The sequence below is a fragment of the Podarcis vaucheri genome, assembly GCF_965113315.1.
Source record: "Podarcis vaucheri genome assembly, chromosome: 7".
NCBI classification, from domain to species: Eukaryota; Metazoa; Chordata; class Lepidosauria; order Squamata; family Lacertidae; genus Podarcis; species Podarcis vaucheri.
The window spans coordinates 58,864,462-58,936,133 of record NC_138765.1 but is presented as its reverse complement, the minus strand read 5'-3'; the positions used below and the strand labels follow the sequence as shown (position 1 = coordinate 58,936,133).

At 43.3% G+C, this 71,672-nt stretch overlaps 2 protein-coding genes and 1 long non-coding RNA gene across 7 annotated transcripts; 1 reads left to right on the top strand and 2 right to left on the bottom strand.

Moving 5' to 3' along the window:
- Positions 1-12,480: 12,480 nt before the first annotated feature.
- CYLD (CYLD lysine 63 deubiquitinase) lies at positions 12,481-42,565 on the bottom strand. 5 transcript variants are annotated; one of them, XM_082232892.1, is made up of 17 exons: positions 42,442-42,565; positions 36,246-36,926; positions 35,612-35,914; positions 34,286-34,391; positions 31,442-31,537; positions 29,560-29,676; positions 27,190-27,569; positions 24,832-24,997; positions 23,637-23,778; positions 21,933-22,055; positions 20,474-20,565; positions 18,879-18,945; positions 16,923-17,055; positions 16,721-16,829; positions 15,038-15,156; positions 14,641-14,857; positions 12,481-13,188 (listed from the first exon to the last, which is right to left on the bottom strand). In XM_082232892.1, the coding sequence occupies exons 2-17, from the start codon at positions 36,717-36,719 to the stop codon at positions 13,004-13,006; spliced, it is 2,829 nt and encodes a 942-aa protein (XP_082089018.1). In that variant the 5' UTR covers positions 36,720-36,926; positions 42,442-42,565; the 3' UTR covers positions 12,481-13,003. The 5 variants fall into 5 exon arrangements, with proteins under 5 accessions (XP_082089018.1, XP_082089017.1, XP_082089016.1 ...); XM_082232891.1 differs by having other exon boundaries at positions 42,354-42,484; XM_082232890.1 differs by lacking the exon at positions 42,442-42,565 and adding an exon at positions 42,263-42,349.
- Positions 42,566-44,677: 2,112 nt separating this feature from the next.
- LOC309537901 lies at positions 44,678-50,157 on the top strand. Its single transcript, XR_014222054.1, has 2 exons — positions 44,678-44,790; positions 46,361-50,157. It is a non-coding gene; the product is annotated as an uncharacterized lncRNA (long non-coding RNA).
- On the bottom strand, positions 49,448-66,651 carry WFDC1 (WAP four-disulfide core domain 1). Its single transcript, XM_082233026.1, has 6 exons — positions 66,111-66,651; positions 55,203-55,398; positions 54,113-54,196; positions 52,218-52,358; positions 51,488-51,529; positions 49,448-50,156 (listed from the first exon to the last, which is right to left on the bottom strand). The coding sequence occupies exons 1-6, from the start codon at positions 66,234-66,236 to the stop codon at positions 50,098-50,100; spliced, it is 648 nt and encodes a 215-aa protein (XP_082089152.1). The 5' UTR covers positions 66,237-66,651; the 3' UTR covers positions 49,448-50,097.
- Between the last annotated feature and the right edge of the window lie 5,021 nt (positions 66,652-71,672).

The following is a 71,672-nucleotide window of genomic DNA, read 5'->3' as shown; positions in this document are numbered from 1 at the left end:
AAAGGTTATACACCATAAACACAACATTTTCACACATTAAAAAAGGGGTTCTTTCAAACCTTGAGACCTCCTTCCTTCCCTCCATGGGTTCCAATTCTAAATTTTATGTTCCCGCTTTTCTATCGCAAGAGCACAGTGGCCATTTTGGTTGCCGTGATCTCATGCCATTTCGCAACACAGTGCCCCCCCCCCCCCAGTATTTTTTCATGCACAGCACCTGGGATTGAACCTGAGAGTTTATGCATGCAGAGCAGATGCTTTCCCCCAAAAGCAAGAGCAATATATAACAGCAGAAAATGGCGCAGAGCATCAACCCCAAGGTAGCTTTTTGCAATACATTTGGGTAAGTTAAGTCTCCCATCTGCCAGCTCATTTACAAGAAGACCTTGCACATGTAAATCTACGTTTATGTAGTTTCTGCCTTCTTAAATTTACTCACCTTTAATTTCCATACAGATGGAACTTTGGTCAAAAATTTATATAAGAAGTCATCATACACCAAGCCAAGCTGTTGGTCGATCTAGCAAGGTATGATCCACTCTGACTAACAGCAGTCTTGACATACCTGCTACATGAGAGACTGCCTCACCCTTTACACACCCAATGCATCCTGCTGGTGTCTGTCTCCTTGCAGTCCCGTAAATACCAGAAGGCCACTTCACAGCAACTCAGAGCAGAGCTTTCAGCGCACCTGCCTCAGCATCCCTGGTGAGCTAGGACTGGTACCCACTACTTCTGATTACAGCAAATAATTGGAAGACATTCTTGTTTTGACAAACTTTCTTGGCTCAATGATTTTTATTTTTTAAAAAGTATCTGGCCTGGGTGCTTATTTGTATTGTTTTCCAACCCACCTTTAGTTGTTTCTGCATTGCTTCTAAGCCATTTTTAAATGTTTTCATTGTATGACTGCAAATCCCTTTGAGCAATATGAAAAAGGTAATTCATAGATTCATAATAAGATAGAATAACAGAATGATCTTCCTTGATCCTTTTAAAAACTGGAGATGTCAGGGGCTGTACACTACCAAGGAGACCCAGTTCATTAAGCACAGTCTCTCTCCTGAGGTGCCGTGATCACCCAAGGTTCCAGTTTCAGCTCTGGACCACACTAGAGGAGGCTTGACTAGATGGGTGCTGGTCCTTCTGCTTAGAACAGGCATAGGCAAACTCCAGCCCTCCAGATGTTTGGGTCTACAATTCCTATCATCCCTAGGTAACAGGACCAGTGGTCAGGGATGATGGGAATTGTGGTCCCAAACAACTGGAGGGCCGGAGTTTGCCTATGCCTGACTCAGAAGGCATGTGCTCCACCTCTGAGTTTAGTTATTTATTATATAAAAACAATACAGCCAGGGGTCCATGTATTGCAAAAGCTGTGGCTACCCCATACAGCTGCTAGTCTACCTGATCTACCTGGCCTAGACCAAACCCTCCAGATGGCCCTATTTTCCAGGGATGCCTGTGATTTAGAGAAGCCGCCCTGGTTTCTGATTTGATCCTGGAATGGAGTTATCCGACCCCCGAGCTGTCTGAAGGCAATCCTGTATAGGGAAGTTTTTTATGTTTAATGTTTTATTATGTTTTTATATATGTTATATATGTTGGAAGCTGCCCAGAGTGGCTGAGGCAACCCAGTAAGATGTGTGGGGTATAAATAGTAAAATCATCATTATGGAATGGGACGTCCATTCATCGGAGAAATGTTGGAGGGTATGCTAGACACAACTGCAGTTAGTAAGTGTGTGCCCTGTTTTCTAGCAGAGGGCTGTCCCTGCTCCACCAGGGTATAAACCTAGGACTTTCTGCATGCAGCAAACTTGAGTGAGTTCCTTCCTCCTGCTTCCTAACAGATTAAATCAGGGATAGCCAATTAGGAACCCTCCAGATGTTGCTGGACTACAGCTCCCATGAGGCTATGACAGCACAGCCATTGATCAGGGATGGTGGGAGCTGTAGGCCTAGAAGATCTAGACAGCATCATCTTGGCTATCCCTGCATACAATCCTGATTACATCAGGCCACAAAAGAATGGAAAACCTAAGTTATACAAACCATGCAAAAATAGAAAACCTATTTTCCTGGCAGAGTACCCCTGCTTTTTAAAAGGTGCATCACAGACAGAAGTTCAACAGGCACCCCTCTCAGTAGGAACATGCAATAATGGAAGAGCTACACAAAAAAGGCATGACTGTCAAATAATTGCAGGAAAATCAATATTATCACAGCAGGTACAAATGAGGTTCGATGTGTGGCCATCGAGAGTCACCACTGCTGCAACTTCATTATAGGCCCGTCATTGTTTTCACGAGCAAGACCGCATATCTTCAGCCTTCTGTTTCAATAAAATGATTTCCCTTTCAATTTGGGCTAATACTCTTTCAGCTCTAGTGTAATTGGCTATGAATTGAACTGACACACGCTCTGTGCATTAATATACACTAGGTTTTAATTACTTCTATGCTCAGAGGTTCATAAATGATCATCTCATGCAACCCTCATAGCTTGCCTGACAGCAGGTGTGAGGAACCTTTAGCCCTCTAGACGTTACTGAACTACAACTCCCATCAACCCCAGCAAGGATGGCCAACTGCAACTTTTGGAACGTCAAAGGTTCCCCACACTTGCATTTACAGAGACTGTGTCTGAGGACCAATCCATGCACTGTAAGCTTCCAGTTTGCTTCACAGATGTGCAGCAGTCAACACAAAAGATAGGGCAGGCACGATTGTCATTAAAAAAGAAGGAAGGTGTCATCAAAAAAAAGACTGAGTGAACATAGGACATAGCCTTATTCAGAGTCAGACCACTGGTCCATCTAGCTCAGTATTGTCTACACTGACTGGCAGTAGCTCTCCAGGATTTCTGGCTGGGTTCTCTCCCAGCCCTATCTGGAGATGCCAGGAATTGAACCTGGGTCCTTCTGAGTGCAGAGCTGATGCTCTACTACTGAGCTATGGCTCTTCCCTGAGAGATGACCAAAACAGATCCAAGTTTGGAAAGAAAGCCGAAGGAAGAAGATGCAGCTGCAATTTGATACAGCTCTTCCTCTTCCTCTTGAAGAATGGGGTGGGCACAGCTCTTCACACAGCAAACGACTTGAGTCGCAGAACTAGGCAAGCAGTCAGGCACTCCTTTGAGTGGGCTGGGCCTGTGAAGTTTGTTGGTGTCCTCAGTACCAGTTCAGTATCTTACTCCCAGTCACCACCCCTAAAGGGGAAGGCTCCTCACAGATAGGAGCCAGCACTGTCTCTACTGTACGAGATGCCTGACCAGGGGCGGGGGTCCAATAACACAGGGGCAGAACACTTTGTGGTCCCTCCCCTTGATCACTGGTTTTCTCCTCCAGCTCTGACATTTCCTGAAACCCTGATTTCACCTCCCCAACCTTCTAGGACCTTCTCCATGTCTAGGTAAAGGTGAAGGGACCCCTGACCATTAGGTCCAGTAGTGACCAACTCTGGGGTTCTGGCGTTCATCTCACTTTATTGGCCGAGGGAGGCGGCATACAGCTTCCGGGTCACGTGGCCAGCATGACTAAGCCGCTTCTGGTGGCGCGTCCCTTTTCTCCATGTCTATCCAGTCCCAAATTCCACAATCTCCTCCCACGCCTCTTCAGGATCTGACCTTTCTTTCCAGGACATCTCTGCAGGACTCATGACAGCCTCTGCCTGGAGAGCAACCACAAACGAGAGCATCTGGTGCAGCAAATGTCCGATCTAGCATGAAGCGACTTCATGTCCTTACCCTCATCTTGAGCAAGCTCCCTCCCTCCCCTTTGCTACTTCTTCAAAGCCCTTCCTCTGGCTAATTAGCCAACTTTCTCAAGTCTTGAGGAGGAGAATCGCTTCCAGCTGGCTAGCATCCCAGTGCTCCTGTCTGCCAGACACTCGGAGAGCAAGCAAATGTTTCTGTCAATGTCCATTGAGCAGGGGACACAGAGCGCCCAGTGAGCCTGGGCCTGCCAATGACTGCAGAGCCTCAGAATGGTTCCATAACTGGGTCCGCAGAAACCAAAATGCTAAGCCGCAAGACGGGCTCAGTATTTTCTTTGCTGCCAAAGGCAGATTAAAATCCACCACAATGAAGAGAGAGGCTCAAATATATACAAACGGCTTCTGTATTACACTAAAGGCATAATCAGCTGCATGAACTTGAGACTCTTTGGATTATTGATAAACAGCCAGTTTCTGCATAGTCGGTGGTTCACAGCATTTGTTGTATTTGGGATTTTGTATTGGTTTGGGAGGAAATGCTGTTTATTTAAAGCAAACCTATACAGAATCCCAAGCGATGAATGCTACAAAGCACCAGCTACGGATCGCCGGTACAAGTCTGTTGCAGCAATGAGTCTTTTTCAAGTTCATGCAACTGATGGTTGGGTTCTGATTCCTTAGGGAAAGCTCTATCAGGTGCCAGCTTCCAAAAATAATTGTCTCTAGTCTGGCCAAGGGGGTTGTTTAAATGGTGCTGCCTGAAAAGTCAGTCATCACTCCACAAGACTCCCCTCCCCCCCAAAAAAATAAGCTTGTGGAGCAAAAACCAATTTTAAGGTAGGTTAGGTTGCATTTTATATAGAAACACAGCTGGTAACAATAAACCAGTTTTTCATAAAGGCAATGGCAGGTTTGAAGGCCATCCACACAGGATTTTTGCTTGTTGTTTGGAAGGTTTCTCCTGCCCCACAAATCAAAATTCCCTCTCTATTGCTGGGTGTGGGAAGTTGCACCAGTGGTCCTTCGCCCTGCTGCTCCTATGCTTGAACTTGGTGGTAAAATTTCACCCACTGCCGCACTAAGTCACCTCTAGCCTCCTCTTCCCCGCTCTCTGAGGGTCCCTGGCACACGGCAGAAGAGAATGGGTGAATGTACCTGTAAATCTACTCTCTTTAACATTTTGCTTTGTCGCTGCAGGTCTTGTTAAGGAAAAGCAGTGTCCCAATTCTCCTGTTTAAAGAATTGTTTGAAACCTGCAGCTGGCCTGAAGCCCAACTCTTCAATATAGCTCACATCAAAAGGATTCCCACCCCCACCCAAAATTGGCCTATTTTAAATAATCACAGAGTTCAAAAGCTAGCCGATGCTTTTCTAGGATCTCTTAGAAACAAAACAAAACAACCCAGGAAATTTCTGAAGTTCAGCCAAGTAATGGCATTTGTGGGGGGTAGGGGAGAGTTGTAAACAGCCAATATTTGGGACTCCCAGCCCTGTGTTTTGAAATAAAAAGAGATCCAGCGGGAATTATGGGGTGTTGGTGATCTTTGTTCAGCTGCTGTTGACCAAAATGCAGTAAGAGGCCCATGGAGTAGTGAAAAGAACATTAGGTCTGAATGAAGCCATTACAGGCTCAAACAAGGTCCTACAAAACTCATGGGATAGTTTTGCACAAGCCAGGAAGGAAAATGCCTTACCAAAAAAAATGCAATACCTCTTCAGTTCATCCCATTTTCACGACATTAAAAATCAGCATGAAAAATTCACACCCACTTTTGTGCACATCTCTCCTAATACTGTATGCTCATTTAAGCATTTGTGCACCTTTCTAGGGCATATTTATATATGTTATTCAGGGGGGAAATCCCCACATTTTTGCACACACTCCCCTCCCCTACTAAACATACATACCCCCCCCATTTTATGGTCTGAGAACTACCGTACATTTCAAAATCCAGAGGAGCTTAGGTAGTTTTCTCAGTTGTGCCAATTAATCTATCTGTTGGTGGGCAATAGACAAAATCCCTGGGTGGAGATGGAACCGTCAAGTTCAAAGGATGCCCCTCTGCAGATGCAAGCTTTGCTTCCCACAAGCTCCTGCACAAAACTGCAAAACTCTGCAATGCCCTGTAAACCACATTTAAGGTATAGGAAGCACCATGATCCAGATTAATCCCAAGTACATCCCGCCTCCCTTCATGCCCATATTAAATCATCCATGTGTCAACAAGAGGTGGGGAGTTGGATCCAGCTGACAGGCCAGATCCCCCGTTCTCTGACTCTTGGATTCAGCCACCTGTCAATCACCTGAGAGCATCAGAACGTCAGGTGAAGCATCCACTGGCCCGTGTGGCAACCTTTCCCTGCCAGACTCGCTGCAAGCATTGTTCAGCGCTTATAGCAAGTTTCATGCTTTAGGCAGGAACTGGGTTGTGCTATGGAGGTCCACTAGAGTTATGCATCCCATTATGCACTAGTTTATGCCCCTGAACCCTGGTTCAAGAAGTGGTCTGCACATGGATCTCCTTAAGGCCTGTGGTTTGATACAGTGGGACTCTACTTCTATCGCTCTGTCTCTCTGCACAACTGTTATGAAGATAATATGAGATAGCCCCCCCCCCCACTATACCACCCTATGCTCCCGGGTAGGAAAGCATAGGATTAAAATGTGATTAACTCATACACATTAAAACCTTATTTAAACATGCTTAAAATATATATAAGCAATTATAACTACTGTTCAGCTTGAGTATGTAAAATAACTGGGATAATGTGAACAAATTAATTGGCACTTAAGAAAAATTAATGCAAATTAGTTGCATTTCACGGAGCATCTCAGCAGAGAGGGGAAGCAGGCAGCAGTTGTGTCTTTTCGCCACAAGATGGCACCTGATGCATGTATTTCAGTCAGAAGCTGGCAAAATTGAAAAACAGAAGTTTTGACATTCCAAGTTCAAGATATATAATGAAACAATGGTTCCACAGCTAAACATATTTTGAATAAAATTACAAAATACTAGAGCCAAGGTGTGGGATGAGGGAAGGATTGGGCCGCCCCATTAGTGCAAGGTAGTCCTTGAACATGCTATACCCAATGCACAGAGGCTAGAGTACATTTCAAACATGGAAGGAAGAGTCACAGGAAGAGTCACATGTGCAAATTTTTGCGTCTCAAGAGTGATGAAGTTATGCACCAGACGGTGAACCTGTGGTCCTCCAGTATTACCAGATGCCAACTTCCAAAAGCCCAAATGAGCAATGCCAAAAGTCAAAGAAGAATGGGGAACTTCAGGAAGGCCCTAGGACTCCCCATCTGTGCTATACATTATCCTATTTTTCCCCCTTGCACCGGTCTGCCCCTCTGCTGTGTATAAACCACCCAATGAAGATCATGTAAACACCACAGAATAAATCCCTTTCAAGGATCAGGTGCCTTTCAAAGCTCCCCCAAGTAATTTAGACAGCCATAAAAATGATAAGTTTTAATAAATATTAATACAGAAATAGGATATGGTACAGTCTCTTCTCTGGGAAATTAAGGCTTAATTACAGCAACCCGATATAAAACACTTCTCTAAGCTCTTGGTGGAGACAATCTACCGAGGAGACGACTGCACTCGAGCACAGGATGTTTATTTAACAAAAACACCAGGAATTGTGCAGGCCAATGCAAAACACGCTTTGTTACAGTTGAGGAATAAATAAAACCCAAAACCTCAAGAGAGGCATTCTGAAGAAAAATAAAAAGTTCCACCTTCACGTTCACACAAACGCAGCTCTTCTGTAACCATCTCAGCCCTGGGAGCACGACACCAGGGTTTAGGTACCGTGCTAACGTTGCAACGTCTGCGGGGAAACCTGAAACACGACCTAGAAACAAAATGATTCCACATCCATAGACATTTCGTTCTGTATATGTGAGTGTTTAAATGTTCACCTTTGTACAGTTGACATGAGAGGATTGAAAGGACAGTTTCAGAATGCCAAAACTACAATCGCAATACAAAAGAGGAAGGAAACCAGGGTGCGTGTGAGGATTTTGTTTGGTTGTTTTTGGGGGATGAGATATGTAAAGATGACGCTAGATTATTTCTTCTTCTTCTTCTCTATTTCACATCACAGTCAGAAAGGAGAGTTCACAGATACATAACTGCTAGGGAGGAACTGCGACAGCAAGTGATGATGATTTGAAGATGGGAAAACCACCACCACAGATCAAAAACCACCACAAAAAACAGGGCTTATTATATACACCACCTCAAAACACACACACACACAGCACTTTTCAATGGAGGCAGCCCAAGTATTGGGATGCATGCTGTCTCACTGTACACAATGCCAGCTCTCGATGCTTTGTTGAGTTTAAAATAAGAAAGGCATAAGGAACAAGGCCCCTAAAGTACAGATACGTTCGATTTTGCTACTCCCCACCAACTCCCCAGCCAGTGGAGCAGGAGCAGAAGCTCCACAAGGTACATGTTCATAAGCAGTGACTTAGCCACCTCAACCGTGTCTCTCATCCTCTTGCACATTTCCACAGGGTCTTATTTTGAATATTTAAGGCTTCTCATAGAGTCAAGTAACAGAAGCCACAAAAGCAAAGTGGGAAAGATTGCTGCAACAGCATTCAGAAAACAAGTATCAAAACACTAGGATTACGAGCAACAGAACCAGAAAATGCTGCAAATGAAGAAGAGGGTGTTTTTCAAAGGTTCAAGAGAAAGGTCTTCTACTCCTTTCACAAACCATGTGGGGTGGGGTGGGGTGGGATAAATGGGGCAGCCAAGTCCCCGATTGTTTCCTGCAAGTGGCCCATACATATTTTGCAAAAGCCAAACTATGGCAAGCCACAGGTAATATCTGGCAAGGTAATCTCCTCTCCATTGCAAAGCAAACTTGGGAAGATGTTTTGCAACAGAACAGGGGCGAAGGGGAGCAGTTCTCAGCTCCATCCAATGTCCCAGAGCAGTATACCCGAAAGCAAACACAGGTCCTTAAAGCACTGACGAAGGCCAGGTTACCCTTGATCTTAAGCAATCCCTCCTAAGGGAGTTTTGTTTGCTTTGCATCAAGGGGCTAACCGGGCAAATCATTATGTGTGGCTGCAGTATAAGTAGTAGTCTGAATTTGATTTCCAGAAAGTTGGACAATTTAAGTTCACAAGTCACAGCTCCTCCACTGCAAAAAAAAACAGCCCACCACCACATATAGTTTAATCTCCTTCCCAAAGGTTTATGAAAGGTGTTTGACCTGTACAGTTGTAACATGCATTTAAATCTGTAGCCTGTTGCATCCACAAGTCTCAGGAACAAACCCTGTGTACTTCTGCAGCGGAAAGTTCTCCCTCCCTCAAAAATATGAATCATCAGAGAGATGCCTAAAGTATGTATCCAACACATTTCTGCTCTAAAATGCTCTATCCACTTGTCAGTTAACATTTTACCATTGTCTCACCATGATTCAATTTTACGTCTGGCCTCAGATTTAAGACCGGAAAACTGCGGCAATTGATGGAGACCAGGAAGCAGTGTTGTGTCAGGCCCTATTCACACATGCCTCTAGCATAGGCTACCTGCTCAACAGTCTGCAGCAAGTAAGAACGACCTCCAAGAGAACATTTTGCCAAAGGTGGGTTTCTTTGCTGCACTGTTTTAAATTATTTAGATTTACTGTCAGCTGTCCTGAGCATTGTGAATACAGTGGAAAGTGTATAAAATTGGATTTTTGTAAGTCGATCAATTTCTCTATCAGAAACAGTAGTTTTGCAAACTGTTTTGGTATCTTCAGGGAGGCTGGGAAGTACACACACAAACCTTAGGGCCACAGTTAATAGTTTACAGATAGCAGCAGCATAGATGCAAAAGGGGGAACGGTGCAATCTTGTTCTAAATGAGTGAGAACAAACACTAGTATAAATGGTAGCGGTGTTGGCCTATAAGAAATATCCCAAAATCTGTATTAGGGTTACCAAAATAGAACTAAAGAATACAGCAGCTTTCAAAAAGCCTGGGTACTATATGGAGTCGGGTTCAGGCAGAGAACGAAGTGGAAGAAACGGGGGTGGGGGAAGAGAGGAATTGGGGAACTTGGGCCAAAAGAGGGAAGATATCCCCATCCCACTCTGATTTCAGTTGCTTTGGCAGGGGGAGCAGGCATGCTGGCTGGTGCATGAAGTCTCAGTAGAGGCAGAGGAAGGCTTTGATTATTTGGGGGGGGGGAGGCTGAACAAGAGGTGGTGAGGACTGAACAACACCTGAACAGGAAGGTGCAGCCTTTCCTGGTCAGAACCAGGTGCCCCCTTTGCAGATGGGATGAGAGACGACTGCCCCAATGGAGCAGGACCTTGCAAACTGCATTTCCACAAGGCAAAGGAACAAATCACTCCTCATCTTCAAAAGCTTGGGGCAACTTCTGTCACTTCTGAATTTCTTTCCCTACTCCTGGGTCATGATGCCTGAGCCCTGCGTCTGCTGCTGAGCTTGTACTGTTACTTGCCTGAAGGTCTCTTTTTTACAAATTAAGAGCCACTGTCTGCAAATTGAGTGCAATTTAAAACTGAACTTTTTTTTTAAAGTCTTATTCAAGATGAAGCCTTGTCTCATCCTCCTTTATACCCTCACCCAAATGGTTGCAGCCAATGAGGAAACAGCAGCCACTTCCAAAGTAGCAGGAAAGAAGTTGTGAGACAGTTGTGGACTAGGGAAAAAGTAAATGACAGTTGTCGTCTTGGGGTTGAGAAAGCAGGTGGCAGGTATTGGGCGCTGGGTAGGAGTCCCAGCCATTTCACTACATAGCTCCAGGGGCTTTTGCCACCTCTGCTATATTGCAGCAAAACAAAGTGGCAACTTAAAAGTGAACCAACACAAGATGGAAGTGGGGAGAAGGACGATTTCATTTTATGCGACTTAATGAATACACAGTTCGCATCCCAAACCAAGTGGAATTTAGTCCTATGTAGATGATGCAGACATTGCATCCCACGTGTGAGTGTTTAGCAGGCCTGGATGCTTATGAGGCAACCAGGTGTGTGGGTGCAAGCCTGCACTGCAGCAAAAATTCATTCAAAGCAGCCCTAAGTGTCTCTTACTCCAGTTTCCAATCAGCAACCTGACCTAAGACTACTCATGGTGTCTACCCATTCACCCACCCCTAGCTAAAAAAGAAAAAAAAAAGAGACTACAATTTCTCCTTGCCACATTCAAATTTTGTTCGTACTGGATGTGCATTTAGCTGCTCTTTTTAAAAACGAAATACTTAAGGCAACTACAACAGGAGATATTTTACCCACTGCAGAGAACTATTAGACTCAACAGTTCATAAAAATATTAAATACACTACAAGATACTTGAAAGCAACAAGTAACTTTTCATATGTACTGAGCAGCAAGTCAAATGGTTTGACTACACACAGACCTTACTTGATCCTTTTAATATGATAAATGTGTAAGCCATCTCCTAAAAAAAGGAAAGAAAATAAATTCAGTCTAAAGCATCAGCTTCCATTTTATAGACTACAGACTTCTGAGCCAATGATGTTCCCTGAGGCAAAAAGCTGAACATACTGTCAAGGATGCCGCCTTGTGCCTTGAACCTGTTAATATTATGCATGGGTGTCTGGAGAGGATATTTTATCCCAACAACTTGAAGGTATGTATTGCACTCTCAAATCAAATACTGTCAAATCCACCTCACAAGCAAGGTGCACCTGATAGTCCCATACAGGCAAGCAGAATAAGAATGACAAAATACTGCTTTTTGGATAGCCAACATGGTGGACTTCAACTGTTATCAGGATTCCCATCAGCCCCAACCAGCCTATTATTCTGTACTACCTTGATTGGCAATCACACCAACCGTAGGGAAACCCACAGCAACAGAACTTCCTCACCAGTAATGCCTTAGCATAGTGAGCAGTGGAGACATCGTTTCCCCTCAAAGAAAGACTGTGGTGTACATATACTACACGGCTGAATTCCTTATGTGACCCAGATTTGATTTTCACACACACACACACACACTGGAAAAAGACACTTTAAAAAGGTTAGCTGTTTAACATCCCTGCTGTTTTTGAACCTTTCTAAATCAACTTTGCCACCTTCTTTTTACCAATCACAGCTGCAAGTCATAGGATGGTCTTTGACTCTCAGAAGTAAAACTACACTGGAGTCAGAAGTCCAAGTGACTGGGCAGTGTCAGGGCAGGGGGATTAAAAAATTCATGAAAGCAAACATGCTGGAAGTTTGCTAAGGCGTTTTCCAAACGTAGGAGAATACCAGAGTATAAGAAGCAGTTTTTAAAAGCAAACTTCCACTGAAAGTCAAGCTTGAACACAGTGCCAATGTAATGGAAATACCTTTCAGAAGAATTTTATGTGGGTGCACCCATTATGAAAGCATGACATCAGAATGAGTCATCCACACAACCTGCTCAGAGATGATCCTGCAAACAGCATCCAGTTCACAGAATAGACTGAGTGAGTTGTGTGGATAAAGCAAAATACTGAAATGCTTCCAGCTATGGGAATTAGTCTAAACACCAACTTGTAGCTACAAAACATTTACACCAGCTTAATCTTCGCCATTTTCCAGCAGGCAACCATTAGCTACATAGGGAACACTGAGCATTCTTGGTCTAGGGGAATACAATGGAGGAAACAGACAGCTAATGTGTTTTGCACACTCACTCAACACAATAAAAATGTTTTCCTCTTGTTGTGATTTAACTTATACCAGGTCAAAATAAGCAAAACAAAAGCCTCAGTGCCAAGATTCAGGCCAGCATCCAGTGTATTACAGAGGTGAAGTGCCTTGATTGTACAACCTATACAATGCTGGAGAAAACACACATATTAATACAGTCCGCTCCCTTAGGCTTTGTGGTTCCCTGGATGAGGTCTATGCAGAAAATTCCACAAGGCAATTTTGAAACACATAAAACTTCACTCCATGTACACAATTCCTCTGAAAATGCAGCCTAAACATTTTAATAGCTTCATTTAGACTTTTTATTTTTTTAGAAAAACCCTACACGCACACGCACACACACGCACTTCCTAGAGTGCAAAATGCTTATTAAGTACTTTAGCAACAGAACATTGCATTGTAAGGTTTTTTTCACCCCTTCTTTAAAATATGCACTTCTTTTGCCATAGACATTTGCTTTCCACCCCCTTTGAAGCATCCATTGCCGGCAACAGATGCACAAGCAAGTGCGCCGACAGTCCTGCTGAATCTTCTTGGGCCACAGTCAAGTTGCTGGGAAGCTGCTTCCCTTCTTCCAGACAACAACTTTTCACTTGTACAAACTCATGGTTGGGCTCTGATACATGCACATATAAGCGTCACAAAGTAGCCTTCGTGCACAGCCTTGAATTCTTCTGGAGTCCAGCGAATGCAATTCCTCAAGGGACATTTTCAGGTACTCGCCAACTTCTGGGCATGGAGTCACTTGAGGGATATTAAAGCCATTCTGTCCTCCTTTTGAGAGAAGGAGAGGGCAGACGGGTTAATTCAAGGGGGTGGGGGGTGGGGACACAGTTCATTACCAACTATGCAGTCCTGAGACTGTAGCCTCCCATTGGTGTGCAATGGTAAGGAGCATGAGTTCTCCTTGATGCCAGTTAAATCACCACCATGTCATTTTTTTAAAAAAAGTTGTAAATCAGTTTGACATTCAATTATAAATCTATTTAAATGCCAATTCTCAACTTCAGGTCTCCACTCCACATGACCAGGGAATGAAGGAATGAAGACAAAGGATAGGACTGAATCGGGGTAGGCAACCTGTAGCCCTCCAAACGCTGACAGACTTACAACTCCCATTATCTCTGCCCACTGCTGACCAGGGGTGACAGGCATTGAGAGTCCAACAATAGCTGGAGGGCCACAGCCTCCCTATCTCAGGGCTAAAGAGAGAGAAGCAAGCTCAACATTTAAGCATGTGGAGGCACTGAGAGCAGGGAGCAGTGGCAACCCCAGATCAGCAAGAGAAGACTGTGGCTGTTTTAAAAAAAATTCCCCTGTAAACAAATGCTTCTTCACTGGAAGGGAAGGTTGCCGGGTGAAGAGATGTACTGCATCCACTCAGGAGACATTTGTAGTATAAAAACTGCCCTTCTGTGTATACTCCACCTATTATAATTGTCATTTTTTCAGTTACTGGATTTTTTTAAAAAAGAGTTTTATATATCTGAAGGTAAGCTCTTATAAAGGGCACATATTCTGTGCGTGTCTTATGCTGGACTAAAATATTTGACATCCAATATCCATTCATTTATATTTTTACCCTACATTTCTTCCCAAAGGCTCAGGGTGGTATATGTACTTTTGCCCTCTCTTGTCTCTTCACAAGAGCCCTGTGAGGTGGGATTGGTAGGCGAGTCCCGGGTTCAAGGTCACCCACTGAACTCCATGGCAGAGTGGGATTTGAAGGTGAGTCTCCCTAGCTCTAGTCTTGACACTCACTACTCTATTTCAAGCTTATTTTTACTATATTTTGGGTTTCTATTAACACTGCTCATTCATATTATTAAACAGAGAAGGTTCACTACATTAAGTTTACAGTGGTACCTCGGGTTGAGTACTTAATTCGTTCCGGAGGTCCGTACTTAACCTGAAACTGTTCTTAACCTGAAGCACCACTTTAGCTAATGGAGCCTCCTGCTGCTGCCGCACCGCCAGAGCACGATTTCTGTTCTCATCCTGAAGCAAAGTTCTTAACCTGAAGCACTATTTCTGGGTTAGCGGAGGTCTGTAACCTGACGTATGTAACCTGAAGCGTATGTAACCCGAGGTACCACTGTAATTCACTGTAGTGGCCAAAATTGTGGAAACCTTTTGGAGAAAGTGTATTTCCGAGGTTACGGTTAAGGTTACTCAAAGCTACATGAACCCCAGAGAAAGGAAATGAGGCCAAATGAACAGACATACCATCCCGATCAGCCATGCTGTCAAAGAAGAGCCAAGCAGAGTCCCCCTTGCCGTATTTAACGAAAGCCACATAGTGGCTTGTCTCTATACAAAGAACGGCAAATAACTCCATCTTCTGACAAGGTATGCAGCCGTGTCTCCAATCCCAGTCTGGCAGATCTTTAGGGAGAGACACTGGATTGAATTTATGACTCTGCCTTTTGGGATGAAGGTGAACCTGTAATTGACAAGGAGGGTTAGAATAAGTTTTTTGCAAGGTCATCTTCTGGCTTACTGTTTTCCGAAGGAAACTGAATCTCACAGTTCTCTGAAAAGGCACCCACTGGCCCTGGAGAGATTCCTGGCACTGAGCTCTGAGCAGACACCAGTCCCAAGACATTCTGAAAAAGTAACTTACCTGAGTGTTGCAGGTTTTGCAAAACTGCTTGATCTTCCCAGCAGAAATGTCGGTATCCTCATAGCATTCTCGGCATTCATACATTGCAAGTCCTCCACAGATACGGCACTGCCTAGGAGCTGTATTTAGCAAGATGAAACTATCAAAATTGTGTATGAACAGTGGAATCAGCCATCCCTTCAAAGCTGTGTTAGTCAGCATGAACATGATAAGACAAACATAGGCAGGCCTTAATATAAACAGGGGGGAGGGGTGCTTTTTACAGCAAATTATGATTTTGTGTGCAAAAAAAGTGGAGTGAAAGACTTGACACCATTTGATATATTGTTGAAACAGAACAAGGTGACACTCCTGCAAGAATTTCTCCAACACTGAAGCAAAAAGAAAAGCAACACCCCTGTTTACAGCACATATATTTCACTCATGCATGTTTATAAAAGAAATGCATCAGTGAAATAAATCTCTACTCTGCAGACACAAGCCATAAAGAATTCCTTCAGTTTTAAATTCATGCCAAAAAACCCAACTGGTTGGTTGAGGGAAGGTGAACAAAATGGATGGAATGCTTCCATTCATAATTTTGATGGGAAAAAGAAAATACTTTTCCAAAGGGCTGCACACAGAAATTAAGCTCAGTTCTTCTTCTACTTAACAATTAATAAGCTGATAGAGAAGAAGAACCTGAAGGCACCCAATGTACCTCTGAAACTTAGCAGAATGGACAGGATTTGAGACTGCCAGGGAACTCCATACACACCTAGAGTGAAGTACTTGTGACTCGCTAGATGTTGCTGGACTACCATTTCCTACAGACCCAATCAGGTGTTAAGATCAGCGGAGAGACCCTATTGGTCATTTGACCACTCCCAAAAGCTTGAAGGGGGGTTAAGGTGGCAGCCCACGAAAAGGTATTATCGGTGGCTGCCCCTAAGTCGTGGTACTTCCACCCCACAAATGTGCATCTGGCATCTTCATTATACAGCTTTTGGTGAATGCTGAATAAACACCACTTTATGCTGGCTTTTGACACTTGTTTTATTTCATAAGCTTTATATACAACTTGACTGTAGAAAAAAACACCTCTACGTGATTTTGAGGTGCATATTTTTAGAACCCACCTTATTTTTGTGATTTTAAGTTGTTTTAAACTGTTTTTACATGTTGTGCTTTAATGGTTGCAATCCAGAACCTTAGGGCGAAGAGTGGATAATAAATTATAGCCAGCATCCCTGTTTATTGGCCAAGGGTTAATGGGAGTTTAGAGGCCAGCAGTATTAGGAGAACCACAGATTCACCAGTCCTGCTGTATATGTTCCAAGTTTCCTGATGGCAGGTAAGACTACCAGGTAAGGTCTGGAAAAATGGGTCCAGTTTTGTATGTATATAAATGTCATCTATCCTGACAAAAAGAGAATGAAGGCATAGTGGTCAAGGCTGGACCACCCCTAAAGCCTGTCCACAGTCAACCACCAATATGCAGTTCTCCTAACATTTTGTGAGCAGAATGTTAGACAAAATTTCTGTTAACAGAAATAAAATATGCCAAATAAAATATGATTCACATGGCTCATAGCACCACCAGTCTGTGCAGTAGCCAAACACCACCAAATACCAGAAGAAATAAAACTATTTCTAAATACTCTATGATCAGCCATAGTGTCATGAACAATATTTTATGCTCACTGTCTTCCAGTAGGTCTGTGATATTTAATTCCAGTGATGGAAAGATTTTGTTGAACATTTTGAAGTCCTTTCCAAATCGAGGCATCTGAATAATCAGACATGAGGGTGCCTAGCAAGAGCCAAGAAAAAAATGCAGCTGTTTTAGTGAAATTATATATCCAATGGGTAAAAAATTTATGAAAGCAAATAATATCCTCTAAACCTCTGCAAATTTCAAGTTGCTGTTGATAAAAGACCATTCCAGTAGCTGCTGAATTGTAGGAACTCCAACCTTCTCATTCTTGTCCATAAAAATCTGATAGAAGTAGCAGTCTTGAACCTTTTGACCAGCTGATCTAAGAAAAGAGAGTATTTTCAAAACAAATTTTGATAAAAAATGATAAAGCTTAATGATGAACAAGAGGACATTTAACTATTCTTTCATCCATTTGGACAAATGTCTTCTGTTACAAAAACTAAAAAATAACTTTGGGAAAGGAGTGGAAAAGATAAAGCATTTTGTAAGGCAATTAAAAAAAAACAGAGCTGGATCCAGATTGTGTTAGTTGATCTCAAGTCCCATTGTTTTCAATTGGATTTAAGTCATGATTTGTCACATTGTGGGATCCAAGTCCAACTAATTTAGTCTTAATCCAACCTTTTTTTCCTACATGGATGTTCAAGACAGTGTTTAAATACTCTCAACAGATTACCACCGGTTTGTCAGCTATGATGTTCCAACTAGGAGATATGGAAATACCTGTTGGATTACCTGGGTTTCAGTGTTTTTTGACAGCCCTTTCACTATTATGTATCAATTAAGACCATTCATAGCAAAGCAAAGCAAACAAATGAATGTTCAGTTATACAGATTGTAACAGCTGTTTAACAAGGGTCATTTGTACTGCTGAATCATATTTAATCATATTTAATACTTAACAAGGGAGAGCCGGGGAATGGAAAGTTTGCACGACTGTGAAGAAGGAATGGATATGAGAGCTTGTGGGGACATCCCAAACACTTGATATGACAAGGATGAAACTAAAACTGCTTCATATTTACAAACTTGCCTGGTAGTCATAGCCAATCAGGAATTCAATGCAGGGGAAATTCAAGCTACTAGTTTCTTATCAGGTGAGCAACTTTGTGTGCCTATTAAAGGTAAAGGTACCCCTGCCCGTACGGGCCAGTCTTGACAGACTCTAGGGTTGTGCGCCCATCTCACTTAAGAGGCCAGGGGCCAGCACTGTCCGGAGTCACTTCCAGGTCACGTGGCCAGCGTGACAAAGCTGCATTTGGCGAGCCAGCGCAGCTCACGGAACGCCGTTTACCTTCCCGCCAGTAAGCGGTCCCTATTTATCTACTTGACCTGGGGGTGCTTTTGAACTGCTAGGTTGGCAGGCGCTGGGACTGAGCAACGGGAGCGCACCCCACCGCGGGGATTCGAACCGCCGACCTTTCGATCGGCAAGCCCTAGGCGCTGAGGCTTTTACCCACAGCGCCACCCGCGTCCCTTGTGTGCCTATTAGACAGAGCTAAATTTTTGGCCCAGTGTAAACATGTGTGAAAAATTGGATTTTATGGCCATTCAATACAACTCACAGACACCCCTTCCAAAATCATGGCAATTTTTGGAACAGAGGTGGTGATGGGGGGGAAATCCTCAATGTCATAAACAGTAGTACAAAATGTAAAGAGATGCACAACTAAAGGCCCATACACCAAAGACCACTAGTTACTAGATGCCTTAAAAAAAATAAAAAATAGTCTGCTTTTAGTGATACAAGGGGCTGGTGGTGGGTTTTGTTATTTTTTTAATAGCAAACTAAATATGTAGGCTGTGATTTTACGTGGGGTGTAGACAAGGCAGTCATGGAAATGCAGGGGGCTGCCAGAAGGAGAAGCAGAGTGCTTAGTCCTGCCCCCCCCCCAGCATCCTGTAACCCACTTGCCTGTGTAAAGTTCCTTGTTGCCTATAATCACTAGGCAAAGCATTAAGCTCAACTCAGTTTTCACAGCATTTCCACCATAAATCGATGTCTTGAATGCAGTCAGACTGATAGAATTTTATACCTCTAAAAAGCAGGTTTGAATTCAACCAAACATTCTCTGAAAGCTCATGTTCCTGGAAGTCCGAAACTTCATTTTGAAACATGACTTAAGCAGAGGAATATTTTACCTTATTTTTAACAGTGGCTCTACTCTCAAAATATGATGAAACAAAATATTCAAGAATTCTTCAGGATCTGGGGGAAAAGAGAGTTGTATATCAAACAAAGACTAATATGTAAGACCCAAATAATTTTAAAATAAATGTTCACATAAAAAATCCATTTTAACCAAACTGGCAAAGAGCAGGGAGCATATTTTATAAACGATTGAATACAAGATTTATAAGAACAGTTAAATAGTCAAGATTATCAAGACTCAATTTCTCCATTATCATTCTAAAAAAATACAAACTTAGCTGAAACTCTCCAATATTCTAATGACATTATTATGCACACACAAAAGAATATAGTACATTAACCTAGCTATATTAAGCATAAGCCACCTCATACCCAACATCACTCAGGAATTCTAAGCAGAAAAAACCCCAGCTGTTATGAAATCACTTGTTGAAATAAGTGCCATTTCAAAATATTCAAATGGCACCCAATGGTATCCAAATGATTTCAGGAACTTTGGTTGCAATATCTTAAGATATGTCCAAATGCATAGCTAACAAACAACTTTCCAAAACATGTAGTGGATTCTCTCTAAAATTTGCTCTTAAAAAGCAATATACCGTATTTTTTGCTCTATAAGACTCACTTTTTCCCTCCTAAAAAGTAAGGGGAAATGTGTGTGCATCTTATGGAGTGAATGCAGGCTGTGCAGCTATCCCAGAAGCCAGAACAGCAAGAGGGATTGCTCCTTTCACTGCGCAGCGATCCCTCTTCCTGTTCTGGCTTCTGAGATTCAGAATATTTTTTTTCTTGTTTTCCTCTTCCAAAAACTAGGTGTGTCTTGTGGTCTGGTGCGTCTTATAGAGCGAAAAATACGTAGCCAGAAATATAGTATAAGCACAGTATAAGAGCACAAGAGAGTTAAACTAAAACTTTGAGGGCAGAAACAGATTGGGTTGTATCCAATCAGGTCATTCCATAAGCACAAAGATTGTGCAATGGAACCTCCCCCTCCTCTTCCCACATGCCCCCTGCACCAATCCCAAATCAGCTCTGGAGGACTGAGGAACCTCCAGAACAGATTGGAGGTAGGGTCAGACAGCAGGGAGAAGAGGAATGAGAAGTTCTGTTGAGCAAATGGAAATCCTTGCACTTTGTTGGATCCACCGCTTCCTGATCTTGGAGACTGTTCTAAAGCATAATAAATAAATAGAAGCATATTTACACAAACTTATCCACTTGCTTTCTATAATAGCTCCTGGAAAAATACATCAGTTTGGTCAGGAGCATCATGTTTCAAACTTTTCTGATCTAACTCTGAAATCGGGGGTATTTCAGATTTTTTGCTGATAAATAGTAACATTCTGGCAATCACTAATAAATTTGGCACCAGCTCAGAACCATCTCTCTCAATATCACTCACAATTCAGAACTTTCAGTTTGTAACCAAAACACCCATCCCTATTCACTCCCTTTCCCTCACCAATGCTACAGAGTTTGGTAAAGCTCAAATAAAATTGCATTTTATTTTTGGTAATCCACTTTGGGATACACAATGAAAAGCAGTATATAAACTTCTTAAATAAAAAGAAATAAATCAAGTTACCTTTCTCTTCAGAGGTAAACCCTGAAGCTGCTTCCACTTTTTCCAGGATTTTCCTCAGCTTCATTATTTTTGTTGCACACACATATCCATATCTAGAATAAAAAGATGAAGAGTCTGAAGAGAGAGAGAAATGGTGAACCTCAAAGGGATATGGAGCTTTAAGGCACATGGGGATACACAGAACTGGCAGAATGGGCAACTATAAAACTTCCTTGTTTCACACATTAGTAGAGCAGAATGAGAACAAGCCACAAAGAAAATGCTAAGGTAACCTAATAATGGGCTCTCAGTTTCTGAGCTCCACATTTTGAAGTAGTATATCGGTTTTCTGATTTGAGGGCGATGCAGCTATACTCAGAGCCAACTTGTTTTGAGGGCTCTATACATATTCTGAATTTATACAACATTCTTCCAACTGCTCTTCTAGGAATGAAAACAAAGGGCCCTTTCATTTTCTGATTGTACTCATCCCAGCAGAAATGATATTGAGTTCCACATCAGGAATGCCACACCTTGCTGACAAAACCCAGGGAGCTGGAACTATATAAAAAAGCAGTATGGGTTAAACAAGAAAAGAGTTGAAAGGGCTAGGTAGAAACTGGGGAAGTTGATTTAGAAAAGTCGTTTCCAAACTTTCTGCTTTCAAGGAATTCTGCCAAAGAAATACCTGCATGTTACATAGGATTCTGGATCACGCTCTAAGGTGCAGGCCACATATCTAAGCCTTCACCATCTGCCTGTATTTGCCAATAATACACTCGGCTCCCCACAGAACTGGCAGAATGGGCAACTATAAAACTTCCTTGTTTCACACATTAGTAGAGCAGAATGAGAACAAGCCACAAAGAAAATGCTAAGGTAACCTAATAATGGGCTCTCAGTTTCTGAGCTCCACATTTTGAAGTAGTATATCGGTTTTCTGATTTGAGGGCGATGCAGCTATACTCAGAGCCAACTTGTTTTGAGGGCTCTATACATATTCTGAATTTATACAACATTCTTCCAACTGCTCTTCTAGGAATGAAAACAAAGGGCCCTTTCATTTTCTGATTGTACTCATCCCAGCAGAAATGATATTGAGTTCCACATCAGGAATGCCACACCTTGCTGACAAAACCCAGGGAGCTGGAACTATATAAAAAAGCAGTATGGGTTAAACAAGAAAAGAGTTGAAAGGGCTAGGTAGAAACTGGGGAAGTTGATTTAGAAAAGTCGTTTCCAAACTTTCTGCTTTCAAGGAATTCTGCCAAAGAAATACCTGCATGTTACATAGGATTCTGGATCACGCTCTAAGGTGCAGGCCACATATCTAAGCCTTCACCATCTGCCTGTATTTGCCAATAATACACTCGGCTCCCCACATATCTATACATTGTACAGGGAAGACTAGAATGGTAAGCAAGGAATACATTTTGAAAACTACTGAAAATTTTGAAACAATTCATTTGCCCGTACTTACATTCTGAGAGGATTCACTATCTCTGTCCGCAGAAGCTCTTGAGTTTCACTGTAATATTCTACATCATTTTTCTCTTTTGGTCTAAGCAAGACTGTGTCCAAAACAGAGCTGAATGCAAACAGGCTGAAAGAGGGGAGAAGCTAATTTCAATCTGGAAACACAACAACAACAGAGGATACCCTAAAGCTGAGATGCTTGTGAAGGGCATCTCACTCTTGCATTGCCACTATGGACTGCTGCTACTAACAGAAGAAACTAGAACTATTCCTTACTGCCAGCAAGAGGATATGAGTTTTGGCAGGGAATTGTTCCAGTCTTGCCAAAAGCTGAGGCTACTATGCGTACTACCTTACCCTTTACAAAGGAAGTTTGAGCCACTTTGCATAGTATACAGAATGTGAACTCTACCATCAAATATTAAAAGGAGCAGCAAGTAGAATAAGGAGCAGACTAGAAGTAGGAGAGATGAAGTTAGCCAGTTTTGATTGCAAGACATCAAAAGTATACCATCCCTCCCAGTTTCTCGAGGGGAAAATGCAAGCTTGCTGCCAGGGTAAGATTTAGCCAAAGCGGTCAAACAGCAGCCAGAAGTGCAATCCCACTCTCAAGAGATTATGATAGTCAATACGACTGTCATACAATGAAATGAGGGCCTGCAGACAGGGTTTTTCCTTTATTTTTATGTTTATTTATTGACAGCTTTATGGCAGAGAACTCACAGTCATCTACTTCCTGGAGAGAACAGCTGGTTAAGGGGCTGGCTGCTACATCACAATTTTATGAGATCTAGGAAGCAGATGTGGCTCTGCTACCACCCCCCTATATGAAAGTGGAGGGGAAGAACTCTAAAACCTATGGAAAGTTTTAGACCAGTAGAACAGGCATGAGGAATCTGCAGCCCCCCGGATGCTGATGAACTCCCATCATTCATGACCACTGGCCATAAGGACCAGGGCTGATGGGAGTTGTAGTCCAACAACCTCTGGAGGGCCATAGGTTCCCCCTCCTTGCTGTAGAAGGCAGTGAGACAATGACAGGGAAGGATCAGGTGCCCTCCAACTGGTAATGTAGATGGTGTGCTTTTTGCCTGGCTGCTATTGCTACTCTCAAGTTTGCTGTATTTTTTGCATTATTGAGACAGGTGTGTTTGCTGTGTCAAGGAAGCACAACAAAGCAGAGTTGATTTTGCAATTTCTGGCTACTTCAGACTCCGCTGTAATGGCCATCTATCACAAAGAGCTAGGTATTCTATACGTGCAATATAAATACAGAGGCTGGTCGTGTTACATCCCATACTGTGGACAAGGCCACAGCAGAACCCCAGTAGTGTCACCTCATTTAATCCATTCATGACCTTCCCCATGGACCTTCACCTGCCACTACTTCCTCCTCCTCCTCATCCACTTATCCAGCCATGTAAGAGGCAGTGAGGTGCTTCCCAGCCTCCCCAAAAAGAAATCTGACACAGCAGATCAAGATTAAAGCATCAGGAAATGGCTTCACTGAGAAAATCACCCACACTGAATTCCTCACCTTTACTGGTCAAGCTAGTTTCAGTGAGCTCCATTCATTGCACAGCAAGGCACAATAGACGGCTAATGTCACTCTACTGAACTTTCATCTGAAATATTTGCGCTGTTTGTTGTGTACTCATGTCCTTTCCCCTCATCTAGGCGTTTAAAGGACAGCTCCTTAAATACTTACCAGAACAAGGTGGAATCCAGGTAGCAGGAGTTATAGTGACCCTGAATTCCTTTCTTCTTTCCAATCATTGTTTCTAGACCTTCTTTTTCCATTTTGGGGGGAGTGTTTTCTTCAACCACTTCACTTAGGTAACCCCCAAAAGCTTAAAGACAAAAGGTTGAGAGTAAGCAAGGGACTCAAACTCCTTTGTGGATCCAAGAGCTGCAGCAGCAAGGGAGAATGAAGTGACAGTGTTTTTCCTTGGAGGAACTGAGAAGCAGATGGTGAGGCCTCAGGGGTTCTTTGACTGGTATGGCTTGCATAGAAGTAGCTACCTGCTCCTCCTCCACCACCTCACTCCCTTGGCTTTGGCAGTTTAATTTCTCCCACGTACACAACCAAGCAATATCTGATCATCCTGCCTCCCTTTGCACCTGGACATTCTTGCAATTTCCTCCAGCGCCTCCCCCCGCCAGACTTTTTTGCTCTTGGATAGGGCAGGGGGCTGTGCAACACGAAAATAACTTCTTCCAATACAGAACAAAGGTAACCTGCTAGAAATAATGAACCAACACTGAAGATGCTAGGGTGAGGTTAAAGAGGACAGTTTATACACGTCAAAAAGCTCAAGTGTCCCAAGCCTGTAGTACTTTTCATCTTCAGTATCCATAAAAAACAAGGATCTAAAACCACAGAGGCCATCTTCGTGCTGATCCTTCCAGATACTAGCTATAACTGACACTAATTTCAAATATACTTCAGATGCCTTAAGTATAGGAAGCAACAGCATGAAAACGAGCATTTCTTTTACAGTCATTTCTTACTTAATAAAGTCTACTGGTTGCCAATTTGCTACTGAGCCCAGTGTTCAACACAGACATATAAAGCCCTAATTGACTTGGGTCCGAAATACCTGACAGTGCTTTTCCCCACATCAACCTGCCCGGATGCTGGAGCTACTGTAACCGTCCTGGGCTCCTTCAGGATGAAGGGCAGGATGGGAATTTAGTAAATAATAAAACAATAATCTGCTTGTTCAAGTGTTTTTCATTTGTTACCCATTTCAAATAGGTTTTATTTTGTTTTTTTAAAAGCCTTTTGAAGGTGCTAAAAATAAATAAATTGATATGGAAATGTATTAAATTTACTCCTAATGGAGAGAGACTTTACATGGCTAGATAGAAATAGGAAACAGAGGGAAAGAAAAGAGCAATACCTAAGGAGTTGCAGCGTTCAATCTGGTTGGACACAGGCTGCAATGAAGCAAATCTGGAATCTGGCCTGCAGCTCTTCAACTTAACAAAGAGAGCCTTCTTGGGTGCACAGGTAAAGTATCGAGTTCCTTTAAATGTTCCATCAGTACAGCCTGCACATTCGTCTTCCTGGAAAAGGCAAACAGGCAGACTTACCTGCCTTAATGGAAAAACTAACACATGCAGCACCTTGGAAGCTATTCCTTAATATTATATTTGAAGCACCTAATAGTTTTTTGGCTATGAAGCCATGAACTGGGTGCAATCCTGTAAACATCCTCCAGTCTCCCCAAGAGCCTCTGCCAACAAATGGCCAAAACAAATGGCAGTCAAGCAACAGCAGTGTTTGACAAGGTTGCACTGTGTGTGCCGAGTCTGCCATATCAGCTCTAAAGGGTTGACCTGATTAAGCCACAGCAACATCATGCTAAAAGCCACATTAAGCAATGCCATCTTCTCTGAAAATTCTATTTACAATTGTAAAACTATTTTGATGGGGAAAACCTAAGTCAACGGAGAAAGAGAGCACTAAACACTCAAAACTCATGGACAGCTCAACATAGAACTGAAAATGCAAATTTAATAAGGCATTTGGAGAGAGCAAATCCAAGTGCTTTGCGTACATTTTGAATAGATAGCTCAAAACTTTCATTTTGAGTCTGCTAGCCCATTGTAGGTGATGGGGGGAAATGAAAATATGAGTGCATTCTATTTTTCACCACCCCATTTTTTCCCCAAATGTGATGATGGATTGTTCTGCTTCCATCCCACAAAACACGTCAGCCCACAGCACGTTCCATGGGGAATTACTGTATGCAAAGGTACCAACATTTGTTTAGCCATGCGGGAGTTGAGCATGCATGCTATTAATTCTTAAGTGCAATGATTTTAAGGATGCTGTGCAGTGTAATCTCTCTCTAATGTCAACATCAATTCATTATGCCCAAAAGTTTTTTTGCCACTTGCTAAGAAAATAGCTTACTAGCTAATACAGCAATACATATACAAGCAACAGGTTTCAACACCAGTTTACATTTCCTGTTGTAATTTGCTTCTTTACAGGGAGAAAGCAGATACTGAGTACATGTAAACTACGATAATTAAACAAGTTTTACATTGAGAGTGTATCCAGCATCAAAAATACTATCATCCTGCTGGTATTTAGTGGCTTTCAAACAGTTTCAGGAAGGAGAAGGTCCAATAATGGCAGAGAGGCTTCTCTGGAAAACAGCTTGCTTATATTCCCCAGCAATATAAAGCTACAGAGGGGACTTGGCAAGTGTGCCTTATAACATGCCCAGCTGATGCAGGATGGCAGCAAGGCCCAACAGATCTCACCAGTACCCTGCACACACACTTCTTGAATGCCTTTTCCCAGAACCTTCTGCAGCATGCAAGGGGTTCAATGTTGATGTGGAAAGGGATCCCTCAAGTAGAAAAGTTTTTATAATGCAGTTCTTTAACCTAGAATTCCTGGCAGAAAGCACTTCCTTTGAGACTGTCTTGCTACATGAACAGAAAAGGTCAGACAACTCCAGGTTCAAGGCCATTAAGCAAGGCAAGAATCTGAGCTTTTCTAATAGTCATGGAATCACTGAGTGTATGCGCGCGTGCGCGCACACACACACACACACACTGGATCCATACTATTCCAGCTGCTCATTCACCTCTATCATTGCAACTGACCTGGATACAGTATCTTCATGCTACTCTTTCCAGTCAAAGCCAAAGGGGCAGCACGGAAAGGAGAGGTGCAATTCTGCCACTTTTCTGCTTGCCTGGAAACACAATTGTTACTTGCCTCTGTCAAGGAAGGCAAGAGGTAAACTGAACATCTATTTGAAGAGGTAAGTGGGGCAAGGTAAATCTGTGCTGTGAACCACGCTACAACTTTTCACACTGCTAAGAATCAGATTCTACTGACGCCACAAGTTTGAACTACAAAGTTTAGCAGAACAAGAGCCCTCTGCAGGTGTCGTCCCCCTCCCCACGCAATTACCAACCTTTTTAAGGGGAGTGCTTCTGTGTCCCACCCCACTCCGCCAACAGCCCCCAAGCCTCTGCAGCAGGGAGATGTTTCTGTCCATGAGGGCTCCACATGCAGTTTAGAACTATGATCTGGAGGACTGTGGAAGTGGTGACTGCGATACAGAGTCGGCAGGGACAAGAAGCACACCCTGCTCTCCCAATCGCTATGTGATGGCAACTGCGCAGAGGGGAGAACACCTGAATAGGGCTCAGGTGTTTCTTAAAAGAAAAGAAGAAGTAGCTGGACATAAAATGGGCAGGAGTGGCAAACTTTTGAAACGAACGTTATTTACCAGTTCAAGCCCCGCTAGCACTTCGTTGACTCCCGGAGGCTGCCCAATCCAACGGATTACTCCGTAGAAAGGTGGGTTCTCTTTTACTTCCGCCAAGGAACCTGCTTCTAGCCCATGCATGTTGATGGGCGCTACCATCGGCGGTGTGCTCTCCTGGGTTGCCCCTGCGTTCCCCTCTCCAATAACCGACTGTACAGATAAAGAGAGCGGACTGTGTCCAATAGCATTGCTGCCGCTGGACATCTTAGTCAGACTGAAAGGCAGGGAATGGAATCTGTTTTCGGCAGATAAAGTGTTCGTTGGGGGAGGCTGCAGCGGCGGCGAAGAGTGCCCAAACCCAGTAGAGGAGTCGTTAAGGGACTTTGCAGAATCTTCAGCAACTGTTGAATTGTTTTTAGAAAAACAGTAAATAAGCATATGAATTAGAATAATATTTACTAAGTGTCTGAACTAATGCTGTGTGCTTTCTACACAAAAGGAGTAAAATATGCATGGCATCTCTCTCTTGCATTAGATTCTATTCTGAAAGAATGACCTACTTATATTTAAAACAGCATACTCTGACAATTGCTCAGAAAAAGCCAAGCGAGATGAGGTAACAAGGGACAGGCATTTCCCCCATCATTTTTCCAAGGGAGGGATGGGGGAGAGAACGAAGAGACTCAGGCTACAATCCTATACACACATTTATGGGAGTAAGCCCCATTGGACATAATGAGACCTACTTCCAAGTGAATATCTAGGCTCTTACTCTGACAGAAATCTTCAGAGGAAGCAGAAAGATCAGAAGGACCTCAGATTTTTCTTTAATTTGCCAGTCAACAAAACTGATGAACGTTTAGCTGCAATGTAAGGATGCTACTTTAATTACAACTAAAGGAGTGGTTTTTCTACTAAATTCTATGAAACTGGTGTTCTTGCTACCAGTCTTCTGCGTTGATCCCAACCTGCACTGGATGTTTGTGTTTGTTGGGGTTCTTGCATGCTTTCAGTTCATGTAGGCATCAGAAGTACCATACAAGTTTGGCCTTTGCTCTGTACGAACTGTACATACACCCTATAAAGCTTTCCTCCAGTTTCCTCTTCAGTGCACAGGGTTCCTATGGCAGATGGGTTCTTCAGGAGACAAGCTGGCACAGAAAGGGTTCCCTGAACGTACAAAGTGTGGAGACCACTGTTCTGTATTCTTCAAAATGTAACTTCCAGGGTGCATTCTGCATTTGTGTTGGCAGTTTTTTATTATTATTATTATTAAAGAAGACTATTGGGCAACTCATTAACTACAATCCCATATGCGGAGAGATGGAAAACAATGCATTTGTACTACAGATTTACACTGGTTACACACTACTAGCTTAACTGTTGTGGCTTAAAACATTAGGAATTGTAATTCAGCACAGCTAACAAGAATTCACTTAGAAAATACTGTTCTCTTTCCTCCATCCCCAAATTACAATTCCCAAAGTTCCCTGGGGAGAAGCAAACCTAGCATGTGTGCAGTGTAAATGTTCTCAGAAAAAGAAAATGAAGGAACTGGGGAAAACATATACAACAGAAAGATTTAAACTGAATTTCATGATGCATGTTGACTTAGCTGGGTCCTGTGTCTGAAAAAAACTGAATGCTGCCACTCTGTAATGGAAAAGTCTGTAATTCAAAAATGTAAGTTTGCACCCCAACCTAATTCTAGCAAAGGCAGGAGCTGTCAACTCAGAGGTTCCAAATAATAAAGTCACCAACACTACCTGAAGATATGTAAATAAATCATGAGTCAATGCTCAACATATGAGATCACAAACTGAGATAGTGGTAAGTTACTATTTATAAGCATCTTGCATCCTGTGCCTACAGTCCAGCTGGTCTAATAAGAAGACTAGGCTCAAATGTGCACAGAATGTAGCCTAAGGAATTATCTATTATGGCTGAAAAGCTCAAGTTACTATGTGAGATGTGCCAAGTAAAATGCCTTGAGTTATTCAATAAACTTAGGCCAGGATCCAAAGAAGAAGGAAAACTAACATTGTGAGCCCACTCATTTTTCTCAGAGCCCCCAACCGTAGCAAACTGCTTCAGAAAAAGAGGGCAATTTTCAAAAGCAGTTTGTATAGGGGTCAGCTGTGAAAATGAGACAGTAAAATAAATTCCCCTGGGCTAGCACCAAGCCCCTCATGTGAGCTTAAGTAGCTCTTTGGATTCTGGCCACTACACAGGATAATAATACACATCTCAACTGAAGTAAGCCCTTTAAAAAGTCTTTTGTTAGGGAGTACACACAAAATGTGGCCAGAATAATCTGAAGGCAGTATATTTAATCATCATATAATTTGTTATTATGCCTGTGATCAAACTTAATGTCTAGTCTCTCATTACCTTCATCAATACACCATGTGTTTTTTGATTTCATCTGTGGTTGGGAATCTACTGAAGAGCCATTTAAAGTGTAGAAAATTTCTGATCTGTTTCTATTTCCAGGGTCTGAGAGTGCACCTAAGACACAAACCATGTCATAAAGGAGACAAAGGGGAGGAAAAAAACATAAAAAATGCTGCATTATGGAAAAAAACAAGCCTTACAGTCCTTTAAACCAAGTCTTCCTGCTAAGCTTATTAAGAGTAGGGTCTGTAAAAATGTCATTACCAGAGTCTAACTTGTACAACTTTAAGAAAGAAACCTGCCAATCATCTGTTCCAATCTCTGCAACAAAGGTATAACCCCATCGGCACCCATATTGTTAATGTTCTCAGCTTGCATTTTCAAGCTACACAGAGTGAACCTTTCAAGTTGCAAACAATTAACTGTACCTCTTTAACCTCCTCCATCTCCTATTCAGTGGAACTCTGTTCCCTTTATTACTTGCAGGAACAATTCAAAAATATGGAGCTTTCACTTCAGAATGTTTACTTCCAAAGGAACGTACATGGAGGATTTAATTGGCCACTTTAGGTTAGAATTACTTGACCTTTCTGCTCTTAGAGAAGTAGCTGTCTTTAAGATGCTACAAGGTTTTGTGGGGTTTTTTGCTGCAATGGGATGAACACATTTCTTAATGGATCAGCTTCTGTTGATTCCTCTATAAGGTTCACACATTTGATGAAATGGACTCTAGCCCACATAGGTTCCTGCCATAATACATTTGTTAGCCTTTAACAGGCTGCAAATTGCAGTAATAACCACTTTTAATGCTTTCCAGAGCAATGGAACAAAGTGCTTTATCCGTTTATTATCTTTATTTGTTAAATTAATATTTCACCTTTCCATCAAAAGATGCTGAAGGTGACTAACAAGAAAAAATACAAAGCTTAAAAACATCCCTTAAAACCAACACACACAACAGCCAGTTGCCCAAACTGCAACTTTTACCTTGGCTATAACAGTCAACTTATGAGGCTAAATGTTATGTCTGAATAAAAGTGTATTTGCTTCCCAGCACAAGGTCATCAGAGACGGGCTAGTCAGGCCTCCCTTGGCAAAGAATTCCATAGTCTAGAAGCAATCACCAAGGTAGCACACTCTTGAGTTACCAACGGACGTGCTTAAGATGTTGGTAAGACAGGAAGAGGGACCTCTACCAAAGATCTTAAAAAAACAAACAAACCAGGCATGCTTGAATAGGAATACGGTCTTTCAGGTATCTGGTCCCCAAGTCAAGTAGGGCTTTATATGTAGCAACGAGCACTGTGTATTGTGACCAGAAAACAGTCAAGTAACCAGCAAAATTGTTGTAGCATGGGAATTACATGCTCCCTATACCCAGCCCTGGTCAACAGGCTGAGCTGCAGCATTCTGAATCAGCTGATTTCTGAACACTCTTTAAAGGCAGTCACAGGTAGCGTGTTACACTAATAAAAACAATATGTAACTAAGGCATATGTCACTGTGGTCAGAGCCGACTGAAACCAAGCAAAAAATTCTACTTCCATAGCCATGTGTAGCCTATTCGTGCACTCAGTCTGGGGGAAGAGAAATCCCTCCCACAGTTTTACAAAACAAGTGCAAGACAGGAAAATCCTCAGAAATGTTTCACAAGATGTACAATCTAACCTCCTTTGTATGCTAACTATGCAAGTGAATGTAGTATCTTGTTACACATTCCACTTATTGGGGAGCCACTGTTCTACAAAACATGTGGGATCAGTTCTGTGGAAACCCACCTCTGAACCCACAACTCCAAGGGACTGCATGTCGCAATTCTCATGTACAAGGACAGTAGAAATACCTGGCACTTTGCTAAATAGTAGTTGAGTAAAAGTACCTGTAGACTTTGGCTTACTATGATTGAATCCTTTGTCACAGCCACTTCTAGATGTAAAGGCAAGTTTGGGAGGTCTCCTGTCTTGAGACACAGCCTCTAAAATAGAGTAGAAGGTTAAGATATCTTACACCACCACACAGTACATAGTATAGATAGCATTAGCTTTAAAGCATCAGTTTAGTACAAAATAGACGCACCTTTAGGATATAAAGCAAGTCACAGTAATACTTGTGAAATCCAGAATTTCTTTCAGATAGTCACTTGGACAAAACTAATCAGTTTCAGGAACACTCACATAAGTAGAAACCATAATATGGAAGGCAGCCTCCCTTAGGACCCATACAAAAAAGTTAAATAAGGATGACTATAGCTATTAATATATACTTTTAAAAACACAATGGGACATCTAGCCTAGCCTTTTTTTCCCTTCCAAAATCTCAGGGCATAGCTCCGTTTTACTGACACTGAAGCAAAAAAGCTGGATTTGCTCTCACAGAAGTTTTAGAATATGTTTCCTCCCACACTGCACCAATCAATTATGGTGAACCTTGTAAAATGCTGTATTGAGAAATAATGCAGCCAAAGAAAAATTCCAAAGTGATCACTGGCTTCATGTTATGGTAGGTTTATTTGCTTCATATGTGGTTTGGAAGAAGCAAATACTTATCAAACTTAAAAAAAGATAAAAAGCCCCCATCTCTGAAACTTTTTTAAAAAAAATCTTTTTGCTGGAGATGTGATTGAACAGCAGCAGCAACAACAATAAGAAAAAGATTGAGGAGAAGAAAGCTAGGCATGCATAGAAAAGCAGTAATTCAAATAGAAAATATTGTGCTTTTTGCTAAATTAGACTCCTCACCAAAATAGTATGGTTATCATACCCACAGAAGATTGCCATTTACTCTGCATAACATCTGAGGATTTTTAACCATGCCATGTTTTCACTAAAGAGTTCAAATGAAATGTGTCTTCATGTTTCATAATCGGAATATAGCTGTTCAATTGCATTTTAACCAAGTTGCCCCTGAGGAATAACTCTATTAAAACACTTCAGTTACTTTCACTGGAGCTCATCTCTAGCCAGACAGTGAAGAAAGCATCTTTTCGAAAGACTGATCCTTCAAGAAAAAATGTCCTAGTAGGTTTCTTTAAGAAAGAAGTAGCAGGAGCAAAGCACTGCCTCAAGTTTGTACAATATGACAATTATGCTTAAAATGGCAATCTGTCTATAGCATCTTCCTTACAATTAAAAGTCGCATTTCATTTTTTAAAAAACCACTTTGAAGAGTGTGTTGTTTCCAAATTAATATTTGCTCTCGTGTTCTCTAAAGTTCATGTACTGTACATCACAGATCCTGCTGCATCCTATCACTTGAGTAATACATTGCAGTGACCCATCCATCTCAGTTAACTCAAAGCGGTATTAGCTCAAATGTAACAGCATTAGTTGCACCTGGAACTTCCTGCTGCAGGAAAGAAACTCTCCTCGGACAGCAGCCTGGCCTCCCTTTTAAATTCCAATTCCCCTTTCCCTGGTGAAACTCTAGATTTCTGACACCATCATCTCACAAGACTGCTGTACAAAATTCTAGCCACCCCGGCAGCCTAGCCATGACTTTTTCTGTTTAGTGCAAGGGTCAAAACAAGGTCTGTCCAACAAACTAGCATTAGGCTTATTCCTCCCTGTGGTTCAACTTAGTACATCCTGACTGGGCAAACCACCAAATCTCTCCCTGTTCAGGGAGGGCATTTGTTAACCCTGCCACACAGCCAAAAAGCCAAGCAGCAAAAGCTTGCATATTGTAGCCCCATATGCAGCATAGAAGTGACCATGCAGCAAGAGCTTCTGAACAGAAAATGCAGCACTCTAATAACAGGGAAGAAAGAACAGATTGCCTGTGGCTCCAAGCACTGCTCACAAGTGCCAATTCTTTTGTCGGAGCATATGTGGGCATCGCTGGAACATATTCCTTTGAAGAAAGTGTAAGAAAACAATCCAGTGCACAGTGCCCTTCTGATTAAGCAAATATTACTGCATGAAAAACGCAGAACCACCTGGAAAGGCATTTATGTGCTATTTTTCACTATCTATGTATGGCCTTTAAAATACTGACTGGGAGACAAGTAATTATGTAGACTCAGTTATTAGCGGCAAATAAGAACGGTTTTGCCTTTTCCCTACCACATACAATACAGTGGACGCTCGGGTTGCGAACGTGATCCATGCGGGATGCACGTTCGCAACCCACATCTGCGCGCAGGCTGCGATTCGGCACTTCTGCGCATAGTGCGATTTAGCGCTTCTGTGCATGCGCGACCGCTAAAACCCGGAAGTAACCCATTCTGGTACTTCCGGGTTTTGGCGGTCCGTAACCCGAAAAAACGCAACCTGAAGCAGCTGTAACCCGAGGTATGACTGTACTACAATACAGCAGTAAAATTCATCAACTGAGAAAACCCAGTGCCACATTGCAGTGACCATAAGCCTTCAACCTTCAAATTCTAACACCAGGAAAGGGCCAAGGAACCACCAATACCAAAATACAGCACTTTGTTACTATGGCACATCATAGTGAAAGGGAAAGAAGGGAGATGTCTATACAGAAGCATGTAGGAGTCACAGGAGCATATCCAGAAATAAAGCAAGACAAGGCAGCAAAGCAATAATATAACCAATCAATAGTTTAGTGGAGTCCCCACCCCACTCCCATATATGTTTAAGACTATAAAGCAAAATGATTGAATCCTGAGCAACATTAAAACTATGATTAGACACAAGGATGTGTGCTAAGAACTGGGGTTTGCTCACTTTTCTTTTTTATAGACAAAATATACAAATTGTACCTGGGATAACATCATTGATATGCAAGAGAAGTGTGCTTTCAACACTTGCAAAACTGCAGAGCTGTTGTCCATTGTATCTTCCATCCCAATTTCCAATTGGATTATCCTAAAAATCGTTTTAAAACACCATTACACGTTGCCCAAGTGAAGATACTCAAGAAACCATCTACATGGTTCAATTAAAGTTCTTGGCTACATGCAGCCCAGACAGGAAGCACGAGCTTTCACAAGAAATGCAAACACTTGCTCTGCAACAACATTTCAAGTGTCACACTTGTAGTGTTGTCATTTCGTATTCCACATTTAGAGAAACAGATTGCATTCTGCAATGTTGTTTGGTTACAAATGTGCCACAGACACTAATACACTGATGATGGCAACATTGAAACAAAAGCAAAAAACACTCCTCCCAAGTGGTGGGAGAAAAGCCAAGCAAAGTTTGTCAGCAGCACAGAAGTTTCACAACTGAAGCCATTCACAACAGGTACATAAATGGCTTTCATGCCTGAAGGATATATTTCATCTCTCTGGCATTAAGAGGCAACTTCCAGCACTGGGAAGACTTGCCTACCTCCTTAAAGAGCAAGGGTGGACAAGTACATTAAGGTGCAATTTTTTTCATGTTGAATGCCTACTAATATTCTAAGGGTGTAATAGTTCAGTTTCATTCTCTTTATTTCAAGCCTCAGTAAGTCTTCTGGTTTCAAAACACAAGTAGGAGAAAGACGAGGATCAGCATATGTTACTGTAGTGCTTGAGAATTGCACTCAACATACAGAATTACATTACGCCAGAGCCTCGTATTTTCCTTGCAGGCAAAAATTGACGTGGCTGTATTTTCAGAGGAAAACTATAAAAGATCAGTAGTGCCAACCCTGGAACATTATTTAGCAAAGCAGGCTGGTCATTAGAAGCAAGAAAATGGGTATTTTGCCTGGCTAGTGTCACATAAGATTTAGTAAGGCCCTGTAAATAAGTCCACATAAGTTACTAGCGCATACAATAAATTTACTGGCCTGCCTAATGTGGATACACATGGGCAATCATTTATGGCTCAACAAGGGAGAAATAAAACTTTAGTAAAGCTGCACCATCTGATCCCCTGGAGGAGATTCTTTCTTGCCATGCACGATCAGGCAAGTGGCTGTTCCCAAGCCTAACTCAATACATTTTTACCCAATGCTAAAAAAAGCTGCTGGGTGGCAATTATACATAGCAATCGAGAGCCATAAGTAGCTTGCCAATATTCCATATCTCCCCACCACTATTGCATGTACTTCTATTTAACACACATGCAAAAAGTTAAGAATCAGGTTAATTTCTTACCATGTCCACTCCAACAACGTATCCTAAACTCTCGTTTCCTGGTAAGACATCACAGAATATAACTGTCCCATACTCTATATTCTTTCCTATCTTCACAGAAACCCTGGAGTTGAGCTCCAAAGGAGGAAGTTCTACCTGCATTGAGTCAACTGGAGCTGCATAGTCATTCTCCAGCTCATTGTCATCATCTTCCATCAGCTCTAGTTTGTCTAGTGCAACAAACACTCCACAGTCCTCGTCACATCTGAACAGCTGTTTGCCTTGGTACTGTCCATCAGTAAAACCCTGACCACGGCCTTCTTCCTAGGTTTGCAAGAGAAAAAAACATAGCTCATTAAGAACTGTCATAGGAGTAATTAAAATGTTGGTCTTCGGGGAGACCAAGGTCATGAGGTTCTTCCAGATCTTAGGATGGTTGCTCAACACTCTGAGCCCAACCTACCTCACAAGTTAGTTGAGAGGATAAAATGGTGTGGGGATCAATAAACTTTGGCCTCTGCTCCTCAGAGGAGAAATAGGATACAAATATACTAAATAAAAAGACTCATACTATGCACCTTTTCAGAATGTTTCTACAGCAACACACAGCGTCTGTTTGACCCAATGTATAGAGCCTTAGAAGAAGAAAACTTACCAGAAGCTCCACTCCAAAAAATATCCCAGAGAGTGATCTTTCTTGTATTAATGGTCCTCTGAAGCGAACAACTCCAGGATATTTCTCATCTCCTAATCGCAGCTGTACTTTCACCGGTGAGCCGACATCAATGTGGAGACCCTTGCTCAGTCTACCTTTACTTTTAAATATACTGTATCTCTCCTCACAATTGGTAATTGCCAACAGCAGTTCTGCTCGCTTCTCATCTATATCAACAACTTCTTTTTCTTCCACGAAGAGGACCACATGGGGCTGCTCCAAAATCTTGATTCCTATCTGCAATTTTTTGCTTTTTGACGAAGGGTTGCTTCTGGTGTGTCCTCCTGAAGAACGGTCTTGAACGAACTGGCCAATGCTTCCCTTGGGTACTTTCAACAGTTTTTGAGTCTGTTTGTCTACAATGCTGCATTCCTGGAGAAGCAAATAAAATATACGCTCTTCCCAATAGGACATGCTGCCTTTTTTTTTAACTCCACAAACCTAGATTCAATATGGTTCAAGCTTTGTATGAGTACAAAGAAGAAACGTTCAAGAAAGCCAAGTTGCCAACATAACTGCCAAGGAATTAGATGCTCCTACTAAAGGCCCCTGTTCGATTTCCCATAGTGAGTTAATGATTCTTCATCCATGTCCTAGTGAGCTAAATCCAGAACGGATGACCTGGACACAAAAATAAAAGAGAGTATCAGTGGCAGCTGAAGGATGTCATAGTAAGAACAAAGCAAAAGAAAACAAACCACTTTCAAAGGTTTTTATAGATCTATGACAGCAACCAGCTGGCAAGAGAGAGATACTTGGGTAGCCACAAAGGTCATGCTGAAGATTTCATCTGCATAATAAAACTGACCTAATGCTATATTTACAGCCTCACCTTCATTGTGACTGGAGATATCTGGTCTATATAATCCTTATTTAAAACTTGAACAAGTGCACACCTGTTTCTGCTTTGTACTGCAGACTAGAATAGCTTCCCCATTTTTAAGAAGAATGAACCCAATATACAGGATTCATTTGTTTATTGTTTTGGAAAGAGACAGACAAGAAATATATCACCGCACAGAGGACTACAATGCAAGTTCACATACAGCTCAATTTTTTTGCACACAAAAGCAATTCACAATACAGTTTCACGAAAGCAGCAAGTGGATTAACCATTTCCAGAAATAGCTTGGTGGCAGTGAACTCAATAGTCATCCTCAGATTGAGTCAAAAGTTGTTCTTAGTATGACATGTTTCCCAAAGAAGCACAGAACAAAATAAATCAGAGACGAAATACTTAACTATTAGAGATTGAAAAGGGCACCAAAGTTCTTTATAGGTGCCTTCCAGCTAAACTGGCTGTAAAAGGATCCTCTAAGATGAGAATCAAGGGAGGTTTGGATCCCCACCCCCAACTTACAAGACCATTAAACAAACACTACCATGTATAAATAATATACACACGCTTATTTAACTGCTCAGTTTGTCTATGCGACTCTTCCCATGCTGTGCGGGGCTGTTTGCAAAAGTGCTTTCAATTACTCATGCTTTGCTTTGAAGTCCTAACAGTCAGGGTTTCAAAGGGCAGCATCACCTGCTGTCACTATGGTGTTTGGTGCCTGACAAGTGGGTGGCTCCATCCACCTGTCAAATTTGGCCCTTCAACTTGCTCCTTCCCCAAAAAATGTCCCTGGGTGGTTGTTTTTTATGTACACACCTAAAGCAAGCTATATGAGGGAAAGTTGGTTATTTGTTACATATGCACCCTCAAACGTATTAACACCTATTTGCCATGGTGGTTAAATGTTACTGCACAGAAGGCTGCAGGATGAGAACAAATGATGAGAAAAGGTCATCACTGTGCTTCTGATTGACCCAGAAGAATCTGGTGGGGCTGCTGTTGGAAGGAGGATGCTTAATTATGGTCTGATACAGCAAGACAGTTCTTAATCTTTTGACACAAGAAACAGAGAAAATCTAGAGCAGTAATACTACTCAACTGTGTGTTTCTTTCTGAACAGGGAAACTGCCCTATACCACTGTTCCATCTAACTCAATATTGTCTGTACAAAATATGGGGAACCTGTGCCACCCCCCATGTTGCTGAACGACAACTCTCATCATCCCTAGCAAGCACGGTCATGCTTACTGGTGCTGATGGGAGTTGTAGATCAGTAACATCTGGAGGGCCAAAGTTCCCCCATCAGTGCTGTACACGGACTGGCCACAGCTATCCAGTGTTTAAGACAGAAATATTCCCCAGCTGTACCAGGTGACGAACCTCGGGTCTTCTGAATGCAAAGTGTGTGCTTTGCCTCTGAACTATGACTTGCTCTCTCTCTTCGTTTGGGGAGCATTTAGGACATATGGGCAGCTCATGTTGATGATGAAGTGGTTTAATGAGTACAGTAGACTCTTTCTTTATCGCCCTTGTCTTGTATGTTAGAAGAGTTTTTTTAAAAAATAATAATCCACAAGTGACAGGGGTGGGGGTGGGGTATGAATGAGGCTTTTTGGCAGATGCACCTTCACTATAGATTTTTCTCCCTTATATAAGTTTAGCAGGCCAGACTTAATGTTTGTTTTATGAAACTGATAAAAGTTTATTTCAGCAGGCATTTGGGAGCGCACAGCAAAGTTACATTTTAATAACCTGGGGTTGCTTTGTTTGCTGGCAATTTGATGTTTATACAGGCTTTACAATTTTATGATTTTTATTCCGTTTATTTTTGGTATCATGTTTAATTATACTCTGGTTTCATTGTTCTCTTATGCTACGTCATACATTACCCAGAGGACAACTTGAAAACAAGAGCACGAAGGCAATAGCCCTCCCTCATTTTATTTATTAGTATCACAATTAGTATTCGGAGGTAAACAACCTTTGAACATGGAGGCTCTATTTTGCTACTACAGCTAACAGCCATTTATAAATCTACCCTCCTCTTCCATAAATATGCCTAATTCTATTTTTATTTGTTTATTTTTTAAAATAACCACTTAGGCAAGCCATCACCACACCTTGTGGGATATAATTATTCAGACTCTTATTTCCTTAAAAATTTACTGTGTGGCATACACTTTTGCTATTTATTTTTTTAGCTACATTTATAACCTTTCTTTCTCCCCACCCCAAGAACTCAAGGCAGCAAACATGGCCACCTGTCCATTTTATCCCGTGAGGTAGGTTGGCATGAAAGATGCTCAGTCTCAAGGTCAGCACTTCAGCTGAGGGTAGAATCAGAGCCCAGGTCTCCCCAGCCTGAGCTGCAACACTAAGGCACCACTGTGGTATAGCAGCATAACTCACTTTGTGTATCCAGTGAAGTATCATTATCAGTGAATGTATAACATGAATGCACATATACGTAGGCGCACACCTTCGGAGAGGATGGAAACACTCAGCCCCATGGGCTACAATATTCAAAATTTGTACTGTCTGTGGTACCTCTATGCAAAGCATAGGAAAAGCACAGTGATAGTGCAACATGCCAGGATCTGGCCATAACACAGAATCAAAGGTAGGAATATGTTACTGCCAGATATTTCTGTGGGAAATGGTTACTGTGATTGTACATGTTTGATTTCTGTGTAGAAATGGTACACACTCTCTGTACCCAATGAATTTCTTGATCTACGGGGCACATTGTTAAACACTCCTTTGCAGCATCTGTCTGCATCTCTCAACATGATGGGACAGCAACTCCCAACATTCCTCACCCTTAGTCAGATTGGTGGGGCTGATGGGAGTTGTAGCCCAACTACATCTGAAGGACACCATGTTGGCTATACCAGCTCTAGAGTGCTGGACTAGAACCTGGAAGTGCAGGGTTCAAATCCTCACTCAGCCATGACTTAACCTACCTCACAGCGTTGTTGTGATGATAGAATGGAGAGTTCCTTGTAGCAAAGGTGGGATATAAATGCAAACTAAATAAATAAATCAGGCAAACAGTTCACACATCTTACAAAGAGGGATCTGAACCAGTCCACAAAAGCTTCTGCCACAACAGGTATGTCAGACTTTTGAAGTGAAAAAGGACTCAATTTTGTGGGCTTTCTGCAACACACACAAACATGGCTACCCACTTGGAACAAGTTAACTATGCATGCTGTATGGAAAAAGCTGTTTGGCAGTTGATATCAGAATTAAATGTAAAAGAATCACCAAAGTAAGATAACTAAATACTGTAGAAGCCAGATGAAAAATACCCACTCCCCCCAAAAAGCACATGAAAATAAGAACACATTTGCCAAACTACATAAGAAAAAATAAGAAACTACTTCCCCCAAATAAAAATCAAGTAAGGACACAAACAAATATTTGTTGCCAATACTACTACTACAATGATCGTGAAGCAGCAACATCAGTGTGCATGGCACTTTACAAAGTGCAAGAGGGCAGGTCCCTGCCCTGAAGACGTCTCCAATTAAAACTGAGTTTAGCATTTTAATGCTATAATTGTACATTGCCTGAAGCCTGTGTGAACCACTCAGAGGCCTTTGTTGACATGGTGGCCAGCTAATATGCTAAATACAGTAAAAAAATTAAAAATTCAACACTACAGAAGGGAAGTGGGAGCTGAGGCATCCAACTAAATTCTTATGCCACTGGTGGTTATTTTCTTCCATGGGTTTAGGCTGAGTAGAACAAGGATTGTCTACAACCAATATTAATTACTTAATAATAATGAGTAGTATTTGTATCCAACTATGTTCTCATTCAGAGTAGATCCACTGAAATTAATAAACTTGTCAGCCATGTCCATTTTGCTTCAATGGATCTGCTCTGAATAAGACTAGGATTGTCTATAACCAATGATGGTGAGGATGATAGGTAGTATTTGTATCCAAGTTCTAGCTCAGAGTAGACTCACTGACATTAATGGACCTATGCCATGTCCACTTACTTCAACGGGACAAGTCTGAAGAGGACTAAGATCGTCTACAAGCAATAATAATTTGATTGTAATATATAATATCCACACCCAACTATTCAATTCCAGCTCAGAATGGACCCACTGAAATTAACAAACCTAAGGCAGTCATAGGGATGCGGGTGGTGCTGTGGGTTAAACCACAGAGCCTAGGGCTTGCCGATCAGAAGGTCGGTAGTTCAAATCCCCGTGACGGGGTGAGCTCCCGTTGCGCGGTCCCTGCTCCTGCCAACCTAGCAGTTCGAAAGCACCCCAAAGTACAAGTAGATAAATAGGTACCGCTCCGGCAGGAAGGTAAACAGCGTTTCCGTGCGCTGCTCTGGTTCGCCAGAAGCGGCTTAGTCATGCTGGCCACATGACCTGCAAGCTGAACGCTGGCTCTCTCGGCCAATAAAGCGAGATGAGCACCACAACCCTTAAAGGGTCCAGTCGTCTGCGACTGGACCCTTTAAGGCAGCCATGGCCACTTACTTCAATGGGCCTCCTTCTGAGTAAAACTAGGCTAGTCTACATCCAATAATGATTCTATACTGGTAACAATAAAATAATAATGGCCAGTACTGTACAACCACTCTCTATTCCAGAGAAGACTCCCTGAAATCAATGAACCTGCTATGCCAACCATGGCCATTTATGGTCTAGGGCTAGGCCAAGGATTAAGACCGTCTAACTAAGCCAATAATAATTTTATGGTCATCATCAACAGCATCACGGGTAAACATGTGCACTTGGCTAAAATTCAAGCTCAGAGGCTGGTCCAGAGCGGGAGTCCGCGAGCCCCTCTGCCAGCCGCGTCCAATGCGCCTACGCTGAGTAGCACCAACATTGGCCCGTAACTAAGAATAATAAGGATAATACAGAAAGCGAAAGGAAATATGAAGGGGGAGGCAGCGCAGGTATTCCCTCCCTCCCTCCCTCCCTCCCGGGACCCGCAATGGGCGCTCCATTACGTTCCTTCTCCGCGAATGCTACTCGCCGCCGGAGCCCCACCCCAGAAGAGGCTGCAATCGTCTCGCCGCCGCCGCCGCCGCCACCCCAACCCCTGCTCTGCCTCCGGCCCAGCGGCGCTGCCGGCATTACCATCCTCCTGCTGCTCCCTCGCGGCTCAGGCCGCCGCCGCCGCCGCTGCCCCTCCCGTCTCCCCGCCGCCGCCTCAGGGGTGCCTCCTCACCCGCCGCCTCCGCCTCCTCCACCTCCTCGCCTTCCCCATCCTCGTCCCCTCAGAGGCGCAGGCAGCGGCTTCAAGATGCGCACCCTACCCTGCTCTTGCCACCGGCTGATGCTGCCATTCCAGCTTTCCCTCCCGCCTCCTGGCCGCTCGCCGCCGGTTCTTCCTGCCTATTGGCTGCCTGGCCCAAGCCAACCCCCGCCCCTGCTCTCCGCCGACGGGGGGAATTTCCAAGGCCAAGCTTGCTTGCAGGCGCAGCAAAATAAATAAATAAAACCAAAGAGCCCCCTCGGATTGGCTGAGCCGGCGGGTTCCTGCCTGCTCAGTGGTTGTTTGGGAAGAAGGCGGGTGCACCTCTCCCACCTATAAAAGGAGAGATGCGCTGGTTAAATTGGCTGAATCATCCGTGCTCCCGCCTACGTCCCTTTGCCATTAGTCGTTGTCAGAGTTGCGGGGGTGGGGAGCGGGGAGCCGAGGCTGGGTTTTAATTGGATAAAATGTGGCCTAGCCCCCGCTAGCGATTGGGTGCAGTATGGAGGCATAGAAAGCCTTTCAGCACGTAAAGGGGATGGTTGGTGGGTTCCGTCTGTTCCGTTTCTCCAGCTGGACTTACTGCTGGTTTCTTGATGGACAGGCAGGGTAGACAGGCAGGGATTGCTATTTATTTGTTCCAGTTCCAAACTTTAAAAGAAGGGGAAAAAAGCAGAGAGATTGATTTAAAAAAGAAGTTTGCAGGTATTCTTTTTAATTTAAAAACTGCATTTAAAACTCTTTACATCTGAACATCAGTACAGTGGTACCTCGGGTTACATACGCTTCAGGTTACAGACTCTGCTAACCCAGAAATAGTGCTTCAAGATAAGAACTTTGCTTCAGGATGAGAACAGAAATTGTGCTCCAGCGGCGTGGCGGCAGTGGGAGGCCCCATTAGCTAAAGTGGTGCTTCAGGTTAAGAACAGTTTCACGTTAAGTACGGACCTCCGGAACGAATTAAGTACTTAACCCGAGGTACCACTGTACTTTAAAAGAACGAGCCAAGTAGCCTAATGTTGAGGGTTTTTTTAAAAAAAAAACAACAACAACTAATAAATTGGTTTGTCACGCCTCTGCATGCCCAGGTTTCCTCCCCACATCCCATCTCTCAACCCTAGACAATGTGACACACTGCAAAGGGCTGTAGCTGAATGGCAGAGCATCTGCTTTGCATGCAGGGCATCCCAGGTCCCATACTTGAGATTGCCTGGTGAGTCTGAGAGAGAACAGTGTCTTAAAACCCAGGAGATCCACTGCCAGTCACTGCTGACAGTACTGAGCTGGAGAGAGCAATGGAGTTTAAGAAGTAAGGCACATTTATTAACTTCAGCTAGAATAGGGATAGAACTTGGAAAACCTTGCAATTAATTAATTGTTCACTGTTCCGGCAAACAGCCATAATGGAAAAGCTGTCGCAAAAACTGGAGGTGGCAAGGGGAGAGAAAAAACAATATCATTTTTACACTGTATGGTATGATTTCATTAAATATACAGATGAAACAACACATGGATGAGAAATTCCTATAACTGACATTGCAATATGGTGTAAATAAGCAGGCAGTACTCTTCAGCTCACTCTTATTATCTTGTGCTTTCAGAGTTGATTTATTGAGGAATCCACTGAAGTGGTTTACTGTAATCATCTCATTATTATGTATTGCAAAATAATATGTTTAGAATTTTATCCCCACCCCAGTGATCCATTTTCTGTCAATGTCATGTTTTATGATTTGTGTACAATGCTGTAAGAGAAAAAGAAAAACAGAAGAGCAATGGTGTAACCCACTGTAAGGCAGCTTCCTATGTTCAAATGAACAGCTGTCTCCCAAGAAATGTTTTGCATGAAAAAAAATCAATTATTGGCATCTCCGGGTAGGGCTGGGAAAAGACTCCTATGTGAACCCCAGAAAGCTGCTCCTGCAAGTCCCAGTACTGAGGGCATTTCCAGACTGCTGCTGTTCTGCAGATGGCAGTCAATCACATACCAGCAAGTTCACATTGTGCAACTGGAGTCGATTTTGAGCTCTCATTGCACAACAAACCTGCTTCCCCTATTTTTTTAAAAAATGACTTTTGCAATAAGGAAAGTGATGGAAAGATGTACTGGAAAGTGTGGGATGACATTTGCTTAACACAAATGTGATCTAAACAAATCAGGATGAATGCTTGAAAAATAGGTGGTGCTGCCTAACCTCCCCGAGAACTTTGTGCAAGCAAATCAGGGCAATTTTTCAGTAAACAGATTGTCTAGAAGAGACTTCAATTCAATGAACCAATGGTCTGACTCCCTATCTTTCCTAGGTCTCTATGTCCTGCTGACCGTCGCAATAGGAGGGGTGTCACCTAGAGAGGCCCGGAGGGCTGCCTTCGGCCCCAAGGCCAGAAGTTCCCCTTCACCCTACTTTAGGTTGGTTAAATCGCAGTTTAAAATATCCCTGAGAAGCACAATCTTCTGCATGTTTACTCAGAACAGCAGCCCCACTGGGTTCTGTGAATTTTACTCCTAGGAAAGCATGTTGGCCGAAGTATTTCTATCTTTGACATAATGAACAGCTGGCAAGACTAGATTGGTCAATGAGATTGAGATTTGATTTAGATTTGAGATAATTTAGATTTGAGATAATGAGTTTTATTCCATATGTCAAAGTGCAAAAATCTGGACACAAAAGTTATTGAGTTTTTCGTTGTTCATCTTCTGTCATGGTCTTTCAACACTTCCGTCATGCATGGGCTGCCATACATCCGGATTTTCCTGGACATTCACTGATTTTCTACCCGGATGACGTTTACGAGGGCCGAATACCGCCTATGTCTGGGAAATACAAAACGTATGGCAACCCTAGATATTGTTACCTTTTTAGGTCAACTACAGCCATGTTGATTTTCAAGGTGAGAGCAGAGTAGATTTGAAACCCCTACCTATTAACTGATAAGTACGGTCCTAGTGGGACACTTTAATCACTAGCAGTTAAATATACCACTTTTTGACCATTGAAGTGTGCTTCACTGGCTCTCAGGCAGAAATCCTTGCTGAGTCAAGTGTGTAGCTCTCCATGGTCTTCCATTGCAGTTATGTGAGCAGAGCAGGGAAGTGATTAATAGCAATTGCATTGCTACAATTAAAAAAACAACCCAAATAATAAAAATAAATATTTATTAGGTGTCTCAAAGCAACTTACACAATAAAAATAGAAAGAGCAAAGGTGTTGAGATCAAACATAAAAACAGCAATAAACTCATCCCAAAATATGACTCATGGGTGAGGACTCTGAAAAATGAGTGAAAATGTGACCCACCTGGGTAGGAGCTGAAAAACAAACATAATCATGGGTCACATTTTTGCTCATTATTTGAAGTCCTGGTTGATGGGCCACATTCTTGCTCATTTTTGGGAAACCTGTCCAGCAAGCACCAACTGGCAGCAGCATGTAGAAAGAGGCTGCAGTTTGCACTATTATGCCACCAGATGGCAGCTGTGGGTAAACAGAGAAAGTAATTTTGCAATACAGTGGTACCTCGGGTTACATGTGCTTCAGGTTACAAACGCTTCAGGTTACAAACTCCACTAACCCAGAAATAGTACCTCAGGTTAAGAACTTTGCTTCAGGATGAGAACAGAAATCGTGCTCTGGCAAGCAATGCGACAGCAGCAGGAGGCCCCATTAGCTAAAGTGGTGCTTCAGGTTAAGAACAGTTTCACGGTGAAGAACAGACCTCCGGAACAAATTAAGTACTTAACCTGAGGTACCACTGTACTGTACGGTACTGGGTCACAGGGCAGCAGCAGTAGGTAAAAAGCAGCTGCATTTACAACATTTTGTCACTAGATGGTAGCAGAATGTTGTTTCAAGAGAAAGCAGGTATTTTACTCACTTAACAGAAGGAGGGAGAGGGAAAATGTCAGAGAGGAAAAGGCTGTGGTTACTGTCACAGAGGAATTTGGTGTCCTCCAAGTTAAGCTGTCACGTATCCTCCAGACATCCTCTTCAAAGAAAGAAGGGAACTTCAGATGCCTACCTGAGAAACGTGAGGGACCTGAGTAACTGAGTCTGGATCCTGAAAACAATTCATAGCTGCCTTTCCCACCACCATCAGGTATCCAGAATGGACTTTGTAAGACGCTGACTATCCCCACTGCTTCCTTGAGAGTAAACCAGACCAACTAGGGTGTAGTAAATGGGCTAGCATTAGTAAATTTTTAGAGCCAAAGTTCTTTGGCCTATTTTGCATTCTGTTTTGAACTTTTTCCTGCTTTTCTTGTACAGTGGTACCTCGCAAGACGAATGCCTCGCAAGACAAAAAACTCGCAAGACAAAAGGGTTTTTGGTTTTTTGAGCTGCTTCACAAGACGATTTTCCCTATGGGCTTGCTTCGCAAGACGGAAACGTCTTGCAAGTTTGTTTCCTTTTTCTTAACACCGTTAATACAGTTGCGACTTGACTTCGAGGAGCAACTCATAGAACGCGGTGTGGTAGCCTTTTTTGAGGTTTTTAAAGACTTTGGTGATTTTTGAAGCTTTTCCAAAACTTTCCCGACACCGTGCTTCGCAAGATGAAAAAAATCGCAAGATGACAAAACTCACGGAACGAATTAATTTCGTCTTGCGAGGCACCACTGTATCTTTTATTTTTAATAACATTTCCTGATTGAAGCGCTGAAGTGTGTGATTGCCAACCTCGGGTTTGATGCTTGGCATTCATGCTGCTGGAAGTTTAGGATCAGAGTTGTAAGAGACCAGCATGCTCTTCTGAGATCTGGGTGAGACCCAAGGAGCGTGGGCTGCCTTTACACTCTCACTATATAGGATAAAGCAGCTCTCCTTTCTCCAGGAATTTGTGTGTCTGTTGGACTGAGAAATGGGCAGAGGTAGAGCATGGCCAGCAAGGGTAAAGGTAAAGGTAAAGGGACGCCTGACCATTAGGTCCAGTCGTGACCGACTCTGGGGTTGCGGCGCTCATCTCGCTTTATTGGCCGAGGGAGCCGGCGTATAGCTTCCGGGTCATGTGGCCAGCATGACTAAGCCGCTTCTGGTGAACCAGAGCAGCGCACGAAAACGCCGTTTACCTTCCCGCTGGAGCAGTACCTATTTATCTACTTGCACTTTGACGTGCTTTCAAACTGCTAGGTTGGCTCGAGCCATTAATTGGAGGTTGCTTTAGGATTTATTTATTTTTATGAATTGCACATGTTTCTGGTAATTGTGTGTTTCATTGTGTACAACTCTTGGGAGACCTTTTTGCATAACAACCATCTAACAGATTTAATAAATGTTCCTTATAATTTTTAGTTGTTTGCAAACATATTTGATCGATTCATTGGCTAAACCAGGTTGCATTCCTAGTTAAGAACCTGAACAAGATGCCACAAGACTTCACCAGGTTTTCTGAGCTGCAGGGGGGGGTCACTGCCCCTCATTTTCCTTTATGTCTGCACAAAAGGCATTTTCCCTCTGGGCACAGAAGAGAAGATTCTCTAAGGAGGGAAAGTCATTCTGTAAAATGATGAGGCATGCAGCAGAATGGGTCATAAAATATCCTCCTGAAAGGTTTCTGTAGGAAACTTTATCCAGCATTGATCCAGCCAAGCTTCTGTCTTCCCTTAGAAGAAAAGCAGAAAGCTGCCTTTATACTGAATCAGAACGTTGGTCCATCTAGTTCAGTGTTGTCTACACTGACTGGCAGCTCTACTGCTGAGCTGCAGCCCTTTTCTTAGGCTTATCTTTAAATGTACCCAGCATCAAATAGCCCTCCAAATAGAGATGTCTTCCCACGGAGGTGTGTCCTCTGCAAAGCAGGGCACACGGCCACCCTAGCCATCAGTGAGCAGTGGGTCCTTGGGCAGCCCCTCCTGTCTGCCTTCTTACTTACACCCAATCTGGGAGGCACCGCTTCCTGTCAGCTTCCTCCTCCTCCTAGTCTCAGTATTGCCCTCATAGAACTCAGCAGGGAGGATGGAAACAAAACTAGAATTAAGTGGTTCTGCCTCTCATTTGTTTTGGCGCCACCTACTGTTCAGCTCCCTGCCTGCCACCCTACCAGCCTCAATGGGCACCTGCCACCACTGGAGGGTCCTTGGTTGGGGATAAGGTAAAGGATCCCTGGGCAGTTAAGTTCAGTCAAATTCGACAATGGGGTTCGGTGCTCATCTCTGCTTTCAGGCCGAGGGAGCCGACATTTGTTCACAGACAGCTTTCTGGGTCATGTGGCCAGCATGACTAAACTGCTTCTGCTGCAACGGAACACAGTGACGGAAGCCAGAGTGCACGGAAATACTGTTTACCTTCCCACCACAGCGGTCCCTATTTACGTGCATTGGTATGCTTTCAGACGCTAGGTTGGCAGGAGCTGGGACAAAGCAAAGTGGGTGCCTGACATCCACCTCATTTATAAATGAATCATCTGCATACAAATGGATTGAATTTGCAAACAGGTCATTGACACAAAATGTGGCAGTGGGGCATTATGCTGTTCAGGATTTCACCCTTCCATTTCATTCCATTTCTCACCACCATTTTTCATTGCCCTGCCCCAATAGTCCATCAGCATGGAGGCTGCTGAGCATGCTCACTCCTCATAGGGCTATTATTCCTGCCCCCAACCTTTCCTAAAGGTTATGTGTATGTTTACATAAATCTGGAATCTCCGCAAGCTTGCTGATAACTTCTTTCTTCTGTGCAAATGCTGATTTTATTTGCATTTATTTTAACATTTATTGCCCTACCTTTTCCCCCAAGGAGGTCAAGTCTTCCCTCTCCCCATCCTTTCCTCACAACCCTGTTCAGCTGAGAGACAACGACTGGACCACAATCACCCTGTGAGCAGAATTTGAACCCTGGTCTCATAGTCCTAGTCCATAACACCATACCACCTGTTCCTATATTGCCATCACAGCCTGGACACTGGAAATAGAAGGAATGGTGATAATACACTTGGCATGTGCAGATTAGCTGTATTTCGAAAGTAGTTGGTATCTGGGCAAGGGCAGGGGGATGGAAATCTGTTCACCTATATCATATAGGGCCGCTCCATTTGAAATACACCAAAAGAAATAAATAGACAGGGCAGTTCCCCTGGACAAGATGCATTTATTTTGTGTGTGCAGATGAGAAGACGTTACTGCCAATCAGAAACTCTATTATCGACATATGAATGATAGCGAAAGGTCAAGCTCAGAAAACACAGAGAAAAATACAGTGGCTTTTAAGAATGCAGTGCAAAGTGACAGGTGAAAGTGTGATCCAGGAAACTAGAAGTTCAGGTCTGTGTTTATTCTGCATTTCTCTACAAGACATGGTTTCCTATCTGAGTCTTATCACTGGTCGGGGCCAGTGGTAGCCAAAGTGATGGACCCTCCAGATGTACTTGGACTACAGCTGCCATCATCCTTGACTATTGGCCATGCTGGCCAGGGCTGATGGGAGTTGGAGTCTAACAATGTTAGGGCACCACCAGGAATTCAGGACAGGGGTATCTAATGCAGTGCCCTCAATAAGATGCTGTTATATGACTCCCATGGTCCTTGGCCACTGAGCAGGCTGCCTGGGGCTTGATGGGAGCTTTAGTGCAATGACATCTCAAAGGTGCCATGTTGTTTGGTCTGGATCTTAGATTGTGGGAAAGACCTGAGAGCTGCAGCAGAAAGCAGAGGCATCGTCGCGCATTTTCACGCCGTGTCCCCATTTATTGGGAGAATCCCCCTGAAGGCTTTGCCGGAATTAACCAAGGTGTTTCTGCTGTTGTTTGACGTAGCCCACCACGTTATTGGAACTGCCTCCTGTAAAACAACAATGGGCAGAATAGATGTTAAACGTGAACATTTAAGAATGTGAATCCATTCAAGAATATCATGGTGAGGCTGTTAGAATTCCTGATCTATGATTGCAGTCATGGGATTTTTGTCTTTCACATGACGTGATATATTTTGACTCCACAGAGTGGGAAGTGACGGAGACAGGATGTTTGTGTTACTGTGTTCCGTGAAGTGGGACTATTGTCCTTTGTCCTTTTTCTCTTTGCTGTCTGATGCTAGAGAGAGAGGGAGCCATGTTGCAGTGCTCCGTGTGTGTTTATATGTAAATAAAGTAGATTAGCCAACATACTGAGTTGCTGAGATCTGTCACACGCATGATGCGCAAACTCTGCAGATCCCTAAGTGTGCTGGTGTCGGTTGGCATCAGTCGCTGTGATGTTCGGGCAGAAGAAAGCTTATGAGGCTCCCGAACGATCGACCAGGAGGGAGGGAAGATGCCAGACGGGCATGTGTCTCTGCCAAAGTCCTACTTGAGTGTAGGCTGAACTCCTGGCAGTGTGATGGCCTTATAGAATTACAAGGTGAAGACCTGCTTCGTGGGCAGGACAGTGGGATAGGAAGAGAATAGCAGCTGTTTATGGTACATATGTAGAGCCCTGTTGGATCAGGCCAATGGCCTATCTAGTCCAGCATCCTGTTCTCACAGTGGCTATCCAAATGCCTGTGGGAAACCTGCAAGCAGGATTTGAGCACAAGAGACCTCTCCTTGCCTGTGGTTTCCAGCATTGCTGCCTCCCTCTGTGAAGGCAGAGCATAGCTACCATTACTAATAGCCAATGATAGCCCTCTCTTGCATAATTTTTTCTAATCCTCATTTAAAGCCATCCAAGTTAGTGGTCATCGCTGCCTCCCCTGGAATGAGTTCCATAGTTTAACCACGCAATGCATGAAGAAGAGCCTGCTGGATCCGGCCAAAGGCCAACCTAGTCCAACAAGCTGTTCTCATAGGGCCCAGTCTTTGGGAACCCCATAAGCAGCAGCCCTCTCCCTGCTTGTAGTTTCCAGCAACTGGCTTGGAATCCTAGGAAGGAATTCGTGGTGGTTCAAGTGGACCATTGGATGATTGTTAATATGTCTTGGTTATCTCATTCTGCTCTTGGTTTATATATATTTGTGTGTGTGTGTTTAAACTGACTTTTATTATGCATTAATTATTCTATTGTAACCCACTTTGGGGGCACTTTTCAGGACCAAAAAAGCAATATATATACACGTTTTGAAACAAGCAAGCAAGCAAGCAAGCAGCAATATGCATTTAAGCTGAATTTGTCATGATCCAAATGGTGGAGTCTTACCAAAATATTCCTTGTAATACTTAGGCCTTAGATTCCACCCATCTGGGGAGAAAAACAAATGAAAATGAGCTCCAGATAGTAAAATTGGAATGACTATCTTGCATTGACCACAACATGCTGGCTGGATGTTCTCCTGACTTTGTTGAAACCATTATGTTGCATAGCCCTTTAGAAACGAGGCAGTAACAAATCTGAACTCCGGACAATATAGGGAGCTTACCCAGTTTCCTCTATACCAATGTGTAGCCAATGCAGTGGACTCCAGAAGTTGTGGACCACAACTCCCAATATCCCTGAATATTGGTCATGCTGGCTGGGAATGATGGAAGCTGAAGTCCCAAAAAATCTGAAGGGCACCATGTTGGCTTTTCCTTCTCAATGATCTGCAGAACACTTACAGTCACACTTAGTGTCTGGAAGCCAGAAGTACAGAAGAATCAGAACAGATCAGCATTGACTCGCACATTATGTGTATGGATCAGAGGTGGGGAACCTCAGGCCATGTGGCCCCCGGGCCACCCCACCCCCCATTTGTGCTCTTCTCAAGCACTTTTGCTGGAATGTGTCTTCAATCCTGCTTGCCAAAACGGAGAGGTGTGTGCATAGAAACCTCTGATTTGTGTCTGGCAGAAATGTACCCTGCTGTACACAAGAGTCACGTTTGTTGTTGTTCCACCTCTTGACCCTCAGAAGGTCAAGGGCATGTGATCCCCAGAAGGTGTAGACCTACCAGAGTTCCCACGAAGCTTGATACACTGGCCCCTGTTGGGAATGCCCTCAGCGGCATTGCCAGGATTAATGATGTGGCATTCATATCCTGTTGGGCAGTGAAGAGGTTCATCTCCATCTTCTGTGGTGCTGCATGCTTCGGCTACGGAAAGAGTCATAGGAGAACATGAGAAGGCCCCCACCAGGCCAGGACAAAGGTCCATCTGGCTTAGTGTGTTGAGGCTGCTGAGTTGACCAAGCCATGTTCAAGGATCCTCCCTGCTGGCTTGGTTTGCTGGTTGCCTTCTCAGCCCAAAGGTGACAAGAACATGACATGGATGCAGTTATGTGCCCACAAAACCTCTCTGCTCAGTTATTGGCCCACTATGTCTTTTAATGTTCCTCCCTTGAGCCTTGAACTCAGATCTCTGCCAGGGACAGTTGCAAATCAATTGGCTTTGGGGGGGGGCATTTTTCCTAGTCATTAGATAACCCTGATTGTTCATCTCTATTAGGCTGTGTGAATTAAAGTAGCTTTTCCAAAGGAAGTCCAAAGCCTTGGCCCAAGAGTACAAGGTTGCCAGCTTTCATCCTGCCCCAGCCTCTTCTGCTTTTTAACAGCTGCTTGGTGTGTGGGCATTAGCAGGGGATCACGTTTCTCTCTGTGCTGTGAAAAGTTTTGTGAGTTTATTTCTGCATACTGAAGTGTGTTTAAAAGCACAAGAGCATGCCAATTCATTTTTTCATGATCAACTGGTAACATAAGAGGGGGAGAGAGACACAGAGAGAGAATCTTGCTAGAAAAGAGACCAGGTTAAGTTAGCTTTTGCTGCCTTTCTCTGGGGAGCCATTAGCAGAGAACCATCATGCAGTGTCAGAGTGTCTCCACTTCAAAGGACCAGAGAGCAGACAGAGTCTTTGCCTGAGACTCTGGAAAGCGGCTGCCAGTCAAAGTAGACATTACTGGTCTGGATGGGAGGAAACTTCCTATTGTTACACACACTCCACTCTCCAAGTGGAGATTTCAGGGATTCCAGCAAATTGGTCAGTTTGGGTTTCCTTGGAATGAAGGTCACTAGAGATGATGGTATATTTTTATTTGTTTACACATATGCAGAAGCTGGGCATAAGATGGAAGAGCTCGTAGTATTAAAACTCTAACAGATTTTGCTTCTCCACTAGGTTTCTTGCTGGGGGTGTGTCTGTGCCCAAAGCCACAGCTGGGGGTTCAGCACAGAGAGCAAACCAGACCTCTGTGTCTTCCTAGCTCCAGTCAAGACCAGCTCAGGTCTGTTGTCTTACACTTGTTTATTGCATCACCTCCAGACAGGTGAGGGGAGAAGCCCTGCCTCCTGGAAGTATCTCTAGCTAGTAGTATTTGTACTGTTTAGACATGAAAAGAAATACCGTATTTTTCGCCCTATAGGACGCACCGGCCCATAGGACGCACCTAGTTTTTTTGGGGGGAAATAAAGGGAAAAAAATTACACCCCCCCCCAGCAGTGGCTTCAGCGCGCCCCACGCTCCGGGCAGCAGGCTGCTATCTGCAGCCTAGGGAGCCCTGCGGAACTCCCGCGAGCTCCCCAGGCTTGCTGATAGCTTCCTGAAGCCTGGAGAGCGAGAGGGGTCGGTGCGCACCGATCCCTCTCGCTCTCCAAGCTTCAGTGAAAGCTTGCATTCACCCCATAGGACGCACACAGATTTCCCCTTCATTTTTGGAGGGGAAAAAGTGTGTCCTATAGGGTGAAAAATACGGTACTTTGCAGGCCTAGCTAGAGTCCTTAAGAAAGAGACTGGTCTGACCATTTTACCAGAATCCTCACCCATCCTACAATGCTACAACCAAATTGGGAAACATATTTGTAGAGCACTATCAATATTCTGACACCTTCCAAATGATGCACACATTTTTCTGACCTTGTAAAACTTCTTCCGGTCCGTCGAGAAGCCAGCCATTTCCACCCAGCCAGCGTGGCTTGGGCTGAACCAACCAATCCAAAACTGTTCCAAGAAACCAGACATTGTTACGGAGAATGAGAACACTGAAAAGTGAATAGAAGAACTCAAGGATTGCTTTGCTATGATGGATCATTGGTTACTGCCACTCAGTAATCTGTCAATTGACAGTGGGCAGATGGATACTCCAGGGAAGTTCATGAGCAGGGGGATGGTGGTGGTATTTTCCTCCTTGACTGCATTCAGACATGCAGAACATTGCACTAGCTTTCCTGATTATAATGCTAGTGCTTCTGTTCTGGTTTCTAACGTTGCTTTCACATGGCAGTACCTGTAGCATTGGGCAACGGTGGCTTTTTGATCAATATACCTGCAGGTCATGCTAAATGTCATTCACATGGTGATGAACAACGTTGGCACACACCGTTGGACAACGTGTGTTCTCCCACACCCTTTCAGCACATGTGTGCTTCTGTTCCCCCATTATCCCCCCATGAAAAAAACAGGAAAGGCCTTTCCTCCCATGGTTTTCTGGGTTAATGGGCTTCCAAATGGATATTTTCTGGAAGTAATTAACACAGAACTGAGCGATAAGCTTCCACTATGTTCTGCTAGATTTCCAGAAGTGGCTTTTATGTCATTTGAAATCTCATAGATCATAGAATCACAAAGTTGGAAGGGACCCTGACAATCATCTAGTCCAACCATCTGCAATGCAGGAATATGCAGCTGCTTCTTACAGAGATCAAACCTGCAACCTTGGCATCATTAGCACCACACTGAGCTATCCCAGGGTCAAATATAAAGTGGGAATTAACAGGTAGGGAAACACTGGGGAAACAGAATAAACTGCTGTGGGAATTCAGCCTTAACACTCAACATCTGATACCATGCAGCTGAAGCTGGAAGCAGCACTTACCATATTTTGATCTGCCAAAGGCAGACCTCCATGTATTCCTCTGATCAAATATTTTATGCTAGAGAGCAATAACACCCTTTCTCTCTCTCACCCCTCATCTGGTCCAGCACGACATATTATGGACTGACATACCTGGAGGTGGGGGCACCGACTCCAGGCAAGCATAGATGCACCCGTTGTAGCAGCAGCGCTTGTGTCTCTCGCACTCGGAGTCCGAGCGACAGCTGGGCACCTCGCACGCTCGGTCAGGCAGTGTCTGCGGTGGAGGGGGGCAGCGGTCGTTCTTCTGGTAAGGTGTTCCATGGGAATGAAGGGGGTACTCGTAGTCCTAAAAGAGGTAGAACATATCCAGTCTTTATTGAGCATTTATTCTGATTTGTTTGTGGGGAGTACTTGGGGGAAATAGGGCACTGCCCCACCAGCCTCATTCTGCCCCCAGCCACTCCTCACCTGTCTGATTTCATACTTACAAGCAGTCCAAGGGGTTGGCACTGCCTGCTAACTTCCTCCTCCCTAGTCTCAAAACTAGAATCAGTTGGCTCTGCCTCTCATTGGCTTTGGCTAGCATTGGCTCTGGCGCCACCTACTGTTGATCTTCCTCCTTTCCAACTTGCCAGTCCCGATGGGCACTATTTTGGGGACATCATCTATTGCACACTCATCCTGATTTGCTTGTGGGGGTGGTAATACAGCTTCCTGTTCATCATTTTTTCATTCCACATTTTTCAATGCACTTCCCCATCACTTTCCCAACTTCAAGAGCCCATTGTTGATTCTGTATCCAGGGCAGCTGTCTACCAACTCCACCTGGTACGCAGGCTGAGACCCTACTTGCCCGCTGACTGTCTGGCCAGAGTGGTGCATGCTCTAGTTATCTCCCGCTTGGACTACTGCAATGCGCTCTACGTGGGGCTACCTTTGAAGGTGACTCGGAAACTACAACTAATCCAGAATGCGGCAGCTAGACTGGTGACTGGGGGCGGCCGCCGAGACCACATAACACCGGTCTTGAAAGACCTACATTGGCTCCCAGTACGTTTCCGAGCACAATTCAAAGTGTTGGTGTTGACCTTTAAAGCCCTAAACGGCTTCGGCCCAGTATACCTGAAGGAGCGTCTCCACCCCCATCGTTCTGCCCGGACACTGAGGTCCAGCGCCGAGGGCCTTCTGGCGGTTCCCTCATTGCGAGAAGCGAAGCTACAGGGAACCAGGCAGAGGGCCTTTTCGGTGGTGGCGCCCGCCCTGTGGAATGCCCTCCCATTGGATGTCAAGGTGATGGAAAACTACCTGACATTCAGAAAACATCTTAAGGCGGCCCTATTCAGGGAAGCTTTTAATGTATGATATTTTAGTGTTTTTTGGTTTCTGTGGAAGCCGCCCAGAGTGGCTGGGGAGACCCAGCCAGATGGGCGGGGTATAAATAATAAATTATTATTATTATTATTATTATTATTTTGTTTAAGTGGATTTCTTGTGTTTGGATGACAGAACACATTCATTCACAAACTCAATTTTCCTAGTATATTCTTGAATCCCTCCTGCAAAATACATGCGGTCTGGAGGTGGCCTTAGAACAAAATATATCAGTATTTTATGTTGCACATTAATCGTGGAATTCTGATATATGTTTTTGGTTCCAGTATAATTTCAGTTCTAGAAAGTCCAGGGAAGCCACAATGAGTCTCATAATTCATGTTCAAACACCATGCTCTATTTTTTATTTTTTACTTTTTACTTTAAAAGGGGGACACTTTTGGAGGAGGGGGTAGGGTGGCTCCTTAGGTATTGCCAAGAAAGAAAGATAAAAGAGGACACAGATTTGCACTGCATGCCCTAGTTAATGTATAGGTATACATATAAATTTAAAAATAATGACTATAATTTAAACAGAAATATAATATATCTCTCCAAAGTAGGGACGACTCTGTCCAGGTGAGCTGTATGGCTCCTGTTCTCTCTTCTTAGCGAGTTTTATCTTTCAACCAGACTTGGACCAAACAACCCTTAAAATAGAGGACTCCTTCAAACAGAGGACTGTAAAACAGAGGGGGGGGGGATTCCTAATTTTTGAAGATAATCATCCAAAGTAGAAACTTCCCAGTTCAGGGTTTTACATGTTTCTCCCCTGCAACTACTTCCAAACCTACCAACTGAATGTAACTGAGATGTTGTTAACCATTTTAATTAGAAGTGTAAATTTTTTTTTTCAATAAACTATGCAGCCTTAACTTCAGCCATTAAGATTTTGAGGGTTGTCTGCATTACTCAGATGGTCCAGCAGATGGCGCTAACTGGCAGCGATAACAGCCATGAAGAGCCCTTAATTTAGGGACCATCCATTAACATGTATTGCGCTTTCAAAAACTTTTCGTAATCCTCCCATTACACTTTGCTACATTTTAAACTGACACTTCCTTCTTCCTTTGTCACACCTTGGTACACCCTTTTAAATCTCCGTGTGGGGGGTGGGGGATGCATTTTGTTTCTAGTGAAAGATTGTTTGCCCCTCTATTCGAAAGCTAAAGTTGCACGTCAGCCGGTTGAAGATTTTGTTATACCTCAATGTGTTTTCCAAGGTGTATTTATTTTTATGCCGTGATTATCTACTCCAGAGGAGGTGAAATCCAGCCCAAGGGCCAATCTTGGCTCGCCAGGGAGTCCAGATTGCTCCATAAAGGCCATTCAGCTGATGTCACAGGAGGAGGTTGAATCCTGGTAAGATCTGCTTTGTCTGTGCATTCTGTGCGGGGAACAGGCTGGCAAAGCAGACCTGTGCAGCCAGAAGGTTTGAAGCCCCCACCTATCAGCTGATGAGCAAAGAGTTCGTTCCTATAGGGTGCTGCTTCCCTCCTGTATCACAGCCTTTTCCAACTTCTCCAGAAGTTGTTGGACTACAACTCCCATCATCCCTAGCTAGCCAGGTTAGGGATGATGGGAGTTGTAGTCCAACAACACCTGGGGACCCAAGGTTGAGAAAGCCTGCCCTAATGGAAAGGGCACATGCAGCCTTGGGGCGAACCTACACCCATGGTTTTTAAAGTTAAGGAGGTGTTAAGGAACGGCTTTCATAATCCGGTATTAAAATGTGACACCTGAAGGCACCGCAGAGCAACCAGCAACCAGCGAAACAGCATTTTCATTAAAAATGGTAATTTCATTACCATTACAAAGGTAAGAAACACTTCATTTTACAAGTATGCCCTGTGATGTTTTAGAACAATATATCTAACATAGTTCTAACAATGCTAAACAAATCAGTGTAGATCCAGCTATCAACCCCATGTTGCTCCTTAAACCTAAGACAGCATGGGGCTGTTTGCAAAAGGGCATTCAAACAGCCCCACACTGTGTTCTGGGGTGTCAAAAGTCAGGGCTTTCAAGTATTGCATCACCTGACATCACTACGATGCCTGGTGACTGAGAGGTGGGCAGCCCCACCCACCTGTCAGATTGGGCCTCTGAGGGTGGAGAGATGAAGATCTGGCCTGCTGGCCAGAAAAGCTTTCTCACCCCTCATAGAATTGCAGAGTTGGAAGGGATACCCAGAGTCATCCAGCCCAACCCCTGTAATGCAGGAATCACAACTAAGGAATCCCTGACAGATGACAATCAAACCTGTTTAAAAACCTCCAATGAAGGAGGGCGCATTGCCTTCTGAGGTAGTCCATTCCCCTGATCTGGGACTGTAAACTGATTGTAATAATCTGGATTTTATGCTACGATGGGTCCTTCTTTGTGGGGTATAAAGACAGAAATAGCACAGCTGCCTGAATTTTTCGAGTCTCTTTAGGTTGTGGTTATGGAAGGCACCCTTTCATTTGAAAATTTGCCAAGACATTTCTAGATCTTTTGCCTCTGTAACAATCATGGCTCATAGCCATTCATAGACTAATCATCCAGGAATGTGTCGACTCTAGTGCTATTTAAGTCATCAAAGTTAACAGTCATTCCCACATCTCGTGGAAATGAAGTGCATTTGTTTAAAAAGAAGACCATTTAATAGTCCTAATAAACTTTTTGCAAGGGGGCACAAACTCTTTGCAACCCCCCCCCATACTTTAAAAAATCTCCCTTTGGATAAAAGTATTGGTGTGGTGTGGATTCTGAAAGCAGACAGTAGAGTCAGATGCTGAGCCTAGAAGAAGTTCATTCAAGTTTATATCATAAATGAAGTTAATTATCTCTTCTTTGTGATGACAGGCCTTGATCCCCTCCTGCCCCCACCATGTCTCATATGCCCAGCAGTCACGATCTCCCCCCAACCAGTTCTAGTCAAATACGAAAAGCGTACCTGAGATATTTGAGATACCTGACATACCTGACTGTGGCTCTCATTGATCAGAAGGAGCCAGGGGTCACTCCCTACTGAGCCTTAAAAAATCTGGGCTGCCCTTGTTTAAGAATGGCATGGCTTGTTTGTTTGTTTGTTTGTTTTTTTGTTTGTTTGTTTGTTTGGATGTGTCGAGGAAGAGCGCAGAGTGCAGACTGCTAGGAAAAAAGCATACTCACAAACACACCTTGGCTACCTTAAGAGCAACAAAACCCCAGAGCCCCACCAATTAGCGTTTCAATGAAACAGGAATGTAGGAAGTTGGCTTATACAGAGCCAGAACACCTGCAGATTTAGCTCAGTATTTTCCACACTGACAGTTGTCCAGGGTTTCAACAGGGGTCTCTCTCAGCCCTACCTTGAAATGCTGGGGATTAAACCTAAGGCCTGCATGCAAGAAAGATGACTTTCCACTCACCTGTGGCCCTTTGCAATGTTGTCTTCCCTTTAATAGTTTTCTGATGCAATTTCTTACCCTATTAATGGACAAATAATGGTTGGGGAGATGGGAGGCAACACTTTTATGTGGGAAGGTGTGTGTGTGTGTGATTGTGTGTGTCCGTGCAAATGATCTAGACTGGGTCTTTTGTGTCTAGCCTCTCCATCTCCCACCTTAACGGCAACCAGCTCCTTGCCCCACACCCCCAAGGCAGTATTTCATTTTTGTCTCCTGGTACACCCGCCTTTGCTCACACATCCTTTTAATCTAAGAACATCTGGGGTCTTTTCCAGTTCAGTAGCACCTGGATGACAGGTAAGCTGGAAAGAACATATCCTGGAGGGTTTGGGCACCGTGCCTAATTGTCATGTATTACCATACTGTTAACATTGTTCCTGTTCCACTGTGTCATTCCTCTGGGCTGAGATTATGCAGCTACACACACACACAAAATCCACAGACACACCAAGCTCTATTTTTATCATAGTACATGATATAAATGATGTTGACAAACTATATCTGATTGCCATTATATTTATGAGACAAAGCCCCATTGTTCCAGTATGCAAACAACACCTCTAGAAGATGCCTGTCTGTTCACGTCTAGCTTATTGTAAGTCCCTGCAGTCTCCGGAATATTCTGTTGCAATTTTAATCCTTTCTCAGTTTCTCCCAGGATTGCTCCTTTGTATTGAATACCTTCAATCTGTCTTTTCTTCTGGTACCAGCTAGGTTTCTTCCATTCCTTATCATCAATAAAACTGGAGGTAAGCACCCTCATTTCCACCTCTGACTTTATCATAGGAGGGCTAATACCATGTTCTGCCAGTAGGTGTCACTCTGTATGGTTTCTCTTAGCATAAGAAGGTTATTGCTGCATTCTGCCACTAGGGGGTCACTTTTTGACAAATTGCTTTGCTTCATTATGGTTAACACATGGATCAGTAATGCTTTGCTCCAGGTAGCACCAGAAACTCCCATGTGTTCATCCATGCAGACAGAATTCATGTTTTAGAAAAGAGGCCTTTAGGTGAACCCATGGTTGAGTTTTGAGTATATTGCATATAGTATATTGTATTTTAAAATGGGGTTTCAGAGTTTTTAGGGGGGTTTGAATGTTTTATGTAGATTTTCAATTTCATTGTTCTGTATGGTACAATGACAATAAAGATCGTATATCGTATATCGAGTTGAAAGTGGGCTTTCTGACTCTTTCTTCTCCAAATGAAATGTGTGTGTGTGTGTGTGTGTGTGTGTGTGTGTAATGTGGGCGTTTTGGGGAGGATATGATGGAGTGGAAAGGTATATGCATTTATAAAACATGCTAACATGTTCACAGCCCCTTACATGCACAATGTTTTGAAATCATTTCAACAGAATGATCATAATAGTGTGATGTTGAGTTCCAATGAAATTCATTTGAAGAAGTGGCCAGCCACATTCTAGCTGTGAACTCAAAGTTTCAGGCAGGGCGGGGGAACTAAAAAAAAGGACCCATCAACACATCTGTAGAACAGATGATGGTTCGTGCAATGCTTTCAGATCCATGTTATCTGCATGTATCTAAATTCATGGCAACTCTCTACACCATTCTTGTTGGATTATTAATTTTAAAAAGCTACCCGACCGTATTCTTAGTAATAGCGTATTGAACCCATTGGGACCTGTTGACTTGCATTTCAGCATGAACCCACTTAATTCACAGCTCCCAAAACAATATGCAAACTGAAAGACAGCCATCCTTTATTTGCACATTTCTGAATTTGCAGTGGAGTTTTCCAGCCGAGTCGTGTGCAAAAATGCACATAGTAGAGAAAAGTGTGCATAAAAATCCATATAATAATGAAAACAACTTACAGAAATGGATTTTAGAGAAAAGCACTTGCCAAAATGCATACATATTAGACAAAATTGCATAAAGAAGCATGTCTGTTAGGAGGACTGACCACTAAAATGCTGGGTGAATTTTTGAGAGGACCTTTTAAAAATAAATAAATCACAAACTGATAGGGAAATTCAGATAAGTGAAATTCAGATGTTTTTGATTTTTGATTTTTTGCAGGGTGGGTGTGGGCGAGGGGACCTGTGAAATGGAAACTGACAGATTCTCCCACCTATTTCTGAATAAGTGTTTCAGACCTGAGTGTTTCTGTTCTTGACCTAATGGACCACATAGAAGCAAAATTGTGCAGAACCTGTCTACTAATAACAACTCCCTTCCCTTCCAATCTAATTTATGAGTGGACTTTAAAAGTAATCAATTCCCTGACCTAAGTCCCGCTGAAATCACTCCTTTTAACGTCTTCCTTTTTCAAGGAGAGCCCTCTCTGCTGCCTTTTGATCACTTTCCGTTCTTAGTAATCCTAGAGAGTTCCTGCTAACAATAATAGGAAATGAGCTTTCAAGGAAACTGCGATTAAAACGCCTCGTCTTTTCAACCTCAAACAATACTTGAGGCCCTTTTGACTTCCACCTGACCTACAGTAGATTTCCTCTCTGAAGAAGCTCAATCCCACCCAATACCGCTTGGCTCCTGTCCAGTGCTGCTTTTTTCAGGGGGGGGGTGCAGGGGTACGCATACCCCTAAACATTTTGTGAATCTTTGTACTTTTGTCCACTTACTGTATTTATTTTCCCCAATTTGAACTATGTATAAAATGGTGATTTTCTTGAGTCAAAATGAGAGCACCCATAAACATTTTTTTTAGGAAAAAAAAGCACTGCTCCTGTCAGTATATATCACTGCACACACCCCAATCTGTTAGCGCCAAGAGACCCTAAGGCAGTGATGGCCAAACTTGGCCCTCCAGCTGTTTTGGGACTACAATGCTCATCATCCCTGACCACTGGTCCTGTTAGCTAGGGATGATGGGCGTTGTAGTCCCAAAACAGCTGGAGGGCCAAGAAGTTTGGCCATCACTGCCCTAAGGGCTCAGTTTCCTTAGACTGAAGGCCAATGAAGTCTCTGGTGTCTTTAATACACACATACACACACAGAGAGAGAGAGACAGAGAGAGAGAGAAAGAGAGAGAGAGAGAGAGAGAGAGAGAGAGAGAGAGAGAGAAAGAAAGAGAGAGAGATTGAGAGAGAGAGAACCTGAGCACAAGATGGAAGAGCAGCAGTAACACTCCATCATATCATGCTTCCCCATTAAGTTTGGGATCCCCAAAGCCATAGTTTTGGATTAAGCACACACAGCAAGGCAAACCTTTGCATCTCTTTCTAGCTTTCAGCTCCAGCCAGACTAAAAGCTAGTTTCCAGCCAGCTGAGAGGGTGGAGGCTGGAGGGCTACCCATCTCCTAAGAAAGTATCACCACCCAGTTGTCTCTATGGCAACACACCTGTTCTTTACCAGCCATTTAGACATGCACATAAAAACACAAGAGCCTATTGGATCAGGCCAGTGGCCCATCTAATACAGTGTTCAGTTCTCATAGTGGCTAACTGGGTGCCTGAGAGAAACCCACAACCAGGACCCAAGCATCCCTATTCCCCTCAGCTCCCAGAGTGGTTTAGCAACCACTCCCTCGTCCCAGGGAACTCTAAAAATTGCAACTTTGTGGGGGGAAATTGGGTTCTCCTAATAGCTCTCAGCGCCCTTAACAAACAATGGCTCCCAAGATTCTTTGTGGGAAGCAATGACAGCTGAAAGTGGCGTGATTTTGGGGGGAATGGTGCAGATGGGGCCTAACCTAGGATTGGCTCTCTCTACCCAGCCACTTTCCTTCAACTCTGTGGTCATTATCCTGCCTCTCTCTGCAATATCAAAGCCTGGCTAGTCAGGGCCAGAATTATGAGCGAGATGTATGAATGCTCCCTAAGGTTAAACCCATCTTCTCAAGCCTCTCTGTTGCAGGCATAGAAACCTCCAGTGCTCTTGCTGCTTTGATGTAAGCAATGACAGAAAGGGCGCAGCCGTGGATCTGGATGGATGTGGCTATGAGTCCTCCCACTTCTGGGAATCGGATGTGGGTGTGTGCATGTCATGCTTGGAGCTGATGTACTGTTATGTGCGTCTGATAATTGACTTTAGGTTACAAGTCTAGCCGCACTTTCCTGGAGCAAACCCCATGGAATTCAAAAGGATTTACTTCCAAGTAGATTCAGTTAGGCTTGCACTGTCATTGCATTTATTATTATTTTTTTGGGTATCTGTTTTTGCATTAATGTGCTGCTCTGGAGACCTTTGGGTCAAAAGGGGGCATATAAATCAACCATCATGTCCTACCCTGCAGTTTTCATACTATGGGGCCTGCTTATGTCCTGCACTGAAACCAAGTCCCAGCGACGAGCCCACCCTCTGGAAAAGACCTGTCTACATTTCTCCTTGGGGTATATTCAAAGACAGTGGTCCTTCAACATGCAAGAGGGTGGGCAGCAAGGGAGGGAAATCCTGAACCTTGCCAGCTCAGCATATTGCATGATTGGCAGCTTGCCCAAAGTGCAAATACCATGAAGGCATCTTTGGAAGAGGAGAGGCAAGTAACAGCAAGCTTCCTAAACACACACACACACACACACACACACACACACACACAATCCAGAGAGATCTCCAGAATGCAAGAGAAGAGAGAAGATGGCAAGTTATAGTGTCAGATCAGAAGCTGGGAGACCAGGGTTCAAATCCCCACTGGGCCATGAAACTAGCTGGCTTTGGGCCAATCACAGTCCGGCACTCTAACCTGTTTGTGGATGAAATGGCAAGCAGGGGAAGAACCATGGATTCCACCTTGAGCTCCTTGGAGGAAAGGCGGGTTAGAAACAAAGGAAATAAAAGAGTCACTGCAGGAGCCCTCTCTCCAATTTTAAAATAAGAATAATATATATACACCAGAAGGCAAGACCAAAAGTAAGAAGAGGCCTTCTGGGGTCCATCTAAAGGCCCATCTATTCCAGCATCTAACTGGCAGTCAGAACAGCCTAGCATACATAAATACTCATTCAGTTAATGTAATGATCAAGACATCCATATTAGTGTCACATCAAAAGCACAGATTCATAGAGGAGAAATACTAGGGATGCAGTCAACCCGAAGAATTCAGTAATTTGAAAACAATTGATCACACACGCAGGCACAAAAGAATCAATGCTTCATATAAGCATTCCCAATTAAACAAACAAGAAATCATCAGAGTAGGCAACCCCCTAATAAATTTAAAGAAATGTGTATTCCATTTCAAGACCACATCTGACCTTACACTTTATTTTCACTTATATGGCTGCATTGAATCTGCTCTGCTCATATAATTTCCTGGCTTTTTAGTAAAATTATAAACATATGTCCCTCTTAATTATCACTGTTTTTAAATGTTATTGAAAGTAAAATCAGCTGCTCTATGTATCTAGGTCCCAATTGAATTCAATGTGGTTTAGTCCCAGGTAAAAAGGGTAAGGTTGCCATCTTAGACTTTAAAAATGATTTGTGGCTATTTTTATGTAAGAACGCAAGAGCCCAGCTGGATCAGGTCAGTGGCCCCTTTAGTCCAGCATCCTGTTCTCACAGTGGCCAACCAGATGCCTGTGGGAAACTCACAAGCATCTGTGGTTCCCAGCAACCAGCATGCATAAAGTATTACTGCCACTGAAAGTAGAGGCAGAGCATAATTTTGTGGAATCTATATCTTCTACCCTGTGTTGAGATCCTCTTTATGAAAGGCAGGTTATAAGTAATAATTCTAAGGTACCAATTATGTCTTATGTGTCCCTTAAAATTGAATAGGGACCTTCAGGGTGTGAGTTTACCCCCTGTCTGCATATTCCCAATCAAACCTCTGGTTCTTGGTTATTTAGCCCTGTGTTATAGATTATTTCTCTCCTTTATTCATTTATTTGCAGAGAGGAGAGCTGCAGAAACTGAAACGGGGGTGGTTTACAAGATTTTTAAAAAGGGGGGGGAAGTGATTTCCTGGCAAATAATACTCATAGAGTAGACCCAAATCCATTGATCTACTGGGTAACCTCGAAAGATGCCCCATTTCTTTTGCTTGTGCACCTCTGGTTTTTCCTTTAAGGAAGACCCAATGCATTATCCATCCCCAAATGCAACACACTTCTTCAGGACACAGGAAGCTGCCTTGCACTAAGTCAGCCCACTAAATCCATCTAGCTCAGTACTGTTTACACGGGCTGGCAGTGGCTCTCAAGGGTTTCAGGCAGAAAAGCCAAGGATTAAACATGGGCCCTTCTGCATATTCTACCAATAGACTATGCCCCCTCCCCCCCGCACCTCTGGTTTCCCTGCCCTCCACCTTCCAAGCCAAATCTACTTACATCATATTTCTCTGCCAGCTTCAGGTGTGAAGCTCTTCTCCAGCGCTTTTTTCCACAGCAGCAATGTGGGGATAGGAGAAGCGTCAAGCACAAAGCAACCACCAAGAAATGCTGTCTGCACCCCATTCTGACACACGCACAGACCCGTCTCTTCTCCTTACACCGTGAACAAATAAAAACTCCCCGACTCCAAATTCAGCAAGGACGAGGCTGGCTTCAGATTTCTTTAGAGCAGAAAGGGGAGGTTGGTTTTGGTCAGGCAAAAGTCGAGCTCAGCCAGTCCCTTGCATGCAAGCACACACAGCTATTAGTCCTAAAAGACGGCTGTAGGAGCTCTGGGTGCGACTGAGAATGTTGTCGGAGAAGTTTCGTGCTCCAAGTTTGATCAGGTTGTCCGATGTCGCAGCTGCTCCAACGGCTGTGCCCCCCACCTCCCTGGAAAGATGGAAAGATTATTTTTAGACCTTTGTTTCAACATCTGGCACTCCTAGAGAGAGAGAGGCCCATTCAAAGCCAGAGAGAACGAGAGGATCAGATGACAGCTGCTGTAAGGAGGGAATGGGGGGGGGGGTTTAGCCGAATTTGTTTTTTGTTTTTTAAAGGTCTCCAAGGAATAGGCAGGGCAAGCGCAAGCAAAATCTCTCAAGTCTTCCCATGGCAAGGCTCCCCGTCATGACTAGTGTAGTCAGTTTCTTTTTCGATCAGTTTCTCGTTTTTCCAATCTTGTGTTTGGTTCTCTGCATCTGTTTTCTAATTGATTTTTTTTAAAGTCCTCAATAAAATTCATAAGCATTTTTCTGCATTTTTCTCCTAATATGCACATATTAGTACACAATTTCTTCGAATATATCTGTTTTGCAAAGCAATTTCATCTAGGATCATGGATTTTTGGATGTTGTTTTTCACGGACATATATGCATTTTTACCCTAGTACATGCATTTTTGAACACATCACTTGGCTGGGGGGGGGGGGGAGAACTGCATTGCAAAAACGCAGAGAAGTCCAAATTTCAAAGGGTGCCTGCATTTTGGTCCATGCATTGTTTCAGAAAATGCAGATTAGCTAGGTTCACCTTGAATTGTGATCTGACTCCAAGTTCTCCTCCGTCTCAACCCCATCACATGTGGTCTGCAATGGCACAGCCCAGACACAGAGTTACCCCACCACCACCACTCTTGGGGAAAAGTCAGTGATACTCCTCAGTAAATGTGTAGTAGGACCAGACTGAAAAGTTTAGAGCCCTTGCCTGTCTCTACTTAGGCAGCCGTGCAGTGAACGAATTAAGCCATATGTGTCTTATTAAGGAGGTATTCCCATAAACCCAGAAAGTGCCTAGTGGGTTAAATTAGCACAAAGATGTTGAATAAGGCAATGCATTATTCTTCTGAAAAGAGGAAGCTGTCTCAAAAGTAGAAGGAAGGATTTAAAGCCAGCCCCCCCAACCCCCCAACCCCCCAGAACACCAGACTACAGCCAGCCAATGAGCTTGTTTTCCCTTTGGGTTGCCAGGAAGGGAGCAAGGACAGATGTCAAGCAGTAAAAAGACTCCTTGTGGAATGGCTGCTTTGGGCTTATTCAATTATTCAAAGCCTCAGGGGAGCCACCTCAAGGACCACTTCTCTCCACATGAAGTAACCCAGACCCTGCGGTCTTCATCAGAGTCCCTTCTCTGTGTGCCTCAGCTAAGGGAGATGCAGAAGGTCGACATATGAGAACAGGCTTTTTCAATGTTGGCTTCACGTTTGTGGAATACCCTCCCCAGTGAAACGCACCTGGTGCCCTCATTGTCAGTTTTTAGGAATCAGGCTAAGACATTTGTATCCACCCAGGCATTTGGTAGTTAGCTTCTACTGTGATGCTCATCTTTTAGTGGGGTGAGCCAGAACTCATCCGTCTTACTGTATTGCTGGATGCACAAAGTCAGAAAGAAAGGAAAAACAAGAAAAGGAGAGACCGAGAGAGAGAGAGAGAGAGAGAGAGAGAGAGAGAGAGAGAGAGAGAGAAACTACAGAAAGATAGATAAGAGTAACAAGGATTTCTGGCTCTTTGTCCTGCTGCTACATATACAGTGGTACCTCTGGTTACATACTTAATTCGTTTCGGAGGTCCGTTCTTAACCTGAAACTGTTGTTAACCTGAGGTACCACTTTAGCTAATGGGGCCTCCCGCTGCCGCCGCATCCTCATCTCATCCTGAGGTAAAGTTCTTAACCCGAGGTACTATTTCTGGGTTAGTGGAGTCTGTAACCTGAAATGTTTGTAACCTGAAGTGTTAGTAACCCGAGGTACCACTGTAATATGTACCTAACATGCATAATACATATAATATGTAGCTTCCATATAATATGTGGAAGCTCATTGGGTAAGAGATTGTGCAATTTATTGTGCAGCAAAGTTACCAGCAACTTGCTTACGCATTCTCTTGAGCAACCCTATTCTATTGGTATTCACCAATGGAACAAGGATACCACTAAGGTATACAGCCCAATGTTCTGAAACATCTGTGCTGAAACATTAAAAACCGCATACCTCAAATAACCTATGTGGAACATGGCATTGGTGGTACAGTACAGTACACCACTGACCCAACGGTAGCAAGTCACACAAGAAGCCTGGTCCTGTCAGGAAGGGGAACGTCACTGCAGTCGATCACCCAGAATGGAAGACAAAAGCGTTCTGTCAATGACGCCTGTCGAGGGTTTTGCTCTGAGGGCATCCAAGGGTCCAGAGGTCATGTCCGACCATGGAATTGTTCAATGGGAGCAAAGCCTGCCTTGGAGTTAGCTCCCTCATCCATCTTCTCATTTTCCCTCCTGCCCAGCATTTCCTCAAAGCATTATGAAAATGTCCTCACCGCCACGTTCCACTCCTGCCAAGGCTGGCCAATGCATCTCTGAAGGCATCCTAATTTTTTTTACAACATTGTTGTTTCGCTGATATTTCTATCTTAGCAAAAAAGCTTAAGGAGTCTTCAGGAAGAAATTTCCAAACATTCCACGTAATTACCACCATTTTTTTTTTTTTTGCTTATTTGTTTCCACAAATTTATACCCCACCTTTCCTCACAAAAGGGAGCCCAGGGTGACTAACAAATATATTTCAACAGAAAATGTAGTAGTAACAAACAAGCAAGCACACAGCACTCAGATGAACACACCCCACTTGTGAGCAATGTATGTATTAAGTGTGGTAGATGGTGCTTCTGGGTTGTTGTTGTTTTGTTATTTTACATTTTTTACTGATTTATTGTACTCTTGCATTTGTATCTGCTGTAATTTTCTTGTGATAATATTGTGTTATTCTGTCTACTGCCTTGGGAGCCTTTGGACAAAACAGCATAGAAATAAACCAAGGAATGAATGGCAGTACCAATAAAATATAACCAATAAAAATAACCAAGATAAACAGAGTAAAACTGAATAATCTTAGTATTGTTGCATATTTAGTTAGTTCAGTTGGCGTTCTTCCTAAGTGTCCCTGCAAACAGGCATTTTCTCATGGGTGTGCTCTGCACCAAGTTCTTGACACCATAGGCACATTCAAATCCATAACATGCCACTTTAAACAATCATGGCTTGCCTCAAAGAATTCTGGGAAGGGTAGTTTGTTAAGGGTGCTGAGAGCCATTAGGAGACCCATATTCCCTTCAAAGAACTACAGTTCCCAAGGTTCCTTGGGAAGAGGGACTGATTGTTAAACCACTCTGGGAATTGTGCAACTTGAAATTGCCAACATGTGATTGAGGGTTGTTGCAGATGACTTGTCTATTGAGCATCTCCCCTGAACCATGTGCAGAGAGATTGTATAATGTTGGCTATTTAATGATTAGCCACTCTTTATGCATCTGCAGGGAGGTTCTACAATCTTTTGAGAGTTTGTTCCACAACAGCTCCAAATCAGCACATGATTGAATCCCGCCCAAACATAGTGACGGCCTGGAAGCACCCCATATCCTCATTTATAAAAACCCACAATAGGAACGCAAACTCCAGCCTCTCCATTTAGCCATTCATTCCTCTAGTCTCACGCCATGTGAATTTCATCCACTACGGAGCACTCAGCCAAGCTTTATCAATGCACATGTTTTTAAACATTTGTCACCAACACATGCCTGATTCCTTTCCTTTTAAAGATGCTTACAGGCAAACATTTCAACTTATCTAAATTTAGAATTAACTTTGGAATTTTTCTGTTTATTCCATGCATGGGTAATATAATCACCCAGAATTTATTTGAGAATAAGGGAGACAGATTGAGGCAGTAAGAGCATATCTATACCACAGAGTCCAACTGAGAGTTTTGCATGGGTTAAGACAGATAGTGTAAGACAGATAGCCAGTTTCCCAGACTATCCCTGTACCTATGCTGATTTCTCTCTTATCTCTTTGATGTTTAGACTGATACATCTTAGGCTGCTTCCTGTTTCAGCTTCCTACTCCCTCTCACACACTTTTTTGTGGATCTCTCTTTTGAAAACAAAGAGGCAAGCATGGCATTTTTGTTTGTCCAGTTAGATAATTAATTAGGATAGAACTCTTTCATTTCAATAATGTACTTCCTTTAATAAATAGAAGCTTTCTTATTTTATACAAAGTCAGTCTGAGTCTGAATGCCTTTCAACTAGATGCTTGCTCTAAGCAAGGCACCATTTAACTAAAGTTAATTTCTTCTTCTGCATATAAACTCTATAAACTAACATCGGTTTCATGGCCATTTAACAGGCACAGCTCCCTGCCCCCCAGGCCCAGGCAGCCTTTCTCAACCTTGGGTCCCCAGGTGTTGCTGGACTTCAGCTCCCATCATCCCTGATCACTGGGCCTGCTAGCCATCCTGCTAGATGATGGGAGTTGTAGTCCACCAAAAATCCGGCCCTGTGCACACATGTTAATTTGCATGCATGAACATTAAAGCTCAATGCAGTGTGCAGCCTAACATTTGACACACTGCAGCTGCTGAGGTATGTTTTGAACTGTCAGGAAGAGAAGATCTGGGCCTCTGGGATTTTCTAAGCAGTAACTGAATTTACTCTCTATCTTAAGAATGGTTTCTGCTGAAAGAATGAGTTCCCTGTGTGTATTTAGTTGATTTATAGTGTTGGTTATAGTCAGGCTACTGCTGGAGACCAGGTCTGGAAAGTCATAAAACTGGCAGATGGGAATTTCCAAGAGCTCCAGATGAAACACTGTCTGTGCTGGGCGGAGCCATCTGCTCATTCTGGAGACAAGCAGGTTCCTCAAAACAATACAAGGGCACTGCTGGCTCAGATCAAGAGTTCCATCAAGTTCAATATCTCCTGTCAAATGTGGCCTGCCTCATGCCTTCTGGTTGAGCAAGAAGAGACATGGCAGATGCTTATAAAATTAGGCATGGCATGGAGAAAGTGGATAGGGAAAAGTTTTTCTCCTCTCTCACACCATTAGAGCATGTGGACATCCAAAGAAGCTGAATGTTGGAAGAGTCAGGGCAGATAAAAGACAGCACATAATCAAACAGCACATTGTTAAACTATGGAAGGTTTTTATCTGCAAGGCTTTATACAGTTTCCTAGCAGGACTCCCAACA

What these genes read in the sequence shown, in the direction of transcription:
- CYLD (XM_082232892.1), bottom strand. Translation starts at nt 36,719, where the DNA reads ATGTCCTATTGGGAAGAGCGTATATTTTATTTGCTTCTCCAGGAATGC. An exon ending in TTTTTGGAGTGGAGCTTCTG is followed by an intron (nt 35,915 to 36,245) that starts GTAAGTTTTCTT and finishes TTGCAAACCTAG; the next exon opens with GAAGAAGGCCGTGGTCAGGG. An exon ending in TGAACGCTGCAACTCCTTAG is followed by an intron (nt 23,779 to 24,831) that starts GTATTGCTCTTT and finishes TTTGTCTTTAAG; the next exon opens with CTTTTGGGGGTTACCTAAGT.
- WFDC1 (XM_082233026.1), bottom strand. Translation starts at nt 66,236, where the DNA reads ATGGGGTGCAGACAGCATTTCTTGGTGGTTGCTTTGTGCTTGACGCTT. An exon ending in ACCGGAAGAAGTTTTACAAG is followed by an intron (nt 52,359 to 54,112) that starts GTCAGAAAAATG and finishes CTCTTTCCGTAG; the next exon opens with CCGAAGCATGCAGCACCACA. An exon ending in CAAGCTTCGTGGGAACTCTG is followed by an intron (nt 51,530 to 52,217) that starts GTAGGTCTACAC and finishes TTTTCTCCCCAG; the next exon opens with ATGGGTGGAATCTAAGGCCT.